The sequence below is a fragment of the Erithacus rubecula genome (genome assembly GCF_903797595.1).
Source record: "Erithacus rubecula genome assembly, chromosome: 5".
NCBI classification, from domain to species: Eukaryota; Metazoa; Chordata; class Aves; order Passeriformes; family Muscicapidae; genus Erithacus; species Erithacus rubecula.
The window spans coordinates 20482945-20547522 of record NC_136687.1 but is presented as its reverse complement, the minus strand read 5'-3'; the positions used below and the strand labels follow the sequence as shown (position 1 = coordinate 20547522).

At 37.5% G+C, this 64578-nt stretch overlaps 2 protein-coding genes and 1 long non-coding RNA gene across 5 annotated transcripts; 1 reads left to right on the top strand and 2 right to left on the bottom strand.

Moving 5' to 3' along the window:
• Nucleotides 1-2366: 2366 nt before the first annotated feature.
• Nucleotides 2367-20810, bottom strand: PGM2 (phosphoglucomutase 2). The gene is made up of 14 exons (XM_079305541.1): nucleotides 20685-20810; nucleotides 16468-16635; nucleotides 15511-15617; nucleotides 15070-15154; nucleotides 13797-13880; nucleotides 13022-13215; nucleotides 11701-11890; nucleotides 10961-11058; nucleotides 8282-8462; nucleotides 8080-8173; nucleotides 6894-7023; nucleotides 4291-4480; nucleotides 3545-3678; nucleotides 2367-2772 (listed from the first exon to the last, which is right to left on the bottom strand). Exons 1-14 carry the CDS (start codon nucleotides 20754-20756, stop codon nucleotides 2670-2672), a joined length of 1830 nt encoding a protein of 609 aa, XP_079161667.1. The 5' UTR covers nucleotides 20757-20810; the 3' UTR covers nucleotides 2367-2669.
• An 8445-nt stretch (nucleotides 20811-29255) lies between these two features.
• Nucleotides 29256-40838, bottom strand: LOC306801961. 2 transcript variants are annotated; one of them, XR_013774232.1, is made up of 4 exons: nucleotides 40715-40838; nucleotides 39061-39225; nucleotides 29691-29771; nucleotides 29256-29465 (listed from the first exon to the last, which is right to left on the bottom strand). It is a non-coding gene; the product is annotated as an uncharacterized lncRNA (long non-coding RNA). The 2 variants fall into 2 exon arrangements; XR_013774233.1 differs by lacking the exons at nucleotides 29256-29465; nucleotides 29691-29771 and adding an exon at nucleotides 38445-38955.
• A 147-nt stretch (nucleotides 40839-40985) lies between these two features.
• On the top strand, nucleotides 40986-63962 carry RELL1 (RELT like 1). Of its 2 annotated transcripts, XM_079305546.1 has the most exons (8): nucleotides 41033-41165; nucleotides 46669-46788; nucleotides 51287-51526; nucleotides 53193-53264; nucleotides 54469-54526; nucleotides 57121-57360; nucleotides 58053-58239; nucleotides 61539-63962. In XM_079305546.1, the coding sequence occupies exons 3-7, from the start codon at nucleotides 51349-51351 to the stop codon at nucleotides 58231-58233; spliced, it is 729 nt and encodes a 242-aa protein (XP_079161672.1). In that variant the 5' UTR covers nucleotides 41033-41165; nucleotides 46669-46788; nucleotides 51287-51348; the 3' UTR covers nucleotides 58234-58239; nucleotides 61539-63962. The 2 variants fall into 2 exon arrangements, with proteins under 2 accessions (XP_079161671.1, XP_079161672.1); XM_079305545.1 differs by lacking the exon at nucleotides 46669-46788 and having other exon boundaries at nucleotides 40986-41165.
• The last annotated feature ends 616 nt before the right edge of the window (nucleotides 63963-64578 follow it).

The following is a 64578-nucleotide window of genomic DNA, read 5'->3' as shown; positions in this document are numbered from 1 at the left end:
TCAGAAGAAACTGTAGCTTAACACCCCTTCTGAGCTGCAATACTAACTTCTCTCTTTGCTATAATACTGATGCCTTTGTTTTGATTCTTTATTTCAGTTCTAGATCCTCTTTCTCTGATGCAAGACAAGGTTAGTAAAGACTTTAGCAATAACAAGTTTTCTCTTGTAATTTTGTAGTGTTTTACAATTGCTCAAGAAGCTTGATAAACCACTGTGGCTTTGGCTATTTTTTTGGTCACCCCCCAACCACAAGTTGTGAACTTGTGGAATAGGAGAAAGGAATGGAGCAAGTAAATTCCTTGACCTTAGGAAGACATCATGATAAAGATTAGGTCATTATCATATGCCTGTACTGTTTCTGAGGATGCTCTAAAGCCACCCTAAGGATGTTTCAGTATACACGACTGAATTGCAGGTCTCACTTCCAGACTTCTAACAGCAAAATCCAAATCCAGGTTTGGCATAAAAAGACACATGTAAAATATGCCTCTCTAACCTGTGGAGATGTTAAGATAAATACATTAAAAAATTCAGGACTTGCAATCCTCTGTCTTCAGGTCTTCCCCATGAAATCAGTAAAGCATCTTTTATCATGTTCTGTACCAAAAGAAATGTGAGCCCGCCCAATAAAAATTAAAGTAAAAGCAACGATGAAATGGTTTTGGTCTGAAGGTTTCCTTTAAAAATCACCTAGTTCAACTTCCTGGCATGAATCAGGGACACCTTCCACCAGATCAGATTGTACCAGATCAAAGCTGCATCCAACCTCGTCTTGAACACCTTCAGGCATCCAACAGCTTTGCTGGGCAACTTGTTCCCCTATATTAACTCCCTCAGTATATAAAAAAAAAAATCTATCCCTGTATCCAATCAAATCTATCCTCTTTCACTTTAAAACTGTTTCTCCTTGTCCTGTCACTACAGTCCCTGGTACAAAGTGTGTTTCTTATAAACCTCCTTTATATATTGAAAAATCTCATAGCCTCTTCTTAGGAGGAGCATTCCCGGCTCTCTCAGCCTTCTTTCCCAGCACAGGTGTTCTAATGCTCTGTTTTCATGACTTTCCTCTGAACCTACTCTAACAGGTTCATGTCATTCTTATGCTGGCACGCAGTACTCCAAGTGGAGCTTCACAATGGCACAGTGGAGGGAGAGAATCACCTCCCCTGTTAAAGCCCAAGGCTGCAGGCTTGTACAGACCCACAAAGCTTCTCCAGCCCTGGGTGTAGCTCATCAAAGCCCAAATTGAAGGCACTGTTCCTGAAGAACCATTCCTCTGTCTGTGCCTTAAAGCAAGGAGGAAGCCAGTAAGGAGCAGATCCTGTGTGGTGGGATAGCGCTTTTTATCATGCCAATGTCCTCCTGCTACACAAATGGCTCAGGCATGAAACCTCCCCTCTGGAAAAGTACTGGAACATTCAGGCTTGAAGGTATTCACCCCTCCTGATGGGGCATAGTTCGCTCAATTAGGCTGACTTGGAAGGCAGCTGGCATGTCTTAGAAGCTGTCATAAACCACCAAAGATCCCTGAAGCATGCCAGACTCATTTCTGAGGCCTCTCACTACAGGACTGCACATGGTCTGCAGTGGTACATCAGACTGTGTAAAACTTCCTCTCCTTCCACTCCCCCAGGGCTACCTCCCTGTACCCACCTGCACAACTGCTGCAATCTTCAAGTTGCACTGAAAATAACAAGCACAGAGGACTTGAATTCTGGGAGGACGATCAAGCTTAGAAGTTTTGCATTTATAAGAAGTATGTAGCTACAGTTGTGACTATTACTGCTATGCTGCTATCCAAAGCCAGTACTGCAAATGCAGAAAATCCCCATATTGAAGTCAACTGACAACCTCAAAAAACCCTCTTAGGTTTTGCAAGCATGGACAAGAGCATGCAATGAAATGGAAACTTCTGCTCTAAATTAGGCATGCAGAATTATGCACCAAGTCATGACAGCAAACGGTGTGAGAAGCTCCAAAACTGGGCTATGCATTGAACAAATTATGCTTAGTTTTCAGTGAAGCAACAAAAAGGTGCTGTATGTAGATACACTATCTTAATGGTTCATGGTATTAAAAGACAGTTTAGTACACTTTGTATCTCTAGACTGGAATATGATATATAGTCTATACCAAATAGATATTCAACAAATGTGTGTTGAGTTTCTCGTTTATTTGGGCCAAAATCCCTAAGGAAGATCACTACTTCTGAATCATCTGCCCCAGATTTGTCAAAGTGTCACTACAGGCTTTAAATACTTCCTGTTAATGAAGAACTTGCTTTGCAAATCTAAACCTAGACAGAGTTCCATAGTGTTATCAGATTATATGCACAAAAAAGAAATAAGTCACCACAAAACCTGCTGTTTCAGATATCAGAATATTACTTATATTTAATTAAAACAAGTTTTGATTGAAATATAATTGTAGTCAACTTTTAGCTCATAAAGCTTTTGTTCAACTGATTGGGTTTTTTTGGTCCATCCAGGGTAAAGGCACTTTCCTTCCAAAGTAAGATACTAGAGCCAAGAGTACCCAAAAAAAACCTCTTAAAAGCAGAAGTCTTTGTATTCAGAGTTCTCAGGTGTTTGGTCCTAAAACACACTTAACTTCTTAAATAATACACTTCTAATGCTGCAAAAGCCAATCAAGGTAGTCATTTTGCAATTTTACTCAGTCTTTCGTTGAAGTTTGTTTTTTTCTGGTTGAAAGAAGTGCTTTTCAAGAGCGTTGACCAATTCATCTAGTTCCTTCTTCAGCTGTTCAACATCACTGGAAAACAAAAATCACACAAACGCAGAAAACAGTGAAACAATGGAAAAGTCAAAATGTATATTTTTAGTATAAGGAATTTTAAAATCTGTTGCATTGCTTTCAACAAACATTTTCTATTAATGATAGAAGTGTATATATTTGATTTCTTATGGCAATGCACTGATGTTCACTTTCAAGTGATATGCATGAAGACCATGAAGAAACATAACCCCACAATGTAATCTAAAGTAGAGTGGTGAATTTGAGTTCAGAAGATGTTCTATTACTAAATGTGATTGGAAGTGTAATTTTTATACTTGTAACAGTGTTCTTAGATGACTTTTCATCTGTGAAAAAATGTTATTTTTATTATATAAATAAATAATTATTTATCTTTAAGAGTGTATGATTCTCAAGACTATCAGTTAAGGATATAATTACTAAACATAAATGGGTTCAAAATATATTAGAACATGTCATATTTGATTAAATAATTTTAAAGCAAATACGTAAAAAAGTATGTATGTAAAAATGGGGCAAAAATATTTGCACTTATTAAGGCAGAATGTTTTTCCTTATATTGTTCCACTGCATGTAAAACTGAGTACAAAGAAATTTCAGTGACAAGAACGTATCAACAAACTTTGCAGAGTTAAAGCTTTATACAAATTCATTAAAATTATTATTTATTAATATTATTTGATTGTGGAGAGCTCTTATTTCACTAAAACAATACGAAAAAGCCATACAGGCTCTTTAACACCAAATATCCTACTGTAAGTGACAATACCTGTTTCCAGGGGGTGCACAAAGTTCAGAATAGTATTTGATCTTTGGTTCTGTCCCACTGGTTCTCATTGTAGCCACTCCTCCATTAGCAAAAGTGAATGTTATCATTTGGCTGCTTTTACTAGTAGGAAGTATCTAGAAACATTAAGAATATTTTTTTAAACTTGGAAAGAGTCTATATATAAACCCATGACTTGATGTTAGATAAAATAACAAGAGCATCAGCTAAAATTATAGTTTAGTTCTGTTTTTTTCAACATTATGGTCTTGAGACCACAAGGACAGCCTTGCCCTCAGCCTGGAATCTGGTAGAACTGCATCACTGCTAGGTAGCTCATTTCAAACCCAGCCAATTCTTTTACTGCTAATAGAAGTTGAGCTGTCATGGCATTTCCAGAGATGAAAGGAAATGGAGATAGTGGAAAAGTATACAATCCAAAGCCACATCTTAACAGACAGCTTAACCTGCACTCAGAAGAAAACAATGCAGATTGCTGTAGCAAGAGGGTAGCAAGACCCTCTTACCACCCCTTATAAACTGTCATCTTAGAGAGAAAAATACATCACAAAACCTAACAAAAAACCCAACCCCCCTTGGCTTCACATCCTCTCACCAAGGTTAAACAATCATCATCAATCTAACTTATTTTATGATCAGTATGTAAGTATGTTAAGTGTTTCTCCACAGAATGTTTTAGGGATGTGTATGTACATCAGATATGATATACATGTAACTTAGATACTTACAGCCTTTTGATCTGGCTGGCTGCTGTCATACCCAGTAGTTAGATCCCTTATTCCAGAAACTTTAAATCTACCACAAGATTTTGGGTATGTGTTTTTTCCATCAAAATTTCTAAGGTTGTCAAAAAGCTGTTGAATAACTTTAGGATCATGGCAGATGAAATACGAAGCTTTGGTGATATGGAAGCCATATCTGTAAAGACACAACATTAGTGAATACAAGAAGTAATGTTCTAAGAGTTTTACAACAGACACATTATACAACCTTCCAAAAATCAACACTCTGTGCTCATGCTCACTCAACTGAAGCATCACGCCCTTAAAATTTTAAAAAGGTCTAAACACTTAATTATCCCAGCTGAGAAAGTTTACAGAAGAAAAAAAGGTACTGTTATTGCCTTCAAGAGCTCTAACCACCATAGGAAGAGATTACATCGAATAGCTTCAAGTGGATTCCAGCGGACCTTTTCTAAGTAAAACAAATTCTAGACTTCTTTTTCCAATCACACTTCATTAAAGTGTTTCTACTCTCCCATTCAAAGTGTTTTTACTAAAGCAAACTGTTCTGAACATTGTCTCTACCTCACCTGTTTGCTGCCAGGTAATGTGAGACAAATGACCTGGTAACACTGAATTTTCAAAATGGCATGTTGCTGAAAAACATACAAGCCTGGACTGGTTGTTCAAGTGAACTCTTGCTACAGATCAAGACTCATATCCTTGATGGCAGTGAAAATCAGAGGGCCAGAATCTTCATTAGTTCTAGGATATTCACGCTAGAAATCTGAATGCCTTCTTAAATAGTGTCATATTTATGTCCTAAATGGACATCTTGAAGGTTAATAGTAGTTAAATTAGTATTAAGAATTCAGTAAGGGAATTAACAAAACCTATCCTGTATCTGAAATGAGTTATAAGCCTACTAGGACCATGTCCTTTTCCTGATCTGCGTTTACTTCAAGACAGATTCCTCTTCTATATTACAAAAAAAAAAAAAAAAATTAAAAATAGTTTCTTCTGCTTCAACTCTAACTCACAAGGCAAATCTTACAAAAAAGTGAAGTAGTAAGAGGTAGAAAACTGCAACTCTATATTAGCCAAAACCAAAACTACATACTAAACAACCTTTCAAAACAAAACAAGAACCCTCTTTCCAGCTCATTATCAAACAACAGTTTAATAGGGCAGATTTGTATCCTTCCCTCTATCTGCAGCTTTGCACAAGGAGTGACTATGTGCAGTGAAATCTCACAGACTGCTTTTATGCTAAAGCAGCTCTGAGTCCTCTTCAGCAGCTTTGTACACAGCAACACTGTAGAACAGCTCAATTCCACTCAAATACTCTGAAGTGAGCCTGAAGCAGGTGTTTACTGTATTAGTATTTAAAAAAAAAAATATTAAAAAATCTCAAGCCAGAGGGTGAATGCTTGATTCTTGAATATGCACTGCCAGCTAGCAGCATTTAAGGCAATTCTCACATCAGATGCTGTATTTGCCACTCTTGGTATGATTCCCTCTTTCATGCTTTTATATCACACTATTTATCATGCAGTGTAAGCAAATCTCTGCCACTTGATTCCTTCCTAAAGAGACAATGAAATAAGCATGGCTAGTGCTGCACACAAATGAGAACTCAGGATTGGCAAAACAAGAATCACAAAGGTTGGAGTTTTCCATGAGTCTCTGCAGGTTCCACACTCCCTTGTCAGTGTCTATGAGACATGAAGAGCTGGACAATATCAAACAGCCTGTGCAGCTCCCTCCTTTAAAGCAAACAACCCAAAACCTCCACAAAAACCACTCCTTGCCCTATGAAATCCAATATTCATCTTTACTATTGATTTCTTTGAGCCCATTAATAAAGAACAAAAGAAAAAGTACTGCCTCATATGAAAAGTTCTCAGAGGGATACCTGGCTGTATATAGCCAAGAGTAATGGCCAGTCACAGCACTTCTGCAAATCAGCTCAAATCTCATTAATCAGGAGCATAAAGGGAAAAGGACAAGCAAAACTCAACAACAATAATCTATCAAAAAAGACAGAATAATACAATAAAAAGCCTAACTTTAGAGCCAACTAGAATTAATTTAATCATAAGTAGCTCTGCAAGGACAGAAGCAAACTGGCTTCTGTGAATAGCATAAATAAACCAGAGCTACTCAGACCCATTCTGCCATCAATATTTTTGTTTATTTGGCTCATAGCACCAAGAAGCACTATAATCTCTACATCTCAGCAATACAGCTGGCCAAAAACTTGCCCAATCTTCTGTAAAAGGACCCAAGTGCAGAACTTCCCAAAAGGAAAAAAAACCTTTCAGACAACTGAACACCACAAAGACCTCATTAACTAATAGAGAATTAGTAAAGTAATTATTATTATATTTAAAATACCTTAAAACATCACGAAACAAAATAATAAATATATTCATGTCCACAAGGCAGGAGGACTTTCTGGAAGATTACTATTAGCATAGAATTATCTTAATAGCAAAACAATCCTCATTTTATTTCTTTGTAACCTATAGGTTGCTATTGAGTCCCTATTAACCCCAGTATGTGAAAGTGAGAAAATCTGAAAAACAAAAAATTAAAATTGAACTCACTCATCATAGACAGCTTTCAGCTGCTGAGACAAAGACAAATTCCTGGTTGCCAAAAAGCTGGCCATCTCTGCAGTTATAACAGCAGCACTGACACCATCTTTGTCCAGAACAGCAGGACAGCACATATATCCTAAACAAGGAACATCAGATATAATTTGATACATTTTTATCAGGAAATAGGATGGGGAGGGAAGGTTAGCTAACATCTTTGAAAGAAATTCAGATTACAGACATTTTGAGTCAAATCAAAAGCAGAAAAAATATATCTTCTAATCAGTGTTCAATTTAATAAGCAAGGTGTTTAACGGAATTTCAAGACAGGGATCTGCATCATATCAGTGCCACGTGCTCCAAGGTCCTTATGGAGCTTTCTAGAAAGAGAAATGCACACTTCAGGAACAATGCAAGTATAGCATTGTCCCAAATGTGATTACCTTATATGGTAGTGTATATTCATTATCTGTGAAATTAGTCCCATTTTCTCTGGTTTTCAGGCACTGAGATACTTAAGATAGCATTACAGCTTTACAATTTCCTCCTCATGAATTTATAACTTTCATTTGTGTCTTTCAACCATGGCTTTCCAGTTTGCAAATGTAATTTGGGGTGGTTTTTACTTTATTTTATTCACATTTACACTGAGCTTAAATCTTCCAGGTATAAAACTCAAGTCTGAAAAACACATTCGTTTCTTTAAAAAAAAAAAGGTTTATTCAGAATTTGCAGTCCCAATCTGCACAGCCATCCTACTGTAGATATCTACTCCCATCTTAGAAACTTGGCACTAAGCAGATATACAAAGTTTTAACCACTAGTATCAATTAGCCAAATAGATAATTATCTGTTACTCACTGGAAATACACCCACTGTATTGAGGACACCCTTATGTTGCCATTTTTATCTTTTAATTTTTAAAAATTTAAATTACTACTGAGACACTAACAGAGCACTGGCACAGGTTATCCAGAGAAATTGTAGAATATCCTTCCCTGGAGATATTCAAGAGCCATCTGGGCCTAATCCTGTGTGCCCTAGGATGCTTGAGGAGGAAGGCTAGACCAAATTACCCCCAGCAGTCCCTTCCAACCTTACCCATTCTGTGATTCTCTGCAATTCTATCACTTTTTGCAGTAGTTCTATTTTCACTATTTTGCAAGATATGGAAATGTAACATCCTGTCTTTTACCTATAGCCTCTTCAAATGCAAAAAGAACAGCTTTCCCTTGGTCCATGAGTTGTTTGGCACGGTTGCCCATCCACTTGAAACCTGTCAGTGTTTCCTACAGCAGTGAGGAGAAATCGAAGGCATTAAAAAGAAAAGCAAACATATGACACTTTGTAGGAAAGCTGATAAAAGAGCATGGAATAATGTGTAATATACTGCTTACCTCGAAGTGAAAACCTTCCTTTAGTGCAATTGCTCTCAGGATTTTGGAAGAAACAGTACTGGATAACATGTAGACGTCTTTAATGGCACGAGTATCCCTACTGTTATTTTTCCAGCAAGTAAAGATCCACCAGCCTAAAAGTGCTCCTAGTTCATTTCCAGAAAACACTTTCCATTCACCACTAGGGCAAAAAAATATTAGAAAGCACATGCAATTAAAGGATAATGCTGAGGGGGGGAATAAAAAATAATCTATTGGTTGTTCTATAAAAGAACATTAACAAATAGAACACTGCATTGGAATTCCAAGTAACAGTAACAATGCATCATGTGTGCATAACAAACAAACAAAAAAATTCCTCCCACAAAGCATTCTGAAACTGTCACCTTTCCTCTCCATCATACACATAAGCTTTTGCAGTTTCACCAAAGATGAAATAGTGATGTTTCCAACATATTTCAATTAAAACAAAAATCTTCAGCATACAAATTATAAACTCGGTGATTAAGACAGGCATAGAGACACAAAAACACAGTTTTCAAATAATCAGTATTTTTAGTTAACCTAGTGACAAATACTTTTAATTTAATCACAAATACATCAATTAGCATTTAGGAAGATTGGAAAAAAATCTTAAATGGGTAAAAAAGATTAATACTGATGTACTGCTAGAAGAGGAAAAAAAGAAGAAAAAACCAGAAAGACAAAAGTCAGAACTGTCAAAAAAACTCCCAGTCACAAAAGGGGACAGAGACACTTCCAAACTGACAAAACCAAGACCTACAGAAACAGTACCTGTCGTGAAAGAGAGGCAGACTCAGTCTCCTGCATTTACTGATGCCAACAGGCACAAAGCAATGCACAGCGGCAGCTTAGTGTAAGAGCGCTGAGAGTGTGCTCTAGCAGGAGGTTCTGTCAAAGAAGAAGTACAGATACTGTAGAAGCCTATATTAATAGTTGATTAGTGTATGAAAAGCTACAGCAGAAGTCTGAGAAGACACAGGACTGGAAGTTAGGAGACAACTGAGACTGGCTAAACAACGAGCAGAGGCAGCAGAATGAGAGCACCACGCTCTCCCTGGTAATGGATACAATAAACACCCCTCTTCAAGTTTCTGGTAGCTCAAAGTTTTCAGACAAAAAGCATGAGTGATTTTGCATTCTTGTTTTAGCCCATCATAACTAGCATAATCTGAAACTTTTTATAGTTTTTCCTCAAAGTTGAACTGACAACTGAGGCTGGCACAGATCAAAACCATTGAAATAGGAACCTTCCAACTAACACTGTCCAAGATGCAGAAGAGTGTCCACAAATGACCACTCTTCTTCCAAAGACACGAAAAGCTCCTTAGCTCATGCTGTGAGGCTATGAGTTTAAAAGCACCCCAAAAATCCCAAAGAAATATTGACACTTTTAAAGCTACTATAGCACTTTTTGGTTATCTGTTGAGCCAAACAGGTAACTGCTCCGTCTTCTTTTACTCTTGAAATTTGTCTAATTGATACAGATTCAACTATTTAATTCACCCACAACTACTGAGGACATCTAGCAGATGCCCATATCATCCCTTGGGTACCAAAGACTGTTGCTATAATTTTACACTCCTATTCTGGCTCTAATGCACAGAGAATTCATACATGCTGACCTTGCAGCAGATTTTTTTTTTCTGCTCCTCTCTAAGCTGAAAACATAGAAGCCTATTTTTACTAAAGATTTACAGTTTAAAACTGCTCAGATTAGTTTCTGCTTTATCAAGGCAGACAAAGGAGAAACACCACTATTTGTAGATATGATACCAAGTGCATGAACTTTCTTTTGTTCATTAGATAATACCTCAATACAGAAATGTAAGCAATTGTAGAAGTACAGGATATCAGAGGGCATGAAACAAGGGGACAGCCATACTGAGTCAGAACTACAGGTTATATTTCACAATATGAAATTTTGTGAAATTCATATGAATTTCACAAATATGGAACAATTTATTGTAAGCTCCTGACTGAGCAAGTCAACCTTTGGTGGTCCCCTTCTTTGACTGGGTATGCAAAGATAAATAATGCATATATAGGTGGTTCTTGAAGGGGAGAGTATGAATGCCTACACCAAGAAGTACAAAACTGTGGAAAACCTTAAGGTGAAATGCAAATACATAACATTATGTGAAGAAGTGGGAAACTGAGCAAGAGAAGCACAAATCATCTAATGATCAGCAAAATGTTTGGTTTAACAGGATTTGAGAAAGAAGACACTCATACTAAAGAGTATTATCTGGGAACTATACAGAGTCTCCTGAATCAAAGTTATTGTTTAATAAACCTAGAATGAAAACGTGTTTATCAGTCTCACACAAGAAAAATCTAACTGAAAACCTACCTTCAAAAAGGCAGAGCACAATAACAACAATTCACATGCTTCTGTGCATGCCTAAACTACAGCAAGTGTCAACTATTTATCCAGGCTTCTGTACACTGTCTAATATTGGTCATTATTTCACATCCTTTCACATGTCCTTACTGTGGTCTGCTTCATACAGCCTTCTCACATATCTGTGTGTTTTCAATCCAAAACATTACTACTGTCACTATTCTTCCTCTGCAACACAAATAGCAAGAATCTCTCAAATGAGCCTAACCTTGAGAGTAAAAAATGTCAACAGCTTACATTACTTATTACCATACCTCTCTTGTTTCTCTGCCACTGCCAGTCGATCAGCATCAGGATCATTTGCTAAAATGATTCTTGCCCCATCTTTTTCAGCCAAAGCAAAAGACAATGTCTGGAAAAGCAGTAAGCAGGACCAGATGAGCGTTCATATTCCCAAATAATATTTTCACTTTCTTTATAGGTTTTAAGTAATTTTCTCAATTTTTAAAATCCCAAACACACAAAATCATTGTGTGTCTCTCAAAAAAACCAAAAAATTCTGCCTGGCAGCAGAAGAACATAGTTAAGACATTTAACTTTACCTACATCGTTCCACTTCTGTAGTCCATCTTAAAAGCTGCGTAGATTTAATGGGATCCTTCCATACCAAAGTGTAACAGAAATAGTAGCAGAAACTCTAAACACCTGTCAGGACTTCTACTGCCCCCTTCTGGTGTTGTGTCAGAACAAAACAGTAGGAGCCCTCTAAAAACAACTGAAAAGATTTTTTTTTTTTTTTAAACTATCACTTTGTCCCATCCTGCCCATTCTGTTAGAGCACAGAACAAAGTAGTTGAAAGTTAAAGCTAATTACAATCTGACTGGCTCAAAGAGGATTATGTAAATGAAAGAATATCAACTAACTCTTCACTAAATCTAAGGCTATGAAACAGATTAAAAATAGACCTTCCACCAATATCTACAGCTGTGACTTCTGGCAAAAAGGCGAACACTGAAAGACATCACAGCTATCAAAAAAAACAAACCTATTTACCAGAACACCTTTGCCTTCTTCAGGATTTGGATACTTCACTGTGGGAAAGTCTGGATCAGGATCTTTCTGCTCCGGAACAGCAAAAGGAGGGCTAAGGTCAAATGCCTTGAATGCCAACTGCACGAATTTATGTCCTACGCCATGCACAGAAGTATGAACAAATTTCAGGTTTGTTTCCTTGTTTATATTCCTGAAATAAAACAGATTAACAGTAAACTTGGACATAGAAGACTGTTCTGCACAAAACTATGTTTGGAAATAGATACAACTCTGTAATCCTGTATTACTGTTAAAATTATGAATTAAAGGAGGTCAGATTTTGAAAGTAATGGTTTGAAAATTGGCTTAGCCTGATTTTTCAACAATATAGTTGCTCTTGGCACTCTTGGCATCCAATATCCTGGTATGTGCAGATCACTGGAGTGAAGTACACTCTATACATCCCAAAGAAGGTGAGTGAAAAATAAATACAACTGACTAAAGAGACTCTTCATCCCCAACTCTAGCATTTAAACCACCTCCAAAGACTGTGAACACAGTGAGTCAACAGCAGCCTGCCCAATTTGAGCACACTCGTTTTTAGGAAGTAAAAACTGTTGGGCATACCTAAAATCATGCAAACTCCTAAGGAGACATTTAATTCCAATTCTGAAAAAGCAGTGCAATAGCCCCAGCTTTCTAGTAACTCCTGACTGTTTGTAGCAAGAGTATAAACAGGGTTACTGGTGGTTAAAATTTCCACATAAAATAAGCAGATTTAAAAGGTTGATACTCATCTACTACATCAATCAATTCTAACTGCTAATCACCAAAAATAACATCTATCTCATTTTGCTGGGCAAAGATTTTATTGAGCAAGTGATAGGAGTAGGCTGTTGTAAGGCACCCAAGGGTACCAGGAGCACAAACAAAGCTGGAATGACAGAGCAAGACCTTCTTCATTCTGAAACAGCCTAACAACCTGGTTCACTGTCTCTGGTTTTTTTAAGACTCTTTGGTGGGCTGTCCATGCCCTAGTATGGGCCTCCAGCAGCCCCAGTCTTGATGTGGCCCTCGGCTGATGCATGGCCATGAAAATACAGGGAGATATCATCAGAAATTTGCTCACTTTGCTGGATTAGACTTCTGCCAGGACTGATTTATGAACTGGCTTACTACACTACCACACAGCTGCCAGTGCTCCCACAAAAGATGACAAAAAACACAGGCAGAACTGGGTCATGGCAGGATTGTGGCCACCCTCACTCCCATCAACTTGAACTGCCCTGCTAAGATGCTAGATGGAATATCCTGTATTCTTAAAGGAATTAGCAGCAGTCACCTATAAAAGCACTGTTTCTGAATGTCTTTGAAATACTCCTTATTGACCATGGCATATGGATCATGAAGCAGAGGGCTGCTGTCAATCAGTTTGTCATCCCAAGCCTGAGGCCACGGTTCTTGGTTCTCTTCAATAGCCTGAGAAATTCCTTTGTCATGAGGGGAAATGATCTGAGCACCGTTTTCCCAGTAAACCTAAATAAAACATAGATAAGTGAGTATTAGATCATTAATCTTGTAAGATAGTTTTGTTATGTTTTTTGTTGGTTAATGTGCAGTGCATTCACTAGAGTACTGGAGTAAATTAGGTTTAGGTATACCCAAAGTATTCTGTTCATATTCTCAGTGTTTCTTCTCACAACCCATTTTTATTATATAAAAAAAAAAAAAAAAAAAAAAAAAAGGCAGTTTAACTTTCTCAAAAGATACCAAGATCCATAATGAAACACAATAAAAGGCCCAGTCATTTACTGAGAAAACTTCCATTTTTGCATTTTGGAAACAGTCTGTATATCACTGCCCAGCTACTGAATGACTGATGCACAGGCAACTCAGTTGTGTTTTTTTTCAGGGGATAGCAGATTACAATGGCACCCTGCTTTCTAGAGCAAATATTTTAATTGTTAGTTTAATATGATACTAGCTTTAAATACATAGAAAAGAGAGAGAGACTAGTAATTAATTTAGTCTATACCATGAACAATACAGAACTGCATTAGTTTTTCTACATGGACAAAAAAAAAAAAAAAGGACAGAAAATAGATCACTTGAAATACCTTATAACCATTGTCTTGTTTCGGATTATGGGAAGCAGTAACCATAATACCAGCACAAAGCTTCAGATGAGTTACTGTGTATGGCTGTAACAAGAGAAAGTTACTTGCAGTAGAATGTGCAACATATTATATATTATTTCTTGCATATATAATACTTTCATAGTGCTGAACAAAAAGACAGTCAGGATGTGATCCCTACACACAAACTCCCTAAAGGAGAAGCTAAATAGTACTTGCTCCACTAGACTCCATGTGGCACAACGTTAGCCCTTGTTTTAGCTTGTGCATTTTTCCATTTGTTGTTGATGTTGTTCCAGATGCTTTGTGAATCTCTAGGGCAGTGTATTTCCAGAAGGAAGCCAGATGCACTGTTACCTACTGTAGAATGCCTGGAGGTACCTGAGGCCTTAGAGGGTTCCAGGTTTGTTGAGGTAATGACAGAAGGCAGCATGGGGCAAAGAACTGCAGCTCAAGCAGTCTTAGCCATAGTGTCTTTTGGGAGCAGCCTGGAGAGCAACTACTCCATCAGGGTTCAGAAGAGAATAAATTAGCTCAAAACAGATGGAGTGAATTTAAAATAAAGCATTATTCATGAACATGGGTCCAGTCTGTGTTTACTCCTGGCTCTTTATTTAACAGTGAAATGCAATCAACTGTAATTCTTGCAATACCACTTTAAGCTACATTATGAAGAATTTGACCCTAAATCTAAAAAAAATATATGAGTATAAGAATACTATATAGAAAGTCTGTGTTCTGTTTGCAATGCTCACTGGAACAGCTGGTATTGGGAGAAATTACTGCTTTTAGTCCAAGGGCCAAGAGCAGGGCTTTTCTGCATTGCTCTGGAGACACCTGGTGTTCTGATGGGGGCATTGTGGACACAATCCAATCTGGCAAAACTCCACTGCACAATAGCAAACTTGCTATTTTGGATTCAATACCTGCCTTGACCCTCCTCCCCTTAAAAAAAGCAAAAAACCAAAAAACAAAAAAAACCCCAAAAGGTAAAAATCCAGCCAAATGTGAGTATATGTTTCAGACTTCAGACTCCGCAGCAATCTGCTGATATTCCACATTCTCCCTTCTCTTCCTATGGATGTTGTAAACTACAAATAACTAAATAAGTACAAGACTCTCTGCAGGAAGAGCTTAAAAAGTAAAAACTGGTTTGTTTAGTAATCTTTAATTTAAGTAATACAAGGTATCTGACAGAATTTGTGTATATTTAAAGCAGATAAAATACATAGAAAGATGTAATAGAAAAACCTACCACAAAGGGAGTTGGTATTATGTCAGAGAATAGATAAACTGGAACTCCCTGACTGATGAAGGTATTGGCAGCAAGTCTTGCAAACCTAAACAGAAAGAAAATACACCTAGTGAATAAATTAATTTTCTTACCAGGTAGTTTCCTAGAATTCACAGCTTTCCCTCCTACCCTAATGCAATTACAAAATCCCAGCAACAAACACCATCACTTATCAATATACCTCAATTACTACACAGACCTAATTTAAATGTGTTCCCTCATTATCCAAATAGACAAAGCACAATTCTAAGAACTGCTTTGGCACTACCAGTATGTAAGAATACTGTAAATCGTACACATTAATTCACTTTACAGAAAGAAAATACAGTTGAAGTAGATATAAATCCATCATGGATCACACAAGGTATCTACAAAATACTAAATACAAAACCTAAGAAATACCTTTTACTGCTACCTCCACTGGAAAGATGAGCACGAGCATCAAACCCAATCACGACTCCTCTCTTTTTCAGGTCACTGAAATTCTTCTCAAGGTATCTGCAAAATCCCTAAAGACAACAACAAATCTGCCTCATTAACCTAATCTTGATGTTTAATTTATCATCACAATAAGGTAATTGCTAAGATGCTGATGTCTTAGGAAGCTGAGCACACATAGCATGTCACTGAACTGCTCTGGGATTCAGCTTGTCCAGGACCAATAAACACCAAGAAATATCAGAAACTTTCAAATCAATACTGCAAACCTGGACAGCATTTAAGCACTTTTAAAAATATCAGAATCAACTCCAAAAAGGAACAGGCAACACAATTTGTCTGAATCACAGGTTTTGACAAATGATTCAGCTGTCTTAGGTCTCACATGAAGAAGAGAACAGCGGGCCAGCATTTCAGGTTTTTAACCAAACCTCACCCTTAATAATGACATCTCTTTAGCACATGATACATCACCCCTCCAGACTGCAGTTACTCAGGGTTGTGGTTTTTTCCCAAGTAGATCTACTTTAGGATCCATGTATGTATACAGACCCTCACTGCCTTTATGTAAATCCATGTCCAGCACACACAAAACTTAGCCAAATGCTGTCTGCCTTTGGGATTTTTTTTGTAGTTGTTACAACAGCACTAGCTGTTACACTTGAGCTTAACTGCAGCTGTGTATAAACTAAACTGCAAATCAAATATAGAAAGTAACTTCTTTTAATGGTTTAATAGCTTCTCTCTCTTGTTTTCAGAGATCAGCACTCAGTTAATAATTATAATTTAAATTACTTCTGAAAACTGGAAGAATAGGAGACAACTTGTACTTCCATGTACTACCCATTTGCTTGCCATAAATGAGGCTCTCCCATTCATATACACAACAAGCTAAGTGAGATAAAGTGCTGAACACAATACCTGGGTTGTCTGGATAATAGTCAAGTCATTCATGTGGGAAATCCCTGCTCCCATGGCAGCTCTGAGCCCTGCTGTGCCAAACTCCATCCTCGAGCCAAAGTATTTCTGCAGTTCTCCGGCATTTCCTTCCTCAAGCAATTGTTTCACGATTGCGTAAGTTTTTGGATTCTGTTGAGACAAAATTCAGATATTCTAAATGAGGTTTTGTTCGTTTTAACAGAACTGGCTTTCTGTCCCAATCTCTGGGTCTCAGTATCAAAATATGGCACAGAAGTTCAAGAACACCAGAACTCCTGCTGTCTTCTTATATTTAAATCAGTACAACCTCAGGTATTACTTATTTTAGATTTATCTCCTAAAGTGAACATGCTACCTGAGCAGTAATGTGTGTATATCTATCTATCTATCAATTGCACAATTTGGGATGTTAAAAGATTTCCAAGATAGCTATTTTAATGTTTTCTATTTTTAAAAACAAAACAAACAAAAGAACAGCACTTTCACAGTTCAGAGAATTTTTCCTCATCACAACACAAGAACTACACAAAGCTTTTAAGAAAGTAAGCTAAGCTAATTATTAAGAAACATCTGTTATTTTTATAGCACTATATGTAGAGTTTATAACAAATTAAATCATAACCTTATCCTGAGACTGACTAGCACCAGAGGTAGCAGCAAACTAAGCAGACTGGGCAGAATAGAATAACATAAGACTTGTGAAGTTCAGTATTTGATTTCTTGGGAACTGATGAGCCAAGAGAACAGATGGCAGGTGGCTGACTCCTGACAACAGGATTATCTGGAGAGGCAGCAGGTTACTCACTGCATGAGCACTCCACCTTACTCTGGAGTACAAAGATTGTCATTTTCAAAGGGACACAAACTTTGATTTCTAGGCAATTAAATTAACTCATAAAAGTCACAGACTTTATTTACTATTTCCTGGATGACCTAGGTATGCTTACAACAAGGGAAAGCATATCATTCTAGGCAAAAAGGAAAAAAAAAAAAAAAAGTAAAACCATGTATCTTCTGCAGCTTCAGAAAATGCTGCAGAGCATATGGAGCACTAGCATGTAAGTTTGCATACAAAGGTATAAACATTCTGCACCTCAAACTGAGACCAGATCAGGATGTCCTAACCACTGACCTGTGCACCCACTGCCACAGGACAAACAGCATAGTTTAAATACTGAAAAAGCTAAAGAGCCTCTGGTGCTAATGAGCAACCTGCATCATGGAGAATAATCCAAAGAATTAAAAAAAAGAAATACAGCTTCTTGAGTGCAATAAACAATTAGGTACCCCAGAATTACTGATTTCCAGGGCAAAAATTACCAGTTTACCAGTCCAAGAATGTTGTAACTGACACTCCCTCGTAGGCAGCTTGACACAATTATCTATTATTATTGAGTAATTACGTTCTGTAAGAATAAACATAAGTCTATGTTGTTATAGACTATATAGGGCAGCATAACTGAGTTTAGGCTGTTTACAAATTGATGTCAAGTTTTTGCTTTAACATCAGGCTATGTCTCAAAGGTAAAGCCTGAATGACACCATTCACATCCAGTTTTGTACACTGCACAGTCACCTTTTAACTGCTCTGTGTGAGCTTTGTGCACATAAGTCATCCCAATACTGAAATGAACATGTTTTTAGGTAACTACTACACACATTTCTACAGGTGTTTGTCAGACTAGAAGCTGTAATGCCAATGCAGAAGGACATCAGGAGCATCCTGCAGCTTCCACAGCCAAGGAGTTTTGTTTGTTGTTAGAGTAATTTCCCAGGTTTGGTATCTACTGTGAAACTAGAGGGATCTTCCAGCTTTTAAAGTCTGGTTAAATGTACATATCCAGGTGGCTGCCCAAGTTCTAAGAGTTTCAGCCCATATAATTTTCTAAAGAAAACTTGGTTCCATTAATTTAGTTGGTCCCCACTGCCTGCCTCTACCCCACATCAAATAATGCAAAAGCCAAGTCAAGTCTGTTCAATATGGTAGAAGGATTTTTTTTTCAGAAGTACTGTTATAATTGTTAATGGATATATTCTCCTAAGAATCTGCCTCTTTTGTGTGTGTGTGTGTGTGTGTGTGTGTGTGAAGAATGTTATGATGCCATTGTACACAACTATGTAAAAAACTAATCTTGGTTTTGGCTTTTTTCTTCTGCTTAAACAAACTCTTCACAGCATCTCTACCAAAGAAGGACCAAATTGTATCAGAAGGATGAAGTGCTGGCTTTTTCCTTTGTTATTGATTCTCTCAGGTTACGCTTTTCCTGCTCTCAAATTAAACCAGATGTAAGTACAGGAGTACCATTCTCTGTGAACACAGTGGCAGGTGATTAAATACCAAATTAATACCCACTAGTGCAATTAGCTTGAACATCACCTGGTAACACTCGAGTTATTTACTTTAATCGACACTACAGGAAGGCCCTGAGAGTTATCATCAGTAGGGGAGTCCCCACAAGGTGTTAGAGGAGAGGAAGAACTTCTGCCTAAACAGATTTTGTTTTTACTAAAACCAGAAGCTACCTTCCATTCATAATTCTATGATTGATAATGGAAATAATGAAAAATATGGTATTACTGTAATGAACAGAGTGATGAAAATAGCCTGGTAACAAGCACAGTAATTGTCACGTAGGTAGAAACCTGCAGTTAGGTCAGCAGGGCCACCATCAGCCATAAAAGCTTGCTCTTGCAGACAATTATTTTGTAAGAAACATGGGGCTTATCATCATTAAACATTAACCTATCTCTGCATATAAAAAAGGAACTTTTTTTCATATCAGAGTAAATGGACAAGGGTTACACCTGATTCTTCTGTTGCTCAATAGATACATGCAACAGCTCCCTGAGAAATTTAAATACCTCATCATTTTTGAGCAATCAGCAATAGGTATTGCACACTAGTCAATTATTACTGAGTCAAAGATGCAAGTGTTTACTTTCAAAAGTAAAGATGCTATAAGGGATACTACATTAGATTTCTCAAGGGTTTAACAAAATAATCAGAATAATCAGCTGAAAAGCAAGTTATTACACAGAAGACAGGAATGCTGCTCAGGGAAGTTATGTAAATCAGAGGCTCTAAAATTAAACTATTTTCTCAAAATCAATTAAACTGGGAAAAAAAGGCACAAAAGCTTATTGTCATTTGACGTAATGCATTGGCATTTCAGAAAAGAGGACTAGTTTGGCACAGGTCTATTGTCAGTAAAACCAGAACTGTCTAACTGGTCAGTTAAACAACTGACTGATCTTTAATAAAGAATCACAACAAGCTTGGGGTACTTCTAATGATGTCCTTTAGAACCTGGAAAGAATACTAAAAAGAGAATTATTATAGGTTTTCACTAATATTTTTGAAATAAGCAGGTGCCTTACCAAACAGGTATGTGTGCTGCACGAAAGTCAGAGAGCACTGTTGAGTGCTCAGCCCAGGGGAGTCGCTTTAGGGACTGAAGGGAGGCAATGGCCAATGCGTTCCAATACAGCCAAATGAACAAATTATATCAAGAGGGACATGAAAAATTCAACCCAAATATGCCAATAGAGGCCTGCATTTCAGTAGGACCTGCAGCAGCAAGCAACTACCACTTCCAGAACACCACTATGACAAGATGTATCTTTAGGTTCGTGGAAAATAAAAACACACTGAAGATTTTATTACTGTGCATAGTGTTGCCAAAACCAAAATCAAATGTAAGTCTCAACAGGAAGGGAAATAACACCTGAAAAAACCATGAACGGCAGCCTCTGCATTTCCAAGTGTTTTTGAAGTGAGCCCACATGTCTTTTGGGATCAATATTTTAGTAAACAAAAATTTGAAGGTACCAGGACGTCTGTTACACTGAGAGACAGGTAACATGGCAAAGTACGCTGGTCTTTAATAATTTAAGTCTATCAACCGCCCTGCGACTGAAGCGGTTCGGAACAATGCAGGCCTTTTTGAAAAAGACGTTCAGTACAGCTAAAATGCAGACTGAGGGAAGAGCCGGGGCGTTTCTAAAGGAAAGCGGGGCTGCTGCGGCAGGTGCCGGGGGGCGGCAGCGACGGGGGGATGGATGGAGGGAGAGCACCCGTGTCAGAGAGCTCTGAGAGCAGAGCCAAAGGACGAAACGGGTGCTCACAATGCAGCAGCCGCGCCTCCTGACCCTTCTCCAGCCCGCGCCCCGCCGCCCCCCAGGCAGCCGCCGCCGCTCACCTTATCCCAGAGCAGCCACTGCTCGGCCGCGCAGCGCAGCGCCGCGTCCCCCGCGGAGCCCCGCGCTGCCATCCCGCTCCGCCGAGCCGCCGCCGCTCCGCTCCCTCCCTCTTCCGGAGCGCTCCCCTCCGCTCCGCCCGCCCGTCTGCCGCCCCGGGCCGCCCCACCTCCGCCCCGCCCGCCTGCCCGGGCCGGGGTCACGGCCGGACAGGGCGGCCCCGCCTCCGTCCTGCCCGCCGCCGCCCGGCCAGGCCCTCGCTTGGAGCGGGGGTTTAGTAATGCTAAATGAGTGTTGTCCGGTGTTCACAGCCCCAGTGGAGCTGGGGGAGCCCCGAGGGGAGCCCCGGGCAGCCTCGGGCAGCCTCGGCCCCCGCGCTGCGCCGAGCGGAGGAGGAGCGTTCCCAACAACAGCGGGAAAACTGCGGGGGACACGGCCGCCTCCTCCGCAGCATGGCTGACGGGAGAAAGCAGCGCTGGGGCCAGAAGCGTCACTTTCCACGGACATGGGACTAGGGCGACTTTTTATAGGCCAGATAAATGAGGGGTGAGCTCGGGAGCACTCTAATTTGGGATAAAGATTATAACTACACGATCTTTAAGGTCCTTTCTGACCCAAAACGTGCTATGATTCTATGATAAATTTTCCTAGAAATAATGACCGGTACAGATATTTGAAAACCTTTCAAAGTTCATTAGTACATTACCAGAATGCATGTGAACAAGAGAACTGCTACATATCCCTTTAAGAATGTTAATGCACATCCTTCTGTTATTCACTACTGATGAGTAAAATAATTGTTAAGATACCCTTACAGAAAAACTGTTAAGGCGTTTGCATAATGCTTATTTAACCCAGCACCTCTGGCCTATGCACCTCTCTGACTGAACACAAATCTGACTCCAGCTGCAAAATTTAACAGAAAAAAAAAAAAAAAGTAACTGAATTTCACAATTTCACTCAGGAAAATAGACTGTGTTCCTTCTGCTGGAATTAAAGAACAGGTTAATACGGCTTTGATTGAACAATTATTATTTGTCTTTGAGAGAAGCCTGAGCTGCCAACCTGCTGCTATGTCTAAACAATTCCTATAACTAAGCTTGCATTTTGACTGGAATCCCCTGAAGATGCCGTGATAAGCCCCTCCAGCCAGGTTGATTTCTTACAAATTTTTTTTGGCAAACATAGGACACTGAACTCTCTTTCTTGCCTAATAAGATTTTTGTCATCAGCTTCCCAAAGTACGAAGGGAAACAGAAGTCTGAGTGCTCTGGAGCTTCAGGACAAGGTGTTCTGGAGGTTTTCCCTACGTTTTATCAGCCTCTGTCTGAAGTTGGGCTAGACCAGGTAATGCACATCTGCAGGGAGAGCTGTAAGGAGTGACTGGGATTTCCCTGTTTAACTCTGCAGTACAGGCCAAGTAGGGGAAGATCCCTGAGAGTGGCACAGATGCAGATCGTGTGTTGCAGGTGTTCTGAGGCTGCTGAGAAATGCGAGGTCACTGTGAAGGTGCCACACAGAGTAATTTGCCAGGGGTGCCAAGTCCTGAATCCTCTTGTAAGGAATATCCTATCCAGGTGCTTTCCAACACTGCCTCAATAAGAGCAAGGAGCACCCCTTTCCCCCCAAGTTTAGAGGATGGGGCAAATGAGGAAGGGGCTGGCCTTGTGGAAATGTAACTGAACTTCCACATACTGCTCAAAGACAGGAGAGTAACGACAGGAAAAAAGCAAGATTTGCTTATGTGAAGAATGATACAGCCACTACAACACTGACTTTGTAAAGCACCATAACAAAGATTTCTGCCACTGAAGGAGGTGATGTATTCATGGAACGTGCTCTTTCTCTTGAATGCCTGAGGTTGGCTATAAATCAAGCAGGTTTTCTTCAAAATGATTATCAGGATCCATTACAGTACACCTGTGTCACAGAAAAACTCTGCCAAAGTTCCTGTCTTAATACATTCTGGGACTGCTCTGGACAGAGTGGCCAGAGCTATGCAACTTGCAAAGTGCCACAGTCCTGAAAACATAATGATCTAATGTCACCAGAAGAGGCTGAAAATGGAAGAATAACCAACTGCTGCCTGCAGTTGCTGCTGTGATGAACACTGCTCTTCAGGAAACAATATAGTGTAAATTATTTCAAAATACCACATAGAAATAAGATCCTTCCTAGTGATTCTGTCAAAAAGCGAATTTCCAAGAAAAGTCAAAATCCAATAGTATTTCATGAGAAGCCCTAAATACTGAATTGAAGAAAAACTGGTTGACTATATGTTAAAAATAGATAAAATTGAGACATAAAGGATGAAGGGTTTTTCATTTTTTTTTTCCCTCTCCAGCTGTTACCAAACCCAGCTGAAATTGACAAAATAAAACTTTAAAAATCTATTCAATAAACCAAGTAAGTTTGCTGACTTTATACTCTTTTTTTGGGAACTTAAAATACTGTGCCTAATTTTAATTTAATCATCTTCAAACAGGTGGAATCATTACTAAATTCAAATCAATGCTAGAATTTCAGTGTGGTACTTTGTGGGGTACCTAAAGCAGCTCTCTCAACCTACACTTTCTGAAGTGAAAAGTTTCATGTGAATACTGAATGTTATAACTTGAACTCAGTGTGGCTGCAGCTGCACAGGCTTTTCACACCAAGTATGAACAAGCTGGCATTTGTCTGTTAGCTGTGTTAGTCTTTAGCCATAACACCACAACTTATTATTATTCAACTTGCAGATAGGAAAAGCAATGAATGTGTTAATGCTGCTCATCAATATCTTCAGTCAAGTTTTGAATTTTATATTATCTGCAACTATATGTTGCACGGAGGAATTTTACCAAAGTGTATAAAAATTTAAAGGTATTTTATTAGTTTTCATCACTAGCTTGAAATACTAGTAGGGGGCAGGAGAGAAAAAAGCTTTGATTCTACAGCACAGACTGACTGGGAAACTGTGGTGCACATTGCACATTTCAAAAAGCACATATAGCTCTCAGAAGAGGATGTTGTCTTAAATAAAGCACTGTTCTTGTAATCTGATGAGAGAAGAGGGGGGAGCAGGGGAAGAAAAGGAAGGATGTGGTGGATATTGTATTCCTGGCTTGAATTTTAGTATTTGTTCTCCACTTCTATTGTCTACCAGCTAACCCAATCTGATTGTGTCAGATTATTTTACATTTCCTCTTGGAATTTTTTTTCCATTGTTTGTTGTAAGTTTCTTGTTCACAAACTGAAAGTCTTTTATAATTTCCTCTGTTTGGGATAGTCTCCTGATCTCTGGTAGTCAGGAAGATCTTGAGTCCTGTGGCAGCAGAACTACTGAAACATGCTTTTTCTGTTTTGCTCTAGACTGCATTCAGTTTCTAGGTTCAAGGATAAATTAACTTATGTTTGTTCAACAGATAGGACAAAGTCAGAGCTAATGCCAGTTCTTTTCAAGTATATTTTGGACTGCTGCCCTTCTCTTACATGTAAAGACCAAAAATACAAGCCGAAGTGAAAAATAAAGTTAGTCTGACCAATGAATACATGATCTTGAACTCATCACTTGTGAAATAACTCAAATTATGCTGTGATAAAAAAAAGAAACATTTGAAGTTATGGTTTCATGGAATTCAAGAGAAATGTGCACAGTTTATTTTGACCCAATTCATTTATGAAAGAACTAAGTAGAGTGTATTATTTTTATATATGTCCTTCAGTTTGGTTGTGATTTAACTTTATTCCCACCCTAGGTAATTTTCTGGATACCTAGGTAGAACTACCAGGCCTACAACTTGATTTGAATAACGCTGTGCTGTTACAGAAATGGGGTCGAGAGGGATTCCCACCCTAAGTTAAGGAAAGCTATCCTTAACCAGGATTAGTCATCCAGAGTAGGAGTAAAAAAATCTAAACTGGTTGCAGCATAAAAATACTGGATAGATACTTGCATTAACAACAACAAGTTATGAGTTTTCCAAAAATGTTAAGCTTCTAAATCCAACTTTAGACTTCTAAGTAAGCTGTTTCTCAAAAGTGCTGAACCTGCAGCAGTTCCCAGTGAATGCTCAGGCTTGTAAATGCATGGCTGATAGGCATGATGGCAATATCAAAGAGGAAACACAGTTGCTTTTAAAAAAACTGGCACAGTATGCTTTTATAATATACAGCTACAGTCCACAGTTTACACCACTAAAGTTGAAATATTTGTTTTACAGACAACAAAACTGAGCTCACATGCAAAAGATTCATCTGATGTCCTATTGATGAAGGAAATAGTATCTAAAATTTGGAAAGTTAGTAGCGGCACATTTCCATTAGAAAGCCACTCTAAGAAGGCAACAATTAATTTCCTACCTTATTTTTCCTGAATAAATAAAAAAAAATCTGCAATTAAGGAACTGACTTAAAAGATGTAGCATCTTATTAATGCAGATTATTTACTCTTGGTAGAGGAGATAAGCATATCCTACTGAAACCATACAAGAACTAAATGAAAGTCTATACTGAGAAGTTTGTACAGTAGGTCTTAGAATGGCCTCAAACAACTTCAACATTGCACTACAGTACGTTTTTTAAACAGCTTCATTTTTAACCTCCACAAAGCTTTAATTAAAATGAAGCAGAATAATTAACCCCTCCCCAGTCCGAAAGCTGAGTTCAGGCTTCCTGCACTGATTTAATGGCACAGGCTGCCCTCTGGCGGTCAGAGCAGGAACCTGCGAGGCCATCTGCTGCTCCAAGCTCAGCTGGAGCTGCGCCCGCGGGTCCCGCCTTACTAAACATTCCCCACGCTTCTGCCAGATAGCAATTGTTTGATAATGTAGTGTTAGTCTTCCTGTAATTTGGGGCAGGAGCTTCGTCTCCTTGTCTTTAGATTTAGACAATCGAGAACAAATGTCAGTGAATAAAAAAATATCTGCACTCTTCCTTATACTGCTTCAATATTCTTGTTTCCAGAGTGTTCCAGTATCGAGAAATGAAAATAATTACTGAAAACATAACGGGAGTGCATTAATCGAGAAGACTAACATCTTTCCCATATATATTTTTCCATAAAACTTTGAGTTGCATTCAACTACATTTAACTTTCTTAAGTCTTATTGTTAATACATAGAAAACTTAAGTAAATTGTCATAGTAATACATTAGTAAAGGCCGTGGAACTTCACTACGGGCCTAAGGGGTTTCTTTTCTTTCTACATTCTAGGACCAAACTGTTGAAAGGAATTAGTGTTGCTGCCTCTGAGAACAATTTCCTTCTGTAACCATTCCTGTATTAATACATTTCTCTGTTGTCATGTGCTTTCTTGCTAGATGCAAGTATTACTGTAGGCATTTGGCTTGATGCCTTCACTGCTTTAGAAATAGTTTTGAGATTGACTTTCTGATTAGCATAATTGTGCTCATTTTTATTCTTGCTTTACTTGCCAAACACTCAAAGTTACTTCCTCCTTGTTCTTGCTTTGTAGGTTATAGGTTAGTCATAGGACACAAGATAGCAATGATACATGATTAAAAGAAGTAGTAGTGTAGTGCTCTGCAATTCTACCTCGTCTTCCAGAATCAAAATGTGCTCAAAAGGTTTTAACATGTTTGATTTCAAGTGGTTTCTTTCTTACAATAATAACAGCTCTGTAACACCACAAGGAGTAATCATCTCTTTGCAAACAAGCAATTAATAATATTTGCCCCCTCCAGCACAATTATCTGATACCAGAATTGTCCAGGTATGTATGAGCACCATATAATTAGAGCTCTATTAGGAAGTGATAGTTCATATGTAGTGCTTATCATATGGTAACCAAACCTTAAAAAAAGAGATGAGTTTAAAAAAAAAGTGTACAAAAGCTTTATTTATGAGGAAGGAAAACACTCAATATACAAAAAGGTTCTCGCAGATGGCTATCACACATAGTTGATATTTATTTATAAATCAAATGTAAAGTTTTCATTAATCCCAGATGACCCAAGCCATCTGTACTTGAGAAGGCATTTATTGCCACTTTGGTAGTCAGCTAAGAGGCCAGGATGGCTTGGTGGCACTACAGCCTGTTCACTCAGTACCATGGAAAAGCCCAAATCTGGTGACATGTAGACAGACTACAAGTCCCATTCAAATACTCTTTGGTGAATGACCTCTAGGTATTGTACACCAATGACAAGAGAGAGAACAAAGTTTCTGTAAATTCCAGCTAATGAATGGATTGTACTGAGTGATAAAGCTGTGACATACATTCTGAATCCTGGTATTTCAGTACTCTAGTGTTACTTTATTAGTATATACTAATACACTGTGTATTGCAATACAATATCATTGTAGAGGAAACTGTACAATTGCCTTTGTTAATGTAAATATTTGCTAGAACAAAGTCTTCCTGAGAAAAACACCATTAAAGAAATCTCAAACAATTCAGTGTCAATAAGACAATACTTTTCTATGAAGAGTTGCTTTAAAGCAATAATCTATTTTATAAATTAAAAGATTAATAAATATGAAGTTATCTGGAAGAATAAATCCCATATATAGCTAGTACATGCTGACTCATTGCCACTGTGGGCAAGCACGCTGTGCAGGCACAGACCATTGTTTACATCTTTCTGGATGTCTTTTTCATGCTACTGACACAGTAGTGTGTGAGCTCAGCCATGTGCCAGATAAAATGTTGTCAAGAAGACTTACTGAATGCACTAACTTATTAGCTGAAAAGATTGAACAGAGCATTCAGCTCAAGCCTTATAACTAAAGCACATAAATACACACACAGACACAAATCACTCAGTTTCCATGCTACAAATTTTGAATCATGCAGTAGCTGAAGTTTTCAAAGCGTATCTCCAAATGTGTGGGACATAAATTTAGGGACATATATACTCTTATTTATCTCCCTCCCCCTCGTATCATATGAGGAACTTTTACTACTGTTAATAGCATTTTATACAGCAAATAATAGCAAATTTATACAGCACTACAGGTGATATACATAGCAATATAACAGGAAAAAGATTGTGTGTTTCACTGTCTTTTAAAACTAGGTTTGCAATCTTTTAAACAAGAAGCTTAAGGAATAGAAATTCAGCAAGCGTTGTTGAATATGTAAACATCACTTCTAGCCATGTATGCAAGGGTGCAGATTACAAGACAGGAGGCTGTTTTGTCTTGTCCCATAGTCTGTTTTGTCTGGATGATCACCCATGGGCCTCATCTCTCAATCAGCTCATGGACAGAAATGTGTTTAAGGGCAAACCTTGCTTATTCATACAGAAGGAAAGTTCCCCCCCCTGCCAAAAATTAAGTAACATAATTATACATTGGATAGCAGCAGCTGTTCTAACTACAGCATGACCAATGTATCCATTTTCTTCCCAACTACATCTTCCCTCCCTAGAGAGCTGCATTTTCTGAATTATTGTACTGCCTGTTATCTCTTAAAGTCAATATATTTAAAAATAGCACTTCAAAAAGGATCCTGATTCTGAGGTAAAGTTCTCCCTCATATTGCTTACTGCAGGAGCCTAAATATTGGCAGATCTGGTGTACATGTCCCTTCATTGTGTCTGAGAATGCTTCTTGCTGAGACTTTCCTCTGTGCTACTGTGTCAGAAGCAGAAGCTTACACCTAACCATTCTTTAGGGCACAGTTTTAGCAAAAACATATTGGAATTACTAGTATTATCACTTCCTCATTTTTTTCCATTTTTAATGTTATTTTATTTTAAACAGCAAACTGCACTCTGTCTCTTCTCTTTCCCAAGAAAGACATTTTGGTACAGTGACAGTATGAAGATGCTACCTTGCTACCAACAAACATAACACACCATCAGGCCATACAGAGGTAAAATATGAAGGTAAAATATGCACTGGTCAGTACAAAGGTGTAGTGATTTTTCTTAAGGTGCTGTAGTATAGGACAAACAGTAAGCATAAAGGAGTGTAAGTCTGTAAGTTTGCAGCACAGCTAACATTCTGTAATAATGTAGATAGACAGACTATAAAGATTCATCACAATGTACAAGTTTCATCCAGTACTCCAGGTCCAGACTTTTGACTTCCAGGACTTCTGAGCAATTTTACATTTTAGTATAATATTACAAGTTATCACATTTCTCATTCTCTGTGCTTTTATGTACTGAAGAAAAGAATCATGTAATATTTTTGATCATGCATTTCTGGAATAAAGATGGAGATTTTTCTTGATTGGTTAAGATTTACATTGAAAACAGTCCAGGTTGTACATTAGCTGAGAGCCATCACACTTCTGAAGATACCTGAAGTATCTTCATTTTGTTGCCTATTAATGACAGTAAAAGTGCAACCAGAGCTCTAGACAAACTAATTTAAAGTGGCAACTCTTGGCTTAGAAGCTTATTCAGATGTTAAGGTGACACAAACACAGAAGATAGCAAAGTACATCAATATCAAGTCCTGTGAGAATTGCAATGAAAATTGACTAAGTTTTCAGGGAAATGGATAAAAGAGAGGTCTCCAAACAATAATACCTTCTTTCTTCTGTGACTCAGAAGTGATCTGAAATTAAATCTTGCCTGATGTTGCCTATGCTTCCAGGAAATTGAAGTTTACTAGCTAAATTCTAGTGAAATAACTTATTTATCTGACAGAAGCTCCCCAGGGAAACAGTAAGCCAAGTTTTGCATTTCTCATTTACTGTAACACTTAGGAGCTATTTAGGATCCTCCTGTGTTGCTGTGATGGCTTAGAGGCTCTCAGTAGGTCTGCCAGCACTGAAGAACCAAATATTATGTCAACATCACCATGTTCAACACATGGAGAACTAGTAACTGTCAAAGAAAATAAAATATATTGGCCATAAAACAAAGTAGCAAACAAAGAAACCCTTCCACATCATTATTTGGAATATTTCCAGTTATAGACATTTGACCAGACAGACTGATAAAAACCTACAAAAGTCAGAAAATGGAAAAAAGTTGGGTTAAAGGGACAACTGAATGACACAAAATCCTGGATGTCAGTACGGCAGTTCTCCACAGAATGATTTACTATACCTGGGTTTTCTGTTAATCATCCACTGGAAATATTACAGCCCTCAGAAGACAGAAACAACCAGCAATATAAGCTTTACTTGTCTGTAAAACAGGAAAAGAATAACTCAGCAATGCACAAAGAAGCAGAAGTAATCCCTCTTCCTACCCTATCCACCATCCTAAATTAACCTGAAAATACTAATATCTCTTATTTGAAAAGACTTGCAAGCAGCTATCTGCATGACACACAAGGATCACTTGCCAATGTTTCCACAGATTATTAAACCACAAGCTCTTGGTGTGACTACATTTGAGCTGGTAACCTTTGCATCTGTTAAAATAGATCTATTCCTATTTTAAGGTACAGATCTCCTTGCCCTGCAATGCTCAGCTGAACTGATCTAGATACCACGCCTTATTTATGTGCTGTCTAACTGCAGAAGCAGCTGTGGACTTTGTGACTAGAAAGTAGACCAGTTAGATGTCCTCTAAAAGAGTCAAAGCTTTGGCTGACCCTTTAAAAAGCCTCAAAGCTAAACCAGTTAGGGATTTAATGAAGAGACAAGCATGCAATCAGCATGTTCCCTCCTTTGCTGAAGCAGAATATTGTGCTTCAGAAACCCCCTGATTTCACTCGAACACTCCTAAGTTTTGTTCTCATCTATTCTCATGGGTCCCCTCAAACACACTGTAATGTTGTTTCCACACCAGCTTTAGCAATGATGACACAGACAGTGTGCCAGATAATCAGCTCTTGCTCCCCTTCCTATTGCTCTCATCACATCTCTGTTCTTTTTTTTTCCAGCCCTACCATGGCTCCCATATGAAAGTAAAATTTATTAGTATAATTTGTCTCTAATTTTTCAATTATAAATTGCATGAAAGGCAGAATAAAAAGCTGCACTGTGTTTAATCACAAATGCTTATCTGTGAATGTCAAACCACTAATCTTCTCATTTGATACAGCAGTTACTCTGAGCTGTCCAAGGGGCTGCTCCTCCTCCTGCATCCTTCTGACAATCATTCTGGCAGAAAGGCAGAAGGAACAGATGAGAGGGAGGCAGCATGAAGGACCTACACTAAGTGTAGAGACTGTTAGTATGTGATGATTTTTACTCTGAGTGGAACTTTCAATTCTATTTGAGCTGGATTTTTGTTTTGAAAAAGGGTATTTTAAAGGGGAGAAAGATCCTCTTGTCAGAGTCCCTTGCAATAGAGGATCAAGTGAAGGATCTGACCTTATACTGCAGCACTGTTTTGATCTGGGTTGCACTCCGTTGTTAGGAGTGGTGTAGGGGCAAATACAATTGGAAAAAAAAAAAAACCAACACATTTTTTTAAGGCAAAATATTTTGAACTTGAGGAATGTGAAAATATTCAGCAAGACCTTATCTTTATCAGTGGACCGCAATAGCCGAGACAAGGTTACATTTTATAAACATTTATTAGGTAGAATTCCTGATTATGGTTACTATTTTTATTGTGCTATCATACCAGAAGCAAATATTTGGAGATACAAAGCCTTTTGTTGATTTAACACTCTGGAACGATGCTATGGAATAATTTATGTGTTTACTTTAGGAGGCTCAATAAAGGTCAAATGAATCCTTAGGAAAAAATCTCTTGTACAGTATACTGCCCATATAGTCCCTGGGAGGAGATTGAATAAACTTTTTATCTGGCATAATTCTAGCTGAAAATATCTCTCTATAATATATTATACATTATCCATATGATAAAGATATATGTCATACAGATAATAGAGAGATGTATTATTTCAATCTAGACTCTAATATAACTTTTAGCAATAACTCTCCTGAGGAAGTCTGGGCTACACACTGTTCCTGGAATAATGGTTATTAAGGTCATGATTATTGTAGATTCGTGTTTGGTGTACATAGTGATTCATACAAAAAATATCCTTCATAAGGCTGTCCTTATCTAAATGTATTAATATTATTTGCATTATTCTGAGATAACGCTTTGCAAACCTAGGCTGGTTATAATGCAGTTCTGTTTGCACATTTTCATTTCTGCCCCCATTTCCATTACAAAACACTCTGGTAGGAAGAAACCAATTTGTTTATATCCTATATATGTATTGTTTTTTTCCTGAAAATATAAAGCAAAAAAACTTCATAGGAAACATTTAATTCAGCATAAAGTTAAATATTTATTGAAACTATTAGTAAGAAAAACTGAATGACAAACTACAAAGGAATTTCTTACCTTCTTTTCCAGAAGTCCAGCATTTGCTACATTCTCCCAGAATACTGAAACTATGTATTCTGGCAATGTGCTGAATCATCAAACTACTTAATGTTTGAGACTTACACACTGTTTGAAGTACTAGAATTTTCAAATAATCATTGTGGTAGCAGCAAATAAAAGATGGTTACTCTATACCTTTGTGATTAGGACACAAGTTACTGCTGACTGTAGTTTCTTCTGCTCTATAGATTTGTCTGGCTGTACAAAGCAGGACAGCATCCACAGTTGAGAAACAGCAGGGATGTTCAACTTTCACAACCCTTTGATTTAAGACTGTTTAGTAAAGCAGTACCTATGGATTTATGTCCTTTTAATTCCAAAAGGAAATCAAACAACTTGTGAACATCTGAAAAGAAGGCTAATACCAGGCTTTTTGATTAAAACCTGTCTCCTCCCTCTGCAAACATGGGAGCCTGTTCCCACCTCCTGCAGAATGTTTGTTCTGTTATACTATGACAAGTTTGACTGCATTTAATATACAGTTTGGGAATATCTGAAATAATGTTTTAATTAATTTACTATTTACTCTTGCCCTCCCCTCCCATCACTCTAGGCAAGAAAACCTAGCTTGCTAAGACTTGATATGTATGGGCACATCCTAACCAAAAAAATCTATTAATCTACAAGATTACTTCAATAGTAATTAAATTATCACACACACATATTAAAATCCTGAAAAATATATTTGTCTCAAATCCTACAGCAAGAGTAGGTGATACAGCAGGATAACCAGGGCAATTAACTACACCATATGCTCCACATAAAATGTGGAAGATCAACAGCTCCTTTATCTCCTATTGCTTGAGAACAGAACCTGCTTGTTTCTTTTTAAAAAAGCACACTGCCTTCTGGCAACAAAATTATTGTTTAAGTGCAGTTTGTATTGAAGCTAACTATTGCAGTTTTTGAAAGTATTGCACTAAATATAGGTGAGCTCTAAAATAGTAAAAAATAGTAAAATAATTTAACCAGGGCAGGACCAGATTTGTGAGAAATATTCAGTGAGAAACACCAGGATTTTTTCTTACCAGATTTCTTTCTTGCCAGAAGATCCTCTTAAAAAAAGCCACAGTGCCAGAGTCAATTTCGCTTGTGGAACCTTATCCTTCTCCCCATAGTGACTCTCATCATTCCTGGTGGCCTTTCGCACCACTTGTTTCCTGATTATAGTTTTTCTATTCTCAGTAACAACTCTAATCAAATTAAACAAAATAGAAGATTAATCTATAGATAATACATTCCTTGGAAAACTGTGACTTCTCAGAATTGTATATTTAACCTTTTTAAAGCTGTTGCAAACACTGACTGTTAATGAATTGTTAAAGCAAAATGTATTCTAATTTAATCACATTTCAGATCTCAGCTTTGTATTTAAATGAAAAGGAAATATCTGTCTAAATCTTGTAAGCTCTCACCATCAGGGGGTATTATTTCCTGACCAACTTTAAGAAGCTTCTCCTTCCATTGACTTCTCCTTAGACTCATCCACCTGCCTCTCCTGCTTCCATCTATCCCTTGATTCCCTCTGTGGCTTCAAAACTGAATCAAATCCTGAATCAACTGTGCTCCAGATCCACATTCTCAGATAGTTTATCCAACAAAGTCTGGTAAGTACAATGAAAACACTGTGCATGAGAAATCAGTGATGATTTCGCTCTCTCTTCTCATTTCAATTCTTGTCAATAAACTATTTTGTGTTTTTCAGAGAAAAAGAGCTACTTCAAGATGCTACCTTGGTATGAAGATTACTGTACTATTAGGCTCAGAGAAGGCAAGATTAGAAGCAGCAGAAGAAATACCCAAAACTCACATTATTTTAGGAAATCCCCAAATAGTACTTAGCATGCTACATTTAATAAGCATCCATACAGCCATGTCCACTTTATACCTCACAGAATGCAAGCTTTTATATTTTTCTACAACTATTTGTGTGCAACTGCTTTTAAGTATTGTGTGTCTCTAAACAATTTGTGACCTGACCTACCAGGGATTACACATATAAATAGAAACTCTATTGTGAAAACAGTAAAGTGGAATTCAAATAAAACTTTTTCCCTCTCCCTACAGCTTTTCAGTCAGTTTGTGGCTTATTGTCTAGAGTTTCATATCAAAAGCAGTAGAAGTAAACAGGTCTTACAAGATTTGAGGTTTATCTCGATAGATCTGTTCTTCACTGAGTTTAAAACCAAACTCCTTGCATGCAAACTTGGTGAGTCATATTTGCATAAATATGTGTGCCTCTGAAATCTCGGAGGAAATAAAGGTTGTCCTTACTAAGACTTTAAATTGCAATTTAGTCATTACATACTTGGCTCTGGGCTTTTACCTATATTATGTATTCTAGCTTAAGGAGATTAAACCTTGTAGGTAATAGTTTGGTCAACCAACATGAGAAATTTAATCATATCAGGCTAACAGATCACTTTCTTGACCTTCATTTTCTGCAGATGTATGAGGAATGGTTACTGCAGTAGTGTGTCTTGTATTGCACTGTAATAGTTTCAGCCTCAGTATTATTTTCAAGGAATGCTCAAATTAAAGCAAGTCTTGTTATGAGTAAGTGAGCCTCCAACCTAATAACTGAAGCACTTAAATTCTCTGCTAAAGGTCTCTTGGAGGTATACAGCCTTTTTTTTTTTTTTCCCAGTTCAGTAGTTTCCTAGCAGGTTGTAAATTTTCTGGAGAATATTACTTATGAGAGATGAAGAAGTAGAAAGTAGCTTCTGAACTAAGGATTGAGAAAGTGGCTAGGTAGTGTAGAGCTAAGTTCAAATGCTGTTGACAGACTAGGACCATAAATTTTGAGATGAGAAGGCCAAACAGATGCATTTATGCCATATCTCCTTGCTAGTTTACTTGTCATTGTTTATTGTCGTTACTGGTCTTTGTTATGAATACAATCTTCAGCAGCTTATTTAATAAAGCTGGATGTGGCATATTCTGCACAAGTTACTTCTATTTGGCCTCCCTTTTCACTTTTATGTCTGACCCAGTCTGGAAAAATAATAAAAATGCAATTGGTTTAACATCAGCATTTTATACATTAAAAAAACACCTCCCAGATAAACAGTGCCATGAAATCATAAGGGAGCAAAATCAATACAAAGCTAATTTTTAAAGAGTCCATGGTAAGCATATTTGCCATGACTAATCACTTCTTCTAATGATTTAACTGCTATCTTTCATATGGTGCTAGAGACAGCTGGAGACAGAGGGCTTTTTTATAAGATTTGATCTATAAAAAAGCAAGAAAAGGCTGCCAAGGAGTACATTTTTAGCAAAGAGAAATCTCTTTTTTGCATTTGGATAGAGGCACATGAAAACAAAATACTTTGTTACTTTTTTTTTCAAATAAATGTGCTACCTTCTTGCAGGATAGACAGTTTGTTACTGATCAAATTTCAGAAGCTAAGGAGATTTACTTCAAATTTTATCTTAAGTTTTGAACATTAAAAATAATTACAGTTGAAATTAAATTTTCAATTATTCTGTTTCCTTATTAGGAACTGGAATAGATAAGAGGAGGAAAATAAATATTTTCAGACTGGCAAGATAAAACAAGTCAACAGGATTTGGTTAATTAGAATACCCAAGATTTTTAATTTGTACTGATCTTTTTACAAGCTCTGGGAAGTGGAAAACATCTGTAATGCAACATATACTGCCAGTCTGCCCTGGGCAGAAGATGGGGAGTGTCTCACTCAGAAGCATTTTCTGCCCTGCTTTACACAGCCACACAAATTCACTGAAGAAACAAGAAATGGTTCCAGGTTTCCACACATCTCCATGCATCCCTTCTGCTTCCCTCTTAGCTGAAATACTAAAGCAATCTTCCCTAGTTACTTTCTCACTTCCATTTATGACTGTTGTCAAAATTATTAGAGTTGAATCAAAATATTAGTAGAATACTTCCAGATTTCCTTTTTTGTGTACACTTAGTGCTTCAGGGATGCAGAGTTGTGAATGCATTCTTTGTAATAAGGCCACTAATGAAGCCAATCTCTTCATGCTTTGTCACTGCACACAATACTACTGAGTTTTCTTCCAATCCCACTGCTATTGTTGAATTCCTAGGTGAGTCCAGTTATGACAAATTAAACTCCATCAGATTAATTCATAATAATGTATGAATGGGAAAGAGGAACCAGTGGATTTTGGTTTCATTATTGCAGACTCTTGCTTCACTTTTAATTTACTTAAGCATCACAATATAAAATATTATTACAGCATTTACATGCTAAATTTCACTTGTGAACTATTGTGTGATGAATTCCTTAAAATTGTGCCACCATAAAACCCAGGAAGAAGCTGTCATCTGTAGGGACTTGATCTACTTTGTGCTACTTCAGTTTCTGCCTCTACCCACCCCAAGCAAGCCACTGTGTACATTGTTTATTCATAATATGGTTCTCCACAAAACCACTAGTCTTTCACAACTCCTTTCAGCCTAGGATGGACTTTGTTGTTTTCTTGTGATCCCCTTCTCAAACTCAGAAGCTGCTCAAGATTCTCCCTCTCCTCTATGCTCCTCTATGTTCTAATAACAAGAAACTCCTTATATTCCACTAAAGCTCAAAGCAGTTGGGTTTAGGAAGCACCTGAGCTTCCTAAGAGCCATAGCATAAAGTCTCCCAGGGCACTGAAGACATGTTTGGTTTGAAGCTTAGGACCAAGTTAATCACATACCAAGTTAATGCCTAAACCTGGTTAGCATCCAGAGTATCAACATTATCCTTCAGTCCCCTGAGGAAAGCTCTATCTACCAGGCATTCCTGGGGAGCACCTACTGAGAACCAACAGGAATTGGCGTCTCAGGACATGTAATGGCAACTACAACAGATTTAAGAGTTAAAGCTAATTGCCCCACTTCCCTCTTTATACCCTATCACAACTACTCTAACATTAAGGGCTGGCATCCTGGAGGGGTGTGCCAGGATCCAATTCTGGTTTCCAATAGTTTTTTTCAATCCCCATGCAAATGACTGTAAATGACTGGCTCTGTTCTTGGGAAGAGCATCAGTAACCTTACTCTCTTCTTCTCTGGCAAGTAGAACCAAGTCAATTTTTTTTATTCTTTCTGGACCAGAGAAACAGATTTTGTTTTTGTCAGTTGAACTCATTACAAACAAAGGGAAGACAGTACTTTTCAAACAAAAAATCTAGTGCTTAACCTATTTTCCTGAAAGACAGCAGCCATCTGACCCCTGACCTTACACATGTACAGATAAAACTGAAACTGAATTCCTGCTTACTATAAAACTGAAACTGAATTCCTGCTTACTAAGTCCTGTAACAAAACTGATTACTGAATTAGAAAGATAGAGGGAGATAAAGGGAGTAAACAGGTGAGAGAGATTTTTTTCTAGAAATATACTACCCTTATAGCTTAGTTTTTCTACTGATATTTTCACAATATGAAGAATGAAATACTGTAAAACTGGGCAAATTTTTGAGTATAAATTACAGAATTTTGATGAAGAACTGTATCTTCTTTACAGTTTTGTTAGGTTTAGGGATTTATTTTTCTGTGGAAGAACCATAGAATCACAAAATTGCTTGGGCTGGAAGGGACCTTAATAGTTCCAACCCCCCTGCCATGGGCAAGGAGCACACATCTTCCACTAGACCAGGTTGCCCATTAGTAATACCTTTCAGCACTGCTTTTCCTTTCATCATCAGAAACAGCTGCTTGCTGGAAAAAGTGGAAAGAACTAATTAGGAATCTATCTTTTATACAGTTTGCTAGGAGTGTTCCTTACCACTTTTCCATCACTAATGGTTTGATAATATAGCTACTTTGAGTCAGAGATACCAACTGTTTCCATGTGTTGTGGTTTAATTCCACTAGGCAGCTAAGCACCCCACAGGCAAACCTGGAACACCAAGGTGGGTTATATTGTCTGTATCTAGGAATTTTTACTTTTAATACATATTTTCCATAAACAAATACACAAGGTGTAAAGTAACCACTGTCAGGGAAGTTACCACTCCCAAGGAGAGCTTCTATGATGTATATTAGTGTTTTAAATATGGTTGGCATTTGCATGCAGCTTTAAAACATTTTGGAAGTATTTTTGCCTTGAATATATACATAATACATAAAAAGAATGATTGTAGAAAGGATGGTTAGAAAACAGAGACAGTCTTAACTGTGATTCTAATAATAAGACTGTGCAGCTAAGTTATGTGGGGATATGTATAATTTGATTTTCAAAGGAAATTTCAATTATTCATGTTTTACTAGCGCTAGCATTGATTAATTTTACATGGAAGTATTTGTGCATACTTGAAATAGATTTTAATATGTGATTACATATATATATATAATTAATTGTGAAATTAGCATCCTGCTAGTTCATTATAAAGTATCTCATTAAGTCACATAAAAGGTCTTGATGAATAAGATTTCTAGTGTCACTTTCTTTGTTTTGATGTTTAAGACCACACTACTTAAGATGTGCAAGCAATGGTTCCTGTCTTCCACTTACCTCTGGCAGTGTTTATTCTTTCTGTAACTTTTACATACGAGGACAGTTAGTTGTCTGGTTTGTTCAGACATTATTTACAATAAAAATGAAATCCCGAAAGGGTCATCCAATAAAGAAAGTCAACACAGGAATTTCCTTTGGACATGAATTTTCAAGAATTAGTAGTGGATAGAGCCAAATACTATCTAAAGAAAATTTCTTGGCCACTTTGCAATAGAAAAGCTGCTTGCACATTTCTCAACTGATTGCATTTTCTAGTAATAGGAACAAACCCAAGTACATTCTGGAAATCATGAGGAAATAACTGACATAGGTTGGGCCAATTAAAACTCACTGAAATTTAGTTTTGACACTGTTAAGAAAACTTAGTAATGTTTTGAGTGAGATTTATTATTTTTCATAAAAGCTGACAGGTGGTTTCACAGATCTTCTAGTGGCAAAGCTGATTTGATAGTTTCCCCAGGGGCGTTTGTTCCAGTGGATGAAGAAGAGCAGGAAGTTACTGCCTCAGAAATTGTGCCAATTCTCTGCATGGAAACCCAGATTAATCCTCTAATCTTAAAAGGAAAAAACAAAATCCAAAAAACCACAGTCTTTCTTTCTACAGTCAGAGGGAGTGAGTAAAAGCCTACCTTGTTTCATGGAGGCAGACATGATTCAGTAATCCTAGTGCATTTTGCCATTTCCTTTGAGTTGGGCTCTGCAGCGCTGCACTTTACCCAAAAGAAAAGGAAGATTGTATCTCTCCAAGTCTTTCACCTTTGTGACACTCAGAACAGTTGACAGAGAACCACACCCTCAAAAAAGAGTAAATAAAAATTTTCAGAGACAGAGCACAGGCAACTCAGGTGAGCAGCAGTACTTTCTGAAGACGAAGAAATATTTGTTTTAAAAACAATTGTTTTTAAAAGTGCAAAGAACCCTGTGTCCTGCTGCTTGCCTTCCTATTCTGTTGAAAAGGACAGTTCTGTTAGTTCCTCATTAGTTTGGTTAATAAACAGATAAATCTCGTAGCAAGTTGTAAGAAAACATCTGAGTTCTCACATTCTTGGTTATATTCTTGACAGAGAAGAGGTATTTCCAACTATAAACATCTCAGATACTGAATCACCCTAATCTTTTAATATTTGGGAAAAAAATAATTGCATAAAAAATAGTGGCTACAATTAACACCATGTATAGAGCTGACAGTCAAGCACAAAGGAAAAGGGTCAAAACTTTCATTATTTCCAGAACACTTATTTTTTTTGTCTTTTGCAAAAATGGTACTGATGTACTACTTTTGTGAATGTAATTTTCTGCCCCCCCCCCCCCTTTTTTTTTCTTTAATTAGAAAAGGAGATATGGAGGTTGTGAGGGAAGGAGATATCAACTGGGGTGATTGTCCCAGACAGGAAGCTGGCAGTCTGGTATTCTGAATTGACCTGTGGACGTGTCTAATTAGGGGCTGATAAGGGTATTTCTGCACACAGAGTTGGTACCAGATGAAAAACCCATTCAAAGATCTGTCTTTATAATTATTGCAATATTGTATCTTAAATGAGTGGTGCTTACCTTGGGTATTCAAAATCAGTAATAGCAAGTAAATAAAATATTTAGATTAGAATAATTTAAGGTATTGTATTTGGAAGTACTGGGAAGCTATAGGTGCCTCTGCCTTGGTACAACAGTAAGTCTTTAGTTTCATGCCATGTCAGTAGAAAGTCCAGCCGTGGTTGCTGAAATAAAAAGTGGGCGAAGCTCTAAGCGTGGGAGTTAGTTTACTGGAGCTAAAACTAAGCTGGAGTTCAGCAGTGAAGATTTAAGGAATAAAGCATGAATTTCAGGCCTAGTGCGTGGGAAGAGGTAAGACAGTGAGTGGAAGCAATGTCCCACATGCTAAGGGACAGCGAATACAGGCCCACATTTAGTTTCTGAATGCTTGTACGCCCTGGTGATAAGGCAGCAGTAGTGACAACAACTTCCACAAGCACCTGCCCTTACAGTGTCCCGCATGCAGCTCTGACACGAGGCTCCACGCTGCTGCAGAGCAAGGGCTCCTGACGCACCCGCTCAGCCCGGAGCCACGCAATGCCTGCCGGCGAAGCTGCGGCACAGAGAGCGGGCCCGGGGCAGCCGCGGCACAGCAGCCTTCCCCGGCCGCGGCTGGCACCCACAGGAGACACCCAAACCTGCCCGGGTGACAGGCTCCCCCGCGGGCACTCCATGAGGGTGGCACCGCACCCCAGGCACTCGGGAGCCATCGTGGCACACGACCGATGCCAAGCAAACGGGTCAAGGAGCCACCTCGGGCCCTTCAGGACACCTTGCCCCGTGCCCATCTTGCCCCCAGCGTTGAGGTTGTCGGGCTCAGGAAACCACATTGGGAGCTGTAAGACTAAACTAATGTAAGGAGCCTTCAGGGTAAGCCGCACTGGTGTGTAAGGAACACCTGAGCCCCCCGTTAAGGCCGGACACCCACCGCCCGGCGCGGCGCCCCCGCACAGCAGCTCCGGCAGGGCGGGCGCTGCAGGCGGCACCGCCCCGGGCCGCGGCCCGCGCAGGCGCCGTGCGGGCAGGGCGCGCCCCGCCGCCGCTGGGCCGGGCGGGGCGGGCGGGGCGGCAGCGGCTCCGCTGCCAGCGCCGAGGAGCGCGGGCGAGGCGTCGGGAATGGCTCCGGCAGCGACCGGCGGGATCCCGCCGACTGCGCCAGCGCCGGGCCTGGCGGGTGACCGGCTGGGCAACAGCTCCGTTCCCGGTGGGTCGCTGCGGCCTCGGTCCTTCGCCGCGGTGGGACGCATCAATCCGCGACCCCCTCGTACGGCTCCGCGGGCTGTGAGCTCGCTGGGCAGCACGGCCTCACTCGCCGCTCGGATGTCTGGGCTGACCCCGCTGCTTCTGCCGGGGGCCGACGCGGTTTCATCGGCGTTCGAGTCCCTGCGGGGGACGAGGAAAGCGGCGAGGCAGGGGCGCGTTCCGCTCCGCCCTGGCCCGGGGCAGCCCGGGGCGCGGGCCGGACGCGCTGGGGCGGCAGCGGCCGCAGTTCCTCTGCTGTCAGCGGAGCGCGGCGGGGCCGCTCGGGCCGGCTGCGAGTGCCCTCGGCGGTGTCACGGTGCTTACTGCCGCGACAGCCCGACCTGGGGATGTACTGGGTTATGGTCAGAGTGGCGAGAGGACCCCCAAAACTATAATGAGGTGTACAAGCTCGAGTCTGGCAACTCCTCCGTAGTTGATTCACTTTAACTGGAATCGGATGGCTTTTAAGATAGAAGTGCATTAAGGAATTGTTTCTATTTTATCCTCAATTGTGAGGTTAAGCTTGGCTTAGTGTTTAGGTTTTGGAAGCGAAAAGTTGACTGTAACCCTTGAGAACTCTGAAGAGCCCTTGTACACGCATACAATCACCAGAGGAAGTTAGTTTAAAATGACATTTTCTTTGTTTATGTCTAACCACAACTGTTAGGATACTAATAATCTCTAAATGGAACTGAATTGCCTGTATAGTCTGAAGTGCCTTTTTTTGGTGCATTGACCGTGATGCTCAAACACTTGTGTTAAAAATTGATGCTCATTTCCACTTTCAGCTTGATCAGCTTTATTACCTTTGGGTGGTATGACATAAGTAAGAGTGTCTGAGAGTAAACTTGTTTGAGAGTAAACTTTCAGCCTAGTGGAAACAGTTTAGATGGCCATACTTAATAGCAAAGAATAAATCCAATAATGTTGCTTGTCTTTCTGGCGTTCCATTTTTATATTATTTGGTGCAGGGAAGCTTGGTCAGAAGGGTTTGAGATACCTACTACCTGCTGTTTATTTTCTGAAAGCAAGAGGAATGGAAGGCCTGTCATCCAGTGCTTTCCACCAGCAGAGGTGGAAAGAAATAAGTAGCACTAAGCATCAGTTTCAGATTTATGTTGACGGGTAGCTGCTGTCTGAGGACCTGAGGTTTTCTATGCAAAAGTAGGAAGAGGAGAGAAACTGTGGATTTTTCTTCTCTTCTTGATCATGACCATGTATATGTATATGTATTTTTTTTTTAAACAGATAAAACCACAATTTTCTCTTTGACTGTTACTTCAGCGTATTGCCTCATGTTCATACATGCGGTGATTACTGTACAGGTTTCCTACTAGTGGTATCTTGAAGAGGCTGTAAACAAATGTTTTAGTAAATGAAAGGATGTGTGTATGTAGGTTTATACAGACTTTTTACAAATGTTTATACTTAGGATTGCTTTATTGAGCTTGAAGGCGGGTGGAGAACTCTTGGTATGTTATTTGCATTTGTAGAATTTAACAGCTGTAGCACCAATTTACTTGTATATCAAGGTGAATAGGATTGTACTTAAGCAGGCTAAAAGTTGGGAAGTCTAGTGAGAGAGATGCAAAAACTATGAAAGAATTTTCTTCTCAGAGTTTTACAAATGCTTTCTGTCAGTGTATCTGCTGTATCAAGATCACAGTATGCCTCTTCACAAAGGAGATACATTGGTTTAGGTTAAAATTGATTTTTGATTCCTGTAAACTAGCGAGGATTGTTGTTAGTGTGCATAAATTCATTGATATAATGTGCTTGATAGCATTGATTTAGTGCTGCTCACTAGATGCTGATTGCAGTTGTAAATTTAACCAATGATATGCAATAGCACTAAATAGCTGATGTGTGCAGAAAGGATTCTATTTCCTTGCTTTTTAATGACCACATTGGTGAAAAGTGCTTCATTGTATTGTAGCAGTTTGCAGGGTGTGTTTTGTTTGAAAACTGAAATTTGAGGAACAATTTTCCGACAGAAATGCAAATGTAGTACACCAATTCTGTATGTTTTTGCCATAGGAGCTATATGCTGCTCAGATAGTGACCAAAGCAATTACAAAATAAGCAGTGCAATTTAGTACTGGTAAACAGTGAACCATAAGCTTTTTGTATCTGTACGTGTTAACACACTATTATCAAACCACATACTGTGTCACTCAAAGAACAGACTAAATCTTACTTCCCTTTATATAGAAATGTTTCCCTTTCTCAACAGGACAAAACTGCTCTATATACTGTGAGTTTGTTTTTCTTTCCATTGAATTCTAAATAGTGTCAGATACCTTCATACTGTGGTGGCTGATGATTGATTAGGTTCAGACTTCCCTGTTGGTTCTTAAGCTCTCTCTGGCTGTCAGAGAATTGCAATGCTTACTGCAATTATTTCAGCACTCAAAATTGTTGAATCTTACGTGCATTATAAAGTAATACTTTTAGCTATACTTTTTTTGCTGTGAGTAGGACCTACCTTACATAGAAGGTACCTCCTTTCTGGATCCCACCCTACCCTCAGGCTTTCAAAGAAGCCAGTCTAAAACTTTCTGCAGACAATTTACTGAATGTGTGCTGATAGGGTGTGTAATTCAGAAAAAAATTGGCATTAGGAGGGAATTTGTCAGGGTGGAGACTTACCTCTCAGACCTCCTGCAAAATTTGCCTGCAGTCAAAATTTTTGTAGGGACTTCAGTGAGCCAGAGATTTTGTCTGTAACATAAGGACTCTTGGCAGGCTCCAGCCTGAGTTACTCTGAAAAGCTTGGTGTTTTATGGTTATGAACACAGTGTTGGGTACCATGGATGCTGTTTGGTTTTATGTTCAGGTGGATTCTGCCTGAGACTTGCTGCCTGGGTTATACTGTTGGTGTTCACAAAGTAGGTGCACTTGGAATGAGCTTTAAGGAAATGTCACTGATCCTTCTGCTCCCTTTCTTGAGATACTGCTTTTGACAAATCTGATGAAGGCTTTGAGGTCTGTTCTTAACAGAAATTCTTAATCAGCCCTGCGTAACCTCTAAGGCACTTGGCGCTGTGTTATTAGTTGTCAGTATGTTCCTTCATCATGTGGCTTCCTTTTTGTCATCTCACTTCCTGCTTATTTCATTTCTGGTTGTAGATTCTGATTACTACAAGGAAGCTAGAAGTTAAGTGGAATTCACAAATGTGTTGAATGTTCTTCTTCGATGATAGGTGTTTTTCCTTTGTTATTCACTCTAAGCATATTCCCTGAAGTACAATTTCCTTGAACAATAGACAAAGAAAGTGGTAGGGAATAGGTTTTCCTCACTTAAGAGTTTTTTCTTCTAGAAAATAAACTTGTTTTAACCTGTTGTTTACTGAGTTTTCTAGTTTGTCTTCTCTCTTCTGTAGCTACTATCTGACTAGTAAGGTAGAGATGCCCTAACATTTCTTAATGATTGTTTTGTGTGTGTGTTTTGGGTAGTGGCATATTTGTGATTGAAATCAAAATCAATGGTCTTGTGATTGAAAGTGGTAGTAGTTTCATCTGCTTAGCTTTGCAAAAGCAATTTGACTGGAGTGTCCACAATAGATAAGTACTATTTGAATCAGATAACTTGTAAAAAGTATATTTATTTTGAAGTTGTATCAAACTGTTCATGTTAAATTTACTATCGGTAACATAATTAAAGACGTGTATTAAATGAATACATGATTACCTGATTAAATGGATACTGATTGCCTACATCAGAGGGAAAGATTTACCTAAATGATTTTCCTGCTAAGCACCTGAAGTAAGACTCTAAGGAAAAATAATTTGACTTGATAATAGAAACCTCTACTGTAGCTCTAATAGAATGCTTTATCTCTAAGTAAGTTGAAGGTACTGAATTTACTTTCTTTTAAGGAAATATTCACCACTTCTGAAATGCTAGGGGATGCAGGCTGACATTGAATTAATTTCACTAAAAATCAAGTTTTTAAAAGTAAAGTTAGTTTCTTAAATTTTTGAGATTGAATATTTAGTGTGTACTTAGGACATCGAGCTAATAAACAAGTTGTTTTTATGCCTGAATTTAAAAGCATGTAATTTAACATGAGAGAAGTTTTACACTAAATTATGCTTAAATTGAATGCTGTAAATGAAAGATCACATCCAGACTGAGAAATCTGATCTAGTGAAAATGTCATAGACAATGGTGGCAGGGTTGGGATTATAAAGTCCTTAAAGTCCTTTCCAATTCAAATCATTCTATGATCCATCCACCTTTGATATCTCTCCTGGAGCTAGGAAGTGTTGTTAGTGTTTGATGTAGTTCAAAATATACTTCCTCTAGAGCCAGGAGAGGATGAAGCACTAAGTACCATCATTTGTGTCTTTTCCTTGCAGGGGGAGCTGGGTTCACAGGCTGACTGACCATTTCTCCTTGTGGCATTGCCACAAAAGCCTTAAGCAATGCTTTTAGCAGCAGTGTGTAGGGCTGTGTGGTGAACTGAACCCCAAGTGATCCAGGTACTAAATAAAGGAAAAGATAGAGCACAAAAAAAGCCCCCAAAAGCACCAAAAACCTCCATGCCAATGATATTCTCTAATTATTTTGAACCTTAAGTGATGGCCCTTTTTTCTGCAGATGGGTAGTGGCACATTAATGGTGAGAAATGCCTAAGCTGATATTGCTCCTGAGGTGAGGTATGTTTTCCAGCTGTGCTTAGCTGTTTGAGCTGGTCATGTGCCATACCATAGTATTTGGTTTGTCTTGTATTTAAATAGGTTGTATGTGATTGGCTTTATGTATTTATGCATTTAATTGACTCAAATATTAATTAACATTAAGGCCAACAATAGTTTGTTTCTGTATACTGTGAGATTGATATCTATGTTTCATTTTTATGCCTAAAAGCACGGAATATGATCCTGTAACTCCTTAAACTTAATGGACAAGAAGATAGTGAATATATATGTACTTATTTTTAGCGGGTGGATTGCTCAAATAATCAAATTCCTAACATGTAAATAAACCTTTTTAAAAGGCATGCCATAAAAGGTAAATGTCATGGGTATAATGGGCAGAGTAACTAAATAGGATTCTTTACCAGCAGAGCAGAGAGAAGATTACATTGTTGGTTATGGGCCACTTTCTGTAAATTAAACAATACGAAAACAAGTGGAATGTGCTTGAAGTAATCAGATGGGTGTAGATTATACTTAGTGTAGGAGATTTAGAAAAACAGTGCATTTTTTTAACACTGAGTTGTATATTGCTAGTATAAGAACTAAATTGTTTTGATCTTGGTTATTAAAAGGATTTGTTTTTCAAGTGTCCAAGTTGTACTTTAAGCAAGATAGGATTAAGATTAAATATTTCTAGGAATTTCTCATGTGCTTTATGAAGAGTTTGTCTGTGTCATGTAAAAACTGCAATTTAATGAAGCATGAAATATTTTTTCATTTATCTGCTAACTTTTTTCCTTCTTACATTCTGTTTCCCAAAGGTGATGTCAATTGTCTTGAGCAGTTGTTGAGGTGGAAGAACACTACCTTTGTATCTGAGTAACAGTGGTTAGAACCAAAGTCTTGTCTGAGGTTGACTATCTTTATATTTTACTTCTTAGGTAAGGATTAAGTAAGAGCAGGCAATATTCAACTTAAGTACTTGTCATATATTTATTTTTAAGTAAATGAGTACATGGGATCTGAATTGGTAGCATGAGTGCAATTTATTATTTACAGCCTAAACATCACTAAATGTGCTGAATATTGCTGCTAAATAATTTCATTTAAATCGCATCTTCAAATAATTTTCATATGTAGACTGGTATGCAATGACTGGTTTATAAAAATGCCAAGGCATCAAAGCACTGAAACAAATCAGTTCTTTTATGAATTTACTCAAGTCCAGGAAGATTGCTGTGGCCTGATTAAAACCATTGAGAAGCAGCAGCATACATCATGAGAATGAGGCAAACTGTCAACAGTCTGATATAAGCATAATGTGCCTCTGGGGAAAGGGAATAGGGAGTGATGTAGCTGTGTCTTGGGACATAAAATATATTTCTCATTTAGATACTCAAGGCTTAGCTTTGCATTGTGTCATAATTGCTGAGGGTTTTGAGGGCAGACTGTGTAGGTTGTTTGATAATGAAAGCTGAGTGCTTTGCTCTGCTTGTAAGGTTACACAGCACCAAGTATTTGATTCAGCTAAGTTAATTTCTTCTAGGATATTTTTGCTTTGCTTTTAGGTGAATTTTTGCATCTGAACAATAAATGAATGGCATCAAGCAGTTTCTGGGCTTTGTATAAATGATGTGCTTTTAGAGAAATGTTATTGACACAATGGTTTACTAGTAATGTTTGTTTCTTGTTGAATTTTAATGGGAGAGTTGAATTTTTAGGTATCTAATTACAACTAAAGAAGTCACATAGGCTTATGTAAGTAAGCTGATATGTTGAAGTATCTAATTTAATGATTTTTAAATGAGAAAAATACTTCTAAGTATGTTTTCCTTCCTAGTTCAAAACTTACATAAACATTAATCCTATTAATAGACTAATCTATGCTACAGAGTGTTCAGTTGATAAATTATGATTTTTCAACATTTTTCTGTTAGTAAAAGAAGTGCCAATGTAGGCACAATTCTCCTTTCAACTTGCATAGCCTGTATCTGTTTGAGCATTTCTCCAGATTATCATCACCCATTGACCGCAGATGAGATTTTAGCTAATGGGATTTTCTTATTGGTGTTTCATGTGTCAGTCTACAAACAGAAGTACCAAATCATAAAACTGATTATGTAGGAAAAAAAAGAAACAGAAAACAAAGAAATTCAAACATGGTTCTTGAATGCAGGCTTTTACAAGTGTTGCACATTAGGTAGGCTGGGAATCTCAACCTGAGTGGTTCCTGTTTTGGAGGGTGGTGATGAAGTTAAATTGTATCTATGTTTTCAGCTGCTATGTTGAGCTGGGGAAGGGTTTCAAGTTGATGATTTAAAAATAATTGTTGGACATTATACTTTTTTTTAATAGAATCATGAAATGCTGAGGGTTGGAGGGGACCTTAAAGATTGTTCAGTCCCAACCCTCCTTGCACTACCTCCCGCTCGACCAGGTTGCTCAAGGTCTTACCCAGCCTGGCCTTAAACACTGTCCTCAAAAAAAAAACTTTTTTTTGCACGTAATTAATGATACTGCCCTTATTTTTTGAACATACTCTGAGGCTATGGCTCCATGTTACTACAATTGCTCTGGGAAATTTTGTTCAAGATGTTATTGTAATGCTAGATGCATTGCAATCTAGATGCTCATTGTAATTTCCCCACTTCAGCATACTCAGTAGAGGAGTTTGCCAAACCTCAGGCTATACTGATTGAGTAAAATGACTGCTTGAAAGCTAAAGACTTTTTGTGGATTTTTTCTTAAAACTAGGTTATATCAGTAATCCTGTTTAAAACTGTTTTCAGGGCTACAGTCTGTCGGGAGCACAGCGAGTGGGACAGCTGAGAGCTGAATGGGAAGGGACCTCCTAAAGCCCTTTGCCTCTGGAGGAATTGCAGTGAAACACGATTTGGAAAGCTTGAGGCATGGTCATCTAGCCATGAGATAAGGCCTCCTTGCTCTCAAGGTTTGGTGGGAATTGCCTGCCATGTTGTGGAGAAAATAGATACTTGTTTTGGCATGCATCACACTTGCTGCAAAGAGAAGCAGAAAATCCAAAAAGTTGAGTTCAGTAAATTTTGTGACCTGCAAAATAGCTTGACTAGCAAGTGGATGTTGGTAGTAGGGGGGTGTTTCCCGTTCATTCTTAAAATGGATACAGTGCAACAAAATCCAAATTATCTGCCTGTTTGTTTTATATTTGAACATGAATGTGCTTATTTATTAATACCCTCAAGAGCTTTTGGTCTACACTGTTCCAGTTGGATTTCTTAGATTCTGAGATGTTGTAGTCATCCAAGTAGTACTTCTCTGGTGTGGTGGCTTTTTTCCTGCCTCAAAAGTAAATGAGATTACTTTATTGATTAACTGAAGTACCTTGTGGCTGTTGTTACCTGATGAGTTAGGGGAAAAAAAAAGCAATTATATTCTGGTATATTAAAGCATGAGTTATAAATTCTTAGAAAGCAAATAAACTGCATGTAAGATCAGCCTTCTCAGTTACATGATTGTATCCTTTATCCTTTCATGTCTTTTGTTTCCTTGAAGTGTAAGAAAAGTGTTAAACTTTAGATATTTTTCAACTGTCCTACTCAAGCGTAGGTTAGAACTTCTGAAGGTTATGTGTTGGTAAATTCTGCATACAGTCATCTGGATTGCTGGCCTCTTAAGAGTGAATAGCTTTCTCATTTTGGTTTTGGGAGCAAACTAGACCATCTGGGTTTGTGCAAAGCAAATACCCCAAGATTCTGCTTTAACATGTTGTTTTGAGATCTGTTCAATAATTTGTTTGCATTTCTTTTCATTTTCTGCATTTCTACTCTTTCCTAGAAAATTATTTTAGAGAAATGCTTAATCCATCGTTTTTTTTGCTAATTGGGGTTTATCAGTTCTTATTTAAAATAATTTCCATTCTTTTCATTTTGAGCAAGTTTTGTGTATTGTATACCACTCAACTGACAATTCAAGACTGTTCTGAAAAATTCAGAAATGTTTTAAAATATTTTCTGTTTCTAGAGGAATAGAAAAAACTAGGGTAAATACCAAATTTCTCTTTGCTGTCTGTGACCTTAATGGTGTTTCTCAAACGCAACTTAGTTATGCAGCCAGTGCAGGAGATGGTTGTGGAATATTGCTCCTTCTGCAAATTTGTGGAGGCTTCTTTTTTTTAGTTTTTGAAAGGAAAGGATTATGATTCTAGACATTTGTGTTGTGGAAGTGTCCCTGTCATGTAAATGGTTTTCTGGTGACTCTTCTATTCTTCAACGAGTTTGATGAATGGTGCAATTGTGAATTTCCTTGTCCATTTCAAATGGATAAAAAACTAACACGTTCTGGTTGTCATTATTTCCTATTCAAAAAAATTGTTTTCAGCTGGAGTGAAGAATAGACAGTAGAAATGCATGTTTGGGATAGTAATGTTTAATCTTTATTATATTGGTAATGTGTATAAAATCTAAGGGTTTGCAAAGATTTTAAGTATGCAACATGTAATTATAGATTTATCTGAGCTGTTGAACTTTTTATTCTTTTATGTTTGATATGTGAGAAGGTACTGAGTTTTCAGTTTCTTTGTGTATATTGGACATAAAAGTGTGTTAATATTGGAAGAGATTGTCCAGAAATGTGGAATGTTCATCATCTGGATGGAGTTTACCTGCACAACCTAATCTAATCAGTGCTGTTTTGTATCTGATATAAATATTTTATATTTTTGATAGGTCAAAATCCCAGTGTATAATATGGAGTTTACATCTGAAATTAAGAACTTATTTGAAACAAAAGTGTTTAATTGTGGATATAGTGTGTGACAATGTTTCAACTTAAATTCTTTGCAAGCAAAAGGAATTCTTTTGTGTCCTGTTTCAGCTTTAAATACAAAATGATTTCCAAATCTCAGACAAAGAAAGAATGAGCCCACCTTATTCTGATGAGGAGGGGATAGATGCTCTTTCTTTTGAGAATTCCACTGTCAAAAGAAAAATAAAAATCAAGGCTATTTCTTTCACACCTGATAATTCTTCTATGCAAGGCTCAATATTAAATCCTGTATTTACTGTCATATTAGGGAAGGATCCATATTTTATGGGTAATTTTGCATGAACTTAGGACTGGAGGAACAGTATAGCATCTTCCTCACCAAAGAGCAATGGTGGTGTTATTCTTGTGTGGAATATGTGAGCCCTCTATTTGAGATGAAGCCTGTCAGGCTACAGTATGGTTGGTTCTTCACTGTTACATTGAAGAAATATCACACAGGCTTTCTGGATTTTAGATGTTGTAATTGTTTGGTGAGGAGGGAATATCTGTTGTTTCTGGTGTAAGTTCTCGGCCAGTAGAGTATTGTCCTCATCATTGCTGAAGGTACTGTGGGGATTTGGTAATTTTTGTAATTTACTGAATTCTTTGAAGTGATTTACAGTGTATAGTGATACATGCATTTATTGATTTACATAGGTGGAGAGGTTCCGTGGGTTTTGTCAAGCCGTGGCTTACAGACAACTACTTTGGCAACTAAAATGGATGGCAATGATGGCAAGGCTGAACACCTAGAGTATATTGCCTTTGCTTTGGTTCCTATTTTCTTCATCATGGGTCTCTTGGGGATCCTTATCTGCCATATCCTTAAGAAAAAAGGATATCGTTGTACAACAGAAGCTGAAGAAATAGAAGAAGAAAAAATTGATGAAAAAATAGGTAATCAAGTCTAATAAACAAATTCCTATTTCTATACATTGCAACTACTATGTAATAATTTATTGTGAGACTTCTGTCATTTCTGTGTCTATATTTGACATCAAAGCAGTGTTAAGAATAATATTTTTGTTACTACATGTCACTTGGGGTTTGCTCTTTGCCAGTCAAATCTAGGAGTGTTCCACTTTCCCATGCAAGTCTGCTAACATCAAGTAACTTACAGAAGGATCAAAGTGTCCTTGTGTTTGTTGGCAGCTCCACAGATGGAGTCACCAGATCATTTTTCTGCGTTCTACATGCTGTTAACAGCAAAGTATTAGTGTACATAGTGCTAGCTGAGAAGTGGCAAAAACCTGCCATTTAAAGCCTAAAATCTTAGCTTTTATGGTTTGAAATCCTAATTTGTTCCTGTTGTGCTGTCACTCTCATCTCTCTATGAAACCAAGCCTTTGGACTGAATCTCTTCATTCTGTTTTGTGTAATGCCACTTAAAGATGCCTTTGTTTTTGTCCTAACATTTATGCCCTTCTTTTTATTGTTCGTTATTCCCGTCTATTCGTACTTGGGGGAAGAAGGGTGTTACCATGTGGCAAGGGCTATGTAGTAACATGGTATAGAGTTTTAAAATGTAAGTAAAAACAAAAGTCAAGTCACTTGTAAATACTCCTCTTCCTCTTCCTTTCTCCCAATTAATTTCTTTCAGTAGGTTCATAATGAGTGCAAATGACAGCAGCTCTGTAGGTAGATCCATGTGGTGCAGTAATGATGTGTCAGTGTGTTCTTAGGCATTAGCTGCCTGGGGCAGCTGTGCCGTGGGTGCAGCTGTCTGATCTGTTAGTTCCCCTGAGTGGAGCTGGGGAGTGGTGATGGAACAGGGACATCCCCTGTGTCTCAGTGGCAGGAGATAGCTTCCTCTAAGTTACATTGCAAAGCTGCAGGTATTAAGATGAAGTGTGGGAGCAGAGGTGGGGAAGCCTCTAATTTACTACATAAGAGAAGAATTTAGAGTCCAGCCTATCAAACTTTCCTTGACCCCATTTTTTAAAATTAAGCATTATATCAATTATTAGGGGAGGGCATAGTTTGTTTTCCTCAGCTGATCTTCAGTCTTTACAGGTTATTCTAGGGAAGCTTTTAATACTGTTAACAGGTGCATTATATTCCAAAAGTTTTTATTTTTTAAAAATTTAATCAGTTGTTATGTCCTTGTAGATGAAGTGAAAATATTATCAGAATCCCCTTCATGCTAAAAGCCAATAGTACCTGTTTTAGAATAGTGATTTGAGACAGTTTAACTTTTTTTTTTCTCTCTGTTGTTACGATTAGAAATGCTGCTCTCTTGTTTGTCTCCTTCTTAGTAGCTAAAGAAGGAATTTTGAAATACGTTGTGTGAAAATTCTGAGCTTAATTAATTCTTAGCTGAATTTGTTGGGCTAATGTGCAATGATAAACCTATGTTCAATGTTTTTACTGAATAAGGATGGTAAAGTCTTGTGTAAGCTTTCCCTCCACAGTGACTCCAGATTTTGCCTATTTTTTAAAATGTAGTTTCTTTTGGTTTTTTATTTCATTTTGGTTGTGACTTTATCATTATTTATTTTTAAAATAGTTCAGTTCTTGATCCATAAAGCCAAGATACTGACAACATATTTATTTCTTTGCACAGAAATGAATGAAACTATACATGAGAATAGTGACACTGTGGGACAAATTGTTAACTACATCATGAAAAATGAAGGTATAGTATTGTGGCATTGAAGTTAGAAGCCCTTTTGATGATGTTTTTTTGATAGTCTGATGTATGATATGTTCGTGTGCTTTCATTTAATAACCAATTGGATCATTCTTAGCTCTTTGAAAGACAATAACTTCAAGGACAATAGGGAAGTTTCTTGCCTACTTGAAAATTGTTTTGTATGGTGAATTCAGGTCATACATTTCCAGATATTTTAATTGTTTAGGTATGTGGGTTTTTGGTTCAGCCTTTTGCTTTGTTTGTGATTGTTGCTTTCTTAGTGGCGGTGTTTAAAGCTGTGGAAACTTTTATGCTTTGGCTAGATTAAACTTCTTGTCCTGAAGTCATTCTTGCAGCTCTTATCTGATGAGAGACTTGTGTATAACTGAGACAATTGGGTATATAGCACTAATGTTGAATCCTGTACATGTTATCTGCATGTATGTGTGCAAAGGTTAAAGAGGAAGATGTGCCTGAGAAAACAAAATCATAGTTAAGCACCCCATGGAATGCTTGGTTAATTCAGGATGTATTTGCCCAATTGAAGAAGTGTTTAGGAGAATGGATATTTTTATAGGACAAGAGCCTTCAGTCTTTTAATTTTATATTTATATAAATCAGAGTTCTAACCACTGAACTGGCTTCGAGTTACCTCTGAATAAAGGCTAGTCCTTTGGAAAAAATTTTGTGTTTGGTTTTGGTTGGGATTTTTTCTGTTGTTTGTTTATTTGTTGGTTTTTTTTTTTTTTTCCTAGACTGTTAGTGCTTTGAGCTTGTGTATTTTTCCTGGAGATTGGGGTTAGGTAATTCATGATAGAAAGTGAGCAATTGGTAGTTCTTGGCTGATAACGAATTTGCATTTTGTAGGGCTCACTTGAACTGATGTTTTTAGTATGAAGTCGAGTTAAATGTGTGAGGTGATTCAGAGATGTTTTTTTAGAGTTCTGTGTAGGTCGCTGCGTTTCCTGGCTTGCACTGGGGTGGAGCTTTGAGTGCGATACAAACTGCAATTTTAGTAGCTCATGTTAAGACTACCCATAGAATAATATTAACTTTTTTTTCTGCAGTTTTCTCTTATGCTGTTTTGGAGATACATAATGCAGTCATCTCTCTTTTAAATGAAATTTCTTTGAGGAACTTTAATTTTGGTTTTGTTTTTTATGAAGTTAGAATGATTTTTGAAGAGTTCTGTTTATTCTCATTGCAGCAAATGCTGATGTGTTAAAGGCCATGGTAGCAGATAGCAGTGTCTTTGAACCTGAAAGGTAATTACTCCTCATTTTAATACATGTTTCCTGAGGCAACTAAAAGCATATGCTTTCCAAGGACTTTATTTGCTGAACACTTCTAAGATTACATTGCTTGCTTGAGTTACCAGCTAAGAGGATAATACTTTGATTTTCTGTTGTGTCTGAGTCCTTAAATTTAAACATACACTCTGGGTTAGTGACTGGCTCTTCTGGCTATGTGTGCTAAGTGCATGATACAGTTTTACTGCATTTTGGGCTAAAGATTGACAGATGCTGCAAGTACTGGTTTACTTTGGGGTGAAGTTACATACAGGCTGGCTTAGTCCAAAGCTACTCTGGCTTCAAAGATCAGAACAGCACTCATTTCATTTGTGTAGGTGCTAACTTGAGGCATCTTTTTCTGTCCCCTTTTGGTTTACTTTTTTCTTTATAATTGTGGCAATAGATTTTGGTTGACCTACTTCTTAGGATTTTTCACTGCACACCTGTTTAGATACGCAGAGAAAGCAGCTCTGCTTTAGATGCATTGCATATGTAAAAAATTTGTATATGCATCATATATGTAAAGTGCTTGAACTGTTCATGAGTACTTTCAGCTATATCTAGACTACTCTTAATACTCTTCATACATAACCCTGTGTTTCAAGGCAGAGGAGATGAAAGTTCAAGTAGCAGTGTGTTGCCTATAAAAGGAGTGTATAGTTTCAGCAAAACACAGAGTTGAGTATGTAACCGTTAAACACCTGTTCTCTTGGTGAGAGGCTTGGTTATTGTTAAAAACCCCTGAATTTCCAAAGGGATTTATTCTCAACTATAGGTATTTTTTAACTTCTATAGTTCTGTAGAAATACTTGATTTTTTTGCATAGGCATGTGTAATGTTACCTTGGGCATTTTAGACTATAGTTTCAGTGGAGAATTAAAATGTGAAGTTTAAGGAGGAGGGAAAATGATTGCTCTTACAGAATCTGACAGATACTCCTAAAGCTTTTGTAATCAAGTAGAAATCCTCTATTTCTTTGCAAGTTCAGTGCACTATGAAACTTCCTAATTGTAGAAATAGTTATGGCTGAGTAAAAGCTACACTTCTCTCACTTGAAGCCATTAGTTCTGTCATTGCTTCAGGTATTGAACAATTTTTATTTTCCTTAATAGCATTTTCTTACTTAAGACTATTAAATATTTCTTGTCATTATTTTTATTTTGAAAATAAACATCCAAGTAATTCCCAGTCTTCTCTGCCATGTTTTACTTCTTTAATTTATTCTTTCTGTTCCCCTTTGGAATTTCTACAGTTTGTTTTTATCTTTCTTGAAATAACGTTTCTAAATCTGCATGGTAGGATCAGATGTGGCATGATATATGCTGAGTAATGTAAATTTAGATTCACAGGTTATACTTCTGTTATTTCCACTGTTTTGTCTTTTTTAAACAAGACTGTTATTAGTGATTCATGTTCAGCACATGATCCTCTTTTTCTGAAGAATAGTCATCTATCTTGTTGCTTCTTAATCTAGGTTTGTGTAAAGGTTTTCTGCTAAAACCCTAAGAATTTGTGTTGTTTTTACTGCAATACAGCCAGTATTTTTTGTAAGATTTGTGTATGTGTGAATGTCTTTCACAAGCATGTTCTCTTATCATTCAAATTTCTTGTCTTGACCTTTGCAGCTGCTATGGGTGACCTAAAGTCTATGGGTACTTTAGCTATTCTATTCCGTTACCCAGTGAACTGTTTAAAGCACTGGATATCACCAGGACAAACTAACACATTTAGTATGGCTTTGCAGTTTCACAGCAAAGAAATCAGAGATATATCACTTTCTGTATGTATTCACTTTCTGTATGTCTTTTTAACTTTTTTTTTTTTTTTTACAAGGTATGCCTCCTTACTCTACAGTTACTTCACCTTTCATGAGCTCTGGTCTGCTGTGTTACAATACATTGTTAAAATTGTTGCTGAAGTCCAAAAAAGTACATGTGGTTTCTATCTATGCTATCTGTATTTCTGTTTTAGAGGAAAAACATTGATTTGATTAAGTAATCTCAAATGCCTTTTGGAGGTTGTACTGCTTTTACTTCCTTTCTTTTTAGGTACTTAACATTTTATTTTTTCCCTCTAAGCTGAGTGATGTTGTTTCCTCTTGTTGTGGTACACATTTTAGCTTTACTTTCTTTCAGTATTGTGGGACTGTGCTCTTCTTCTGCAAGTTCCTTGAGGTCTTGTAACAATTCTGAAATACTTTCCACGGTTTTTCAAGGTAGTTCTTTTGTGAGTGTAATGAGCTTATTGAATGTCTTCATCAGTATAAGTTCATGTAACCTATTCTCTTCTGCTTTAGCCTGATACTTTCCCCCTCCAAATTTCTTTGTCTTTTGTGTTAGTTACCTTAACTACATCATGACTGCAGGTGAATTAATTTGTGAAAGTGATTCTAACTGCAAAAGTATTCTATTGGAAGGAGCAGTAAGCCAAGCATCCTCACAAATAAATGTTTCTGTAAAAACTGATTATTCACTAGACATAACTGAAGGCTGGATTTCATACTTTTTCCTTTTTAAGAAATAGTATTTTATAGTAAACATTAAACTCTCTATTTCTTTTTCGTACAGCCCATTATCTCCTACCTCTCCTGAGAGTCCAGTGAGTCCAGGGACTCCTTTGTCACCAGGAGTTGTTCCATTCAGACATAGCTGCAAAGCCCATCATTTCCATACTGTTGGAGGAGTGGTAGAAAAGGATGTTTGTACTCGCTGTAGTCACAAGCGATGGCACCTTATAAAGCCAGCTCAAAAATCTAAAGAGAACAGAAGAAGTCGTATTGGAGAAGTTACAGTCCTTTCTGTGGGAAGGTAAGGCTTAGGTCATTTTGTTGTATACTTCTCTTAGAATGCTGCAGTGGCCAGTGTTGGATCAGATATCCACAGATTCTGCTCTGTTTATAAGGTCAGTGATATCTTTTTTTTTTGTTTTTTTTTTTTTTTGTAACCATGTTACTATTATGAAGTTATTTCTGTAAGAGGTAAATGCGAGGCTTTTTTTTTTTTTAGTTTTTAAATTTTTTTTTAAGAGCTATGTAAAAAGATGGAGATTTACTGAGGGTATAAATCTAAGGCTCTTGCTCATTTGTTACAGGCTAAAAAGAAACAAGAATTGCACACTAATAAATTTCTCTGTGAATTTGGTATTTCTCAAATAAGAGTGAGGCTATAGAAACCACTTCATTCTCTTTGTTATTTTTTATTCCTATCTTATATTGTAGTTGTCTTTGTATACAACTTCTTAGAATAGTAATTTTAAATCTGGATTCTGCTTCAAAACACAATTCCCTGAGAAAGAGTGATTCAGCAGTAGTGTGTACCAGAAATACCTATAGGAGATAGGAAAGAGGATGCTCTGAAGAGAATCAGGGTCCGTGTAGGTGTCTGCTCTGACATCTTGTTCTTGGGACCTGGGAATTTGTTTCTGCCCATGCTGTTGCTTCTGAGAATGATCTAACTCATCTGTGGGGAAATACAAGTGAACTTTCTTTTGCTCACCTTAGATTTCGAGTCACAAAAGTGGATCACAAATCAAACTCCAAAGAACGGAAAAGCTTGATGTCCATTACGGGCGTGGAGAGTGTCAATGGTGAGATGCCTGCCACACCTGTGAAACAGGATGCAAGTGAAGCACCTGCCACACCTGTGAAACAGGACATGCAGGAGAGGAGAAGCTCAGAGTAAATGCAGGTATCAAACATTTGATTGTTTGGAACTCATATTGAAAGTGTTATGTTGTAAAATATGTGATAGTAATAAGTACAGTTGAAAATACATCAATTCTTTGTGAGAACTCGTCTTTCAACTTGAAAATTCTCTACACAAGTATGCAAGAATTGCATGTGGTCACTCAGTTAATGATAAATTAGGGAAGGCTTTTTTCTCCACCAAATTCTTACCTAGTTGTGTTTGTATTTAGAGTAGGTATTGAAATAACTGTTGTGGGTGTGGCATCTCTAGTCCAACAGATAAAATGTCTGCATATTAATTTTTTGGCATTAAACAATGGCTCAAATTTAGTGGCAATGTGCTTATCGTTCAAAACAAGCAAGTGCTGCTGACAGTTGTATCACTGGAATAACTACAGTTATTCAATAACTACAGCAGTTTCCTTATGCTTGCTGCTTTGTACTGCATGCTTGTATGAGATGATTGCTTACTAGATACTTTTCTGATAGATCTGTGGAGCTTTGAATAATAGCAGTGGAGTCACATGAAACTGCTGATCTCACAGGGATCTAACTAAGATCTAACTAAGGTTGGGGTTTTCTTGTGAGTCATTAAACTTCAGTGAATTGCTTGAGTTACTCTATTATGCATGTGAAAAATATGCCCAGCATGGTTGTGAAGTGCAATCCTCGCTATGTTTTTGCTTTTTTTTTAAAGTTTTTTAAAACAGTTTAAAGTGTTGGGGGGGAAAAAAACCCTGGAGGTTAATACTTTTAGTCTCTGTTTGATGACATGCTGATGGATAATATGAAGGGGAAAGATGATTTTACACAAATGTGAATCAAAATTTGACACTTGACCCTTGAGGAAGAAAGTTTCTGGGGTGGCATAGTAAAGGTATTGGACTTGAAGAAAGTGAACAAAATGCACACTGCCAAACTCTCTGTATGCTGAGAGAGAGGATAAAATTAGGTTGTGCCAAACTATTGGTAACCTGAAATGGAAGAGGGAAATGCACAAGAGGAAATCTGGTCTGTTTAGAAAAGCAACAAGACCCTAATGCCCTTGAGTACCTTGAGATTAAAGTAGAGAGCTGGTATGCAGTGTGATATTTCCTCCCAAACCTTAGTGGCAGCACAGGTTTGACTACTGAACTAAGCAGAGTGTACTTGTCAGGGCTCCATGCCTCATCACTAAATTACACCCAGGTTTTTTGAACCATTGCTGTAGGGGAAGAGAGACTTGGAGATGTGGTATGCTTTCAAATAATAAAAAGTTATGGAGGGTAATGAAGTAGATTCATTTGTTTATTTTTTCCTCAGTAAATAAGAAGACACTGATAGGCTAAATTGCAAGGAGGTAGGGCTCAGGTTTTAAAAATTAAGAAATTGGAATAAGCATCTTTATTGCTGGATATTTATAAGACCAGACTGGACAAATGCTTGTCTATGCCAGTGTTTTGATTTTTGATCTGTAGCACATTTTGGCAAATCACAGCTGCCTAGTGGCTGCTGTTTCAGTGTTGCACTGGAATCTCTGAAAGTTGGTGAAAGGCAAACGGTGCTCTTCTGATTCAGAATAATGTTCTTGTGCTCAAGGTTGTTTTTTGTTGATGTGGTTTCTATTTCTTCCCTTTTTAAAAATCAATATTAGCTAAATGCAATAGGAGATAATATCTTGCTTCACTAAATTGGCATTTCCATACCCAGCTAGTTTTTCTGTTAGTTCTTTAACTATTTTTATTTATTTTCTGTATCTCTAGTGGGAGATACAGAAATCTCATCAGATTGTTCATAATATGATTTTTTTTTCTACTTAAAGGCAAGCTACTTGTCTTCTCTATAAGTCTAGATACAGAAAAAATAGGGTGTATATGAAAATAAATTCCAATGCACTTTGTTTAAAAAAACCTCATCATTTTGAAATCACTCAAAATGTTCTGTAGTACAGTTTTCTCTCTATTTTGTTCTTTCCTTTCCTATATAGGAAAGCTGTTCCCTGTAATTACCTAAAAGTTCCATAAATTAACCCATTACTACTTTAGTTTAAAAATAAGCTGTTCTCTAGAGAGATATGATAGTAAAGCTATAAAAAAATTGTCCATCTATGGCATCTTTTTGTTGTAAAGCCTCCCTTAGGATTAAAGTTTTAGCCCTTCTGAAAACAAATGTTCTAATAGCAGAGAAATGGCTTGGCAGAATATTTTAATGGTCTCCAGTCCAACAGAGCTATTTTGTAAATCATCTGGGAAACTAGCCAGGTCTGTTTGATTTCCACTATAAAAAGTAAACAGATCTTGCAGAAAAAGGGTATGATAGTGTTCCCTAACACAGTTCTAGATCAGTTTTTGTCTACTATCTTGAGAACCTGTTCACATGTAAACAGGTAGTAGTTAGACCTTCAGCTACTTATTTCAGACTTTTAATTATAAAATTATTGTAGCCCAATTTACTGAAACTGAATATATAAACAGCATTTAAGACTAGTCAATGCATTTCTAATTAAAGCTTATAGTTTGGGGGAATTTGACTCAGATCTTCAGATGCAGAGGAGGAAGGCAGACATAAATGTGTGTTTAACTGCTTCTAGGAAGGGTTTTTCTGTCGTTCAGAGGCAGTAGATTTGTGCCTTGTGGCTGACTTTAACCACTGTTACTGAGAGTTCCTGTATGAGGTGGAATTCCTGAGTTGGACAGTACCTGAAGGAAGTGGCATTGCTGATTGCCTGTATTCACTGCTACTCTCAAGTCCAGGGTTTTTTTCCCTTAAACTGACTTGTTCTGAAGCGACCTCTACAGTGTTTCAGCTTACCTAGTGTCCTGCTGGCTGCATCATTGGAAGTTGTAGCATGCCTTCTCTATGTCTTCAAGGTCCATGTTCTCAGCAGACTCCATTTCATCAGTTAATTTTATTTCAAATATGCTTAATGGCACATAGAAAAGAGTAGTAGATACACAACTGATAATTTAAGTCAAAACTTTAAGTTGAACTCTTGCACATCCATTTTAAGCTACTGGGTAAACAGAAGCTGTTACTAATACACTGAAGCAGTGTAACATTTTCCATTTGTAGTGCTTTGCACTGTGGTGTGATTTGTCAGTTTGTCTATGTGTTTGCATTTCAAGAGTACTAGCTCAATTTTTAGTTCCTCTTTATGATTTCACATGCTAAACTTGGAATGCATGGCAACTACTTCATGCAATTGTGACTTTTTTTTCCCTTCCATTTCAGACCACCTGCTAACTTTTTAATTGGTGTATCCATCCTAAAACTAATTCTGCTATTTGGGTTTATTTTTAGAATTGTTTTCTTCTCTTACAGGTGGACCTTTTAGAAGAAGATTTTCTGCAAGCACTTAGGAGAAAACTGAAAACTCCCAAGAGATGCATACTATTTAAGGAAATATATTTATGGCAGTGTAGCATTTTACAGGTTCTGTGATGTCATTCTTGCAAGGTTAAACACTTAATGGTATTTGACCAGTAAACTAGTGAGATCTAGACACTTAAATACTGTTGAGCTGTGTGGACATCATAACAAATGGTTCATCTGGGAAAGAAAACATACATACAAGTTTTTGGACAGGAAAGGTAAAGGCTTTATCAAGTCTTAAACTCTTGTACTTAAGCATTTGTGAGCTCTTAGAGTAATACAGTTACCTCGTGGATAAACTGCATTCACCCCAATGGTCCATCTGGGTTTTACTTCTGTTCTGCCCACTCCAGAATTGACAAGTTTTTGCTGAAGATAAAAGCCAGCCTTTGAAAGATGAAAATATCTTTTAATCTGACTGCTTGTCGCCAAGTAAAACATACAAGGAATGTCAGCCAAATCTGACTGTGTACCTTTACTACATAAGCCTTCAAACTCTGCAGGGTACCTCAAAGTAGAGACTGGTTCAGTTATATGCAATTTTTAAATTAAATTGTTGTACCCCAGACCTGTACCTCTCCCTTAATAGTTAACATGGGCTGCAGAGCATCTTTTCCTATGCAGTTGGATGAGCTCTTGTGGGGTTACTTTCCTCAAGGCCTTGTGTTCTCCTGTTTTCTTATAAATGCTCACTCATTTGAAGAGTGCCTCATAATTTTACTTTTCATTTTTTTTGTTCTTACCCACAGGTTTCTTATTAAGCTAAGGAACACATTTCAACCCTTAGATAAGGATATGGAATATTGGGCATTAAAAAATTTATGGAATATATGCTAAAGTACTTCAGAGTGGCTTTATTGGACTGAGGGTAGTAGTATTCATTGGCACCAAAATCTTAAGCCAGTGTTACTCCTTTCATATTTTAAGTGTGTCTTAATGTTAAATTTATCATGGTATTGTGATGTTAATTCTCTGTATCTACTTATGATCTTGGCTTTATCCTGTTACTTGTTTTGGGGAGGGAAATCTCTGTAATACTTCAGCAAACTTTTCTGTGTAGTAGAAAATCATATCATTTGTTCTGAGTGCCTAAGAATGTAATCTCTAATATAATGCATTTTGGAGATTGCACTATTCTGAGAACTATAACTTAATCTTTATGAACTCAGTGTATGTTTTGGAAATGGATTTATTTTAAATTGATACCTTCAGTCTTTTTAATACAAGTGCTCTATATTCTTTTTCTGCTTCATATCTGAGAATTGTTTCTTCATCGATTTATGTGTTAACAATCAGTGTGTACAAATTTATTCTTCTTGCTTGTGCATTAATTACTCCCATGTCTTGTCAGGAAACATCACGTTTTTTCACTCTTGCTGCAAGTATATGCTGCTGATGGTCTTTCTTCTGTGTGTATCCACAAGATACTGACTGGTCCTATCAATATGTACTTTTCAGTGATGCTATATTTGCCATAAAACATACCACTACCCCCCAAACTTTGAAAATAATAAATGTTTTATTGTTCTTTTTAAAATGGGTATTTTTAGAGATAATTGTCTGTCCTTGAGAATCCAAAATAACTGTTTGACCAGGTCTCTAATTTCAGTGTTTAACACTGCTCCCAAATTTAAAATCAGTTTGTGAAATCTCTTCAATATTTAAGTACAGCATAACCACCAACCTCATTTTACAGGCATACATTAAGCTTTACATGATTATTTGTGTGAAGAATATTTCTAGAAGATTTAATTAGTATTGGCTGTAGTAGTAAGCATTCAGTTTCCAAGAGATTGATAGATTTGAGTAGAAAATGTTATTGGAAAAAGGGAGCATTGGAGGAAACAGAAGTTTTCAAATAATTTTCAGAAAGAAAACAGAGTTACAGACTGATCCCAAAGCTTTTTCTAAAAAAAGGGCAGTTTGTCTTGATATTGTATTTTCATACATGATGGGTTAGTACTGCCAATAAATGACAAAAGGATAGAAGAAAGTTTAAACAGTAATGTGTATTTTTTTACTTATTTTAAAATAGTTTCTATTTTGATTGCATTGAAAATACGTGGAATAAAAGGGATGGAAAGATGTTGCATATGTAAAACATTGTTTACCTGTATAAAGTAATTATGTAAGATATTATAAGACCTGATATGTGCAAGAATTGAATTGATGCATTGCTACCTAAGTAAGAGAGGATTTAGAAACTGTGCCTGTTTTATTGCCTTTAACACTACACTGCTATTTTGTAGGGGTATGGATACTGCCATATTGGTCTGCTTTTCTTAAATTTGCTTATCAATTGTATTTTTAACAAAATAGTTTATATAAAACTTTTATACTACCAACCAGTAAATAAAAACTATTGATTCTTAAGCTTGCTTCTGACTTCCTTATGCCTTCACCGATTTAGTGAAATTTAATTTTTGCACCATCTGAATGTAAAATGCAATCTTTTTGCCTCTTAAGTTTTTGTTTATGGAGGTAGTGAGAAGGTTAGGTTATAGTGTGATGTACTTTAGAGCAATTTTATTTTCCTCAGGACAATTGCAAATACTACTTCGGTTTCATATTTAAATGGAAAAGACAAAAATCTGTATACTTTAACCCAAGGTGATATCTTAGATTAAAAGTGTCAATACTTTAAACTTTTTATTGTATTTGATATGGAGCTTTTAAAAAATACTCAACATTATTCTTAATGTTTTCATAAGGTGTGGAATGAATAATCACAACTGACAGGAAGCTCTTTGCAGTTGTTTCCTCTCAGCCTGTGTCTGTCTGTGATACTGCAATGTTCCATATCATGTTCTCACAGATGTCTGTGATCTGTAAAGGGCATTAAAAATGGATTTTGCTATATTAATAGTGTGAAGGAGCATTGGAGCAAGTTGTAGCTACCTGAGATAGGATTATCAGTGTACCACCCTTTTATAGGTTTGGGGATTTTTATTATTTCAGTGTTCCTAGCAGTATCATGTAGCATTTGTTT

What these genes read in the sequence shown, in the direction of transcription:
- PGM2 (XM_079305541.1), bottom strand. Translation starts at nt 20,756, where the DNA reads ATGGCAGCGCGGGGCTCCGCGGGGGACGCGGCGCTGCGCTGCGCGGCC. An exon ending in AGTGGCTGCTCTGGGATAAG is followed by an intron (nt 16,636 to 20,684) that starts GTGAGCGGCGGC and finishes TTGTCTCAACAG; the next exon opens with AATCCAAAAACTTACGCAAT. An exon ending in CTATTATCCAGACAACCCAG is followed by an intron (nt 15,618 to 16,467) that starts GTATTGTGTTCA and finishes TGTTGTCTTTAG; the next exon opens with GGATTTTGCAGATACCTTGA.
- RELL1 (XM_079305545.1), top strand. Translation starts at nt 41,078, where the DNA reads ATGGCTCCGGCAGCGACCGGCGGGATCCCGCCGACTGCGCCAGCGCCG. An exon ending in AAAAATTGATGAAAAAATAG is followed by an intron (nt 51,527 to 53,192) that starts GTAATCAAGTCT and finishes TTCTTTGCACAG; the next exon opens with AAATGAATGAAACTATACAT. An exon ending in ACAGTCCTTTCTGTGGGAAG is followed by an intron (nt 57,361 to 58,052) that starts GTAAGGCTTAGG and finishes TGCTCACCTTAG; the next exon opens with ATTTCGAGTCACAAAAGTGG.